We start from the raw sequence: 72,089 nt of genomic DNA, 5'->3' as shown, positions 1-72,089 counted from the left end.
GGTGACCCATGCACAACATAATGAAATTCTGGCCAGCCCTGTAGTACTCCCATGATCAGTAGTGGATCAGACTATTGTGGTCTATAGGGTTTTTATTGGCTGATTTTTGGCAGCAGATCACCAGGCCTCTCCTCCTAGTATGTCTTAGTCTGGAAGCTCTGGTGAAACCTGTTCAGCATCATGGCAACACGCAAGCCTCCACAGCCAGATGGGTGGTGGCTGCTCCTGAGGTGCATTGACTAGAATCTAATCAGGTAACCAGGTCTCCTGCATGGAATAGAACAATTCTGCCATTGAATTACCACTGCCTTCAAAGTCATTAGAGGATCCCTGATTTTTATATCCATAAATAGCCATAGATATAACTTGACAGCTAAAACATCTTGACTGCAGCTTTCTTGGCATTTTCAAAAATCATCCAAGAGAGCTTTAGCCTTCTGGAGGACTTAAGAATGGAGGACGAGTAATGGCAATGTAAGATATTATTATCTGCAGATGAAGGTACTCAGAGAGGTTAAATGTTTGCCTGTAATGCGCAGTATAAACATTATATTACTGCCATATTTTTAAAATTGTTTTACCAACTGAAATCACATGGGAGAGCACTTTTTTAAAATATGCAACTTAGCTCACCTTAGCCAACAAAAGAAATCATAGAGGAACTCAGCATACTGTGCTTTGAAGGATTTTTCTAGACTTTCCCTTTGGATTCCCTGGGTAAGAGCTACTACATCACCAGCAGATATTCTAAACCAAAGACAAGTGCTACTTTCTCTGTATCTATCCATTTAATTTAAACATTCATTGTCAGTTAGCCCGATAGCCCACAGGAGGGGTTTTATTCTTCTTACTGATCATTATTGAATCCAAGTGCCTGCCATTGCGTATTCAACAAAGTTGATGCATGCAAGCTGGATAAGACATTTACCTTAGAGGTAAAGTCATACCATGCTTTATTTTTGTTCTTGTCTTATGTGATTATTCTTTATTTTAAGTGAAACAAAACCAAAAACCAAACCCCTTGCTGTCAAATGGATTCTGACTCACAGCGACTCTATAGGGCAGAGTTGAGCTGCCCCACAGCGTTTCCAAGACTGTAAGCTTTTCAGAAGCAGACTGCCTCATCCTTCTCTCCTGGAGCAGCCGGTGTGTTCCAACCACCAACCTTTTGGTTAGCAGCCAAGCACTTTAACCTCTGTGCCAGTAGGGCTCCTCTCAAGGAAAACACTACATCATATATTCTATGTCCAACTTACAAATTATTTTAGATGAACATGTGAGCCTAAAGTGCCATCGGAACTATGATACATACTTGTGGACACTGTCACCTCACCTAAATGGCCACAGCTGAGGTTTCCATGGTGACTCCAAAGAGAGTTTAAAAGTCCCTCCTTTTTTCACTGCCCTGTCATCACCCTTTCAATAACAGACAACAATAACAGTAACAATAACAGACAACAAGATTAATACAGCACAGACATTTTAATGAAATCAGGTTTGGTACAAAGGCCTTTACCATTCCAATCTGTTTTCGGCAGCTGTAAACGCTGCACAATCACTCTCAGCACCGCTTGGGAGAGCACAGAAAGGCCCTCTTCCTTCTTTCATCTGTTCCTTGTCACTGGGAATTATCTGCAAGAAATGCTTCACCAGAATTTATTTTTACTAGTAGTCTTGTGGTACCGAGAAATAAAGTCTTTTTATTTCCTTTGTTTGAAATTGGCTTTCACTCTGCATGCTCCATCCTCAGTACTTAAGTAGCATCTAATGATGCAAAGCTCTTGCCAGGTACAAATAAACAAAGAGAATCCCAGAGAGCTGGCCTCAGCTTTTTAAGCTCTTATATTTAAGCAGACCACACAACCGCAGATAAATAGGGGCAGAAGAGCACCATCGTTGAAACGGTAAGTGATTCATTGGTAGGAAAGACTTCTGCCTTATCCACAGTTTAAACGTAAGTACCTTTTAAGGATGGGGTAGCCTTGGCTGATTGGGTTGGCCTGCAGAAGAGCAAGCTTTTATTACATTTATATCACACCGATGACTGCTAAGTCACAGCGATGGAAGCGCAAGCCTAAGGTTTCTCTGCATACTTCTGCCAGATCTGTTATCAGGAGGGAGGTCTCATCACCTTCAGCTGTCACTTACCTACTTTTTTTTTTTTTATTAAAATTTACCCGTGTCCTCAGCACTAACAAGGCAGGAGTCCCATGGTGCGGGGGGAGGGGGGCGGTGGGGTCAGGCCTCTCCTATTATTTGAGGCACACCAATTTGAAAGTCACTGACTCTTGATATTCCATTCGGGCGACAGTCTTCTCAGGTGGAGGCAGGGCCTAAATTTATTATGGGAATAAAGTTGGCACTGTGCGCTTAACTTTAATTAGGCTATACATCAACAGCCAGGATGAATCCTTTAACTTGCTGAATCAGTGGCTCCCTGGGCATTTTCCTATCACTCTAACACTATGCTCAGAACTGCTGAAGGATACAAAGACTATCAGACACAGTCCCTGCCCTCGAGAAGCTTAGGACAAAGTAAGGACACATCAAACAGCTCAATTGCAAACACCCACTGATATTTAAAATTGATGCTGTAGGTAATCACAGGATAGAGAAAATCTTGATGTGGTCAAAGTGCAAGGGATGAGAAAAAGCACATCATATGTGGTAATTCCATGTCAGTGATTTCTGTATATATACTCTTTCAATCTCTCCTGCTAACCAAAATGTTGGCAGTCCGAATCCACCAGCCACTCCTTGGAAATCGTATGGGGCTGTTCTATCCTGTCCTATAAGGCCCCTATGGGTCAAAATCAACGGCAATGGTTTTTTGTTTTTTTTTTTTAAATAATAAAACAAGTGTCCACATTTTATAAGAAAGGAAACCAAAGGTCAGAATGGTTGAATAACCTTTTTTTAAAATACAGATCTGATTTAGATCCTGTGACTTAAGTTATACAATCTTTCTGATCTTTAGTTTCCTTTTTTGTAAAATGTGGACGTTTCTTCATGGAGAGATTGAAGCTCAAGGTGGAATAAGAATACAAGGATTTGAATTAGCAGACAGTAGCAGTGGAGATCATTCCAGCCAAAGAAAAGGGATTAGCAAAGAATTGAAAATGCATATGCTGTTTTAAAGGAAATAAAGAATAAATTATTCTGTCTGATGCAGTGGTTTCTTTTTGATGCTAACAGTAAAACAAAAAAGGTCATTTTTATTCACATATAGTTTTAACATTTACAGAGGTTTTTTCTAAGTATTATCTCTTTTGATGTTAAGTAGGAAAGATATTTCCACTAACATCCCTCATTTTATAGGTGAGAACCTTGAGACAGAGACTCAGCCATGGGACCAAGATCCTAAAATTAGCAAGGGACCAGGACAAAAACTGAGTATAAATCGTTTGACTCTAAAGTCCATGCATTTTTTAAACTACTTTTGAAAACTCCCTGCATTTCAGAGTTTAAACAGAGAGGCTAACATCAATCCAAGGAAATTACAGAGGCAATTCCATCCTTGGATAAGTGGTTGGATAAAATGATCTTGAGGTATCTTCTAAGATTTTGTGGTTCTGGTGTTGTCACATACATGTCACTGTAGCCAGTCAATTATTCACTGTTTCTGGACAATTGCTCATGTAACTATTTCAAAACTATTCAACAATTTAGCTTGCACCTTTCTCTTTGCTTATATACCTTTCACACCAAGCATGGTGACTACCACCTAAAAGTTGCTTAATAAATAATAATGTTATTACCTAACTACAAACTTTGGATATAATTATTTTCATTATTTCCATTTGTGTTTGAAGGAACTGTGCCTTACAGAAATTCAGTGGCTTGCTCTAAACAGTGAATAAGTAGTAGACCTATCTGAATCCAAATTTCAACCCAGATCTGAGTCTAAAACCCTAGCTTTTATTCTTTGTGGAATTATTATAAAATAAATGAGTTGATGCCAGACAGTTTGCTAATACATGAAAATGTAAAGAGTTTGGAATTTATCCTTAGCCACCACTAAAAATCATCAAATAACTGTTCAGTTTGTGGTTGTTATTGCTGCTATTGGTTACTGTCATCCTGTGGGGTTCTTGAAATCACGCTTTCTGTAGAGAGGTAAATGCTACTTGTTCTTTCTTAAGGTCTAACCTTGATGGCCCAATTCCCAGATAAGGATTCTGCAAGCTTTTGAGGCAAGATAAATCTACTTCTTAAGAACTACACTGAGTCAAGAGGGTCTTTTAACCAGAATAATGGATTAGTATATTTCACTGCTCAGCTCTGTCAGAACCAGAGACACCCACAGGTATGAACTGAACCAAGAGAGGTTCTGCCACCTGACATTTACAGACCTGGAGTCCTTTGTGTATTTTGCCCCTCAGGGATCACAACACCACATGGTTTGTACTGTTACCTTTTTTTTTTCTCTCTCTCTCTCTTTTAACTCTCAAAGATGAAAAAAAATCATACCCAACTTCCTGGTAGATGGTGGTGGGGTGGTAGCAAAACATCTATGCCTTAGCAGTATTGGTTTCATTAACTCTCTACATTCACCCCTGCCCAACCCCTCCCACAGTTTTTCCATAGAAAGCTACCTTAAGGTAATAGCACAGAGTTAAACATCAGCTTAATACACTTTTCATTGGGTTCAGAGTGGGAAAAACAAAATATTGGGCTGTGATATGAAGGAGAAGACAAACACACGGTGTTGTCTGGAACATCCAGCTCCAGTCTCTCTCAAAGAGTTTTCTTATCCCCCACCTCTCCTTAGTTTCTCACTAGGAAGTTGGGGAAAGAGACAATCTCCCAGGCAGGGAAACTGGAGTTCTAACCACAACTGGATTCTCCAGGCAGATAACTTCTATGTACAGAAACAGTATATTTCTGGGTAGATGATGTTTCCCCAGAGGTCTTCAAAGGCAGTGCAAGCTGGTCAGCATTTTGAACAAATTTCAGGTTATTCTTCACAGTAGTAACTCCTTTTTCAGCCTCTAGTTCACACCCACCTACTTTTTTAACATACTACATGAACTCACTCTTTTAAAAAAAAAAGTTGAATGACATATTATAAGCTCCTCAAGGGCAGAGATCAAGTTAAATCAATCATTCTATACCCAATGCCTAACCCAGATCCTAGCACACAGTTGACCTACAAAAAATGTTCACTCAATAAATGTTGTTTAATGAGTAGACGAATATTCAGTGCGAAAGAAGGCGCTTTTTTTTTTTTTTTTTTCCTGCACTGCAAAGTCAGTTCTGGAGCATTTTAATGGACACCTTAATCTACTTTTCAATGTAGGCCCACCATTTGTAATATAAATTTGTATTGCATCTTCATGTGTAAAAGAACATTATCTAAAATATAACCAGAATTTTATTTTATTTTTAGTACATGCTTAAGTTCAAGAATCTCCAAAATATACAAGTTACAGACATCTTTCAATAATAAGTGCTCAGTGTTATCATTATTTTTATAAATTATTCTGCTATTCTTTTCGGGATTTCTAAATTCCAAATGAAATTTAACTTCTGGAAATCTGTCTTGGTTCTTTGTATCAGTGAGTTTCCTAACTGCTTTTCTTTTCCCTTACTGCTCCAGTATTCAAGAAGAATTTTCTTAACCGTTACTCAAAGTTATAATATTTTTTCAGGAGGCATATGCTAGTGATATTACCTCTAGAGGAAAGGCAAAGAAATTGAAACTGTTAGAAGAGCCACCTGGTACAGCTTGAAAAAATTTGAATAATTATACAACTTTGCAGGCCTACAGAAGTTTTAGGCCTGTTAGATTTGAGAATTACTTGCAAAAATAATCTGGTTCATTTCCAACTCTTTAACAGTATGTAAATTATAAATCCTTATGTATCTTCATTTGCACAAGGTTATCCAGTTGCCCTCAAATAATCACCCTGCAGTATTTAACATAGAGGGCAACACATTGTGGAAATAATTCATGAGGATGCTGAGTTTTTGGCCCATATTCCTTCCTTAACCTTGAGCAAATTGTTTCCCCAAGTATCATCCTGAAGATAATCGTATCTGCCAGCCATCCCCTTGGAATGCTGCACATGTTAAAGAAGTAATGCCTTAGAAATTCTTTGAGTTGTAGGAAGAGCAATGCTACATAAAATAGAAATGATTTTTGAACATTGCACAATATTTAAATTTTCTGGTGCCCTCATAATCATCTGAATATGTGGAATGGAGGTGAAAAAAAAAGTGGAGCTATTGGAGAAAGAGAAACTATAACAGACATGAAGAATTTGATAATTTTTCCTCTTTAGCGTCATCAGCTGGAATCCGTCACAAGCACAGAAATCAAGATCAGATATCAAAGGCAAGATGTAAAGATGCCTGCTTTGGAGAAAACTGCACAATTTTCTTTGAGAAAAAAGAAATGGTAGTGAAGGACACAAAACCCTAACTTACTGAACGGGTGAGTTCGACATGTGACTAGAGGGAATCTTACCCACTAACACCGTTGCACTATATCAAACCACCAATTTTTTTTTTTTTTTAAGTCATTCCACAAAGAAGTCACAGTAGTGAACATGGACATGAAATTGGTATACCTGCTATTAAAATGACTTCATTTAACTCAAGGCAGCCAAAGGAAAATTATAAATGAGGAATGTTCCTTGAAAAACAATGCCAAACGTTAAATATAGGCATTTCCAAACAATTGTCCTCAAAATGCTAGTTTAACTTACAGCAATTGCACTTTACCTTCATCTTTTTCTTTTATCCTATTTTTCTTAAAACCAATGAGCCATTTTTAGCCACAATGGCTTCTCTGTGAACCTCAGTGATTTTTACAGTGGATGTATGGACATCTTTGATATAAAATATGCTTCTTGTCTACTACATTGCATTCTAATTACACAGCTTAGTAATTGTTTCTTTGGCCCCTGAATCTCACCACGTATTATTGTTTTTATGTGGTAGAAAGTTGTTGGTAAATTAAAGACTAATATCTGTTTAGGTATCTATTGATCTATATCAGTACATTCTCATACATATATAATGTAAATAATATATAAATCAATAAAGAGGTTGGTGGTTCGGTGGTGCTTTTCTCCTCTTCATTGTGGGGGAGATTCCAAGCCAATGCACCCCTCATGCACAGCCACCACCTGTCTGCCAGTGGAGAGTCGTGGGTTGTTATGATGCTGAACAGGTTCCAGGGGAGCTTCCATAAGACAGACCAGGAAGAAAGGCCTGGAAATATACTGCCAAAAATCAGCCAGTGAAAACCCTACAGATCACAATGATCCAATCTGCAACCTGGTAGCATTTTGTTCTGTTATGCATAGAGTCACCAGGGGTCTGGGATGACTAGAGGGTAGCTAACAACAACAAAAAACCCAATAAAATTGACTTAGACTGTTGTGACTTAATATTGTGCATGCTTGATTTTTAGCATATACATTTTCTACCCTAGGAGTTTTAAGATGGCTACTGACTATATTTTAAAGTCTTAATTTTGTGCCTATCAAAATGTATTATTATTAATACTGTCAGACACATGACCAAATATAAGTCCACAAGCCTTTGTACCCTCATTTGACTCTGATCAGCTGGTATGAAAATCTCTTTTTCGCCTTCTTTTTATTCTCAATTAAGATTATATTATAAATTGTTTTCATTTTGAAAATACTTATATTTACAATTTTATTTTTGAACGTTAATAATGTCATTCTAGGTACTAGCAATGTAATTTAAAAACTATTTTTAAAAGTGATTATTTTGAAATATAAATGCTATAAGCTTCAAAGTATAGATATTGGAATAGCTATAAGATTGAAAGGTAAACAAAGGAAAACCTCCAAGAAATCTTATGAAGTCTTATAGAAGTAGTAAGTACACATAACGAGGGGCAGGAAATTATTGCATAAAAATGTCATTGAACCATATCAGAACACACATAGGAGGGACATAATTTCTGAAATCTCATTGCTTCTCCCTAAAATAGGTACAGTGTTTGTCATGTACTGACATAAATAATTTATTAGGGGGTAACAAAAAACACCAAATAGCTTGAAGACATTTGAAATTCAAGTGGCACATTATTCTGAGTATAATACAATGGCTGGTTTCATTAGGAGCATTTCAAATATTTGCTGTAGCATTTATAGGCAAGATTTTTATTTTTCCCATCTCTTCCTTGATTTCTTTGTTCATTTGCAGATACGGGCTAATTAACTGTCTCCTTATTATTGAGATTTGTCTGCATCCATTGTTGTTACTCAAAACAGTGTAAAATATGTTGAAAAATAGACATACCTTGCCACTGGTTTTTGGAATTTTTTGAGAGGGAAAAACAGACTTACACCCAGTTTTATAGCACAACTTTTCAAGTAGAAGCACATTAAATTGTTTCTAAATAAATTCAATCTCTAACTGTCTAGAGTCTTTTCCTTTTGTCAGTTACTGTCCAAGGGTACCAAATACATAAAACTTTGAACACTTCCAGACCGTAAAATAATTTTTAGTAAGCTGTTTTGTTAATATACATTTAATGTTTACAAAGTGTTCTTGGATTTTTTAGGCAAGCAAAGGAGCAGGATTCTTTGTAACTATTAGACACATATTCATCATTAATTTATTATGAAATTAATATCCTTACTTTTTTACTGAATTCCTCAGTGTTTTATTAACATAACAAATATAGATAGATATGACTAAAATAGCTTCTTTACTATCTAATACTTATTCTATGTCACTGTCATTGGGGTCTATTTTAAGTGAGGTTACTTACTTTAGTATATAAGAAATTTATCTTCTGCCTGGCACCAAAGAGACTCTGACAGGGTTTCAGGCTGGGTACAGGGTAAACATCGGTAAAGTGGGTCAAATACTATCTCTATGGCTGGAGGTACAATCATCTGACCTGATTAAAAGATGATTACAGCTGTTTTGCCTCCAGACACCTAACATATGTTCCACAAATCTAAGAGCAAATCTGAATTGAACGAAAGACCTAATATGACAAATATCTGCAATCTTATTATAAGAAAAGTGTAAATTATATTCTCTTTCCTTTTCCTTCTCTGTGTTATCTTTTTTTGTTTGTTTGATTGTTTGCATAAAGTTGGCAGGAAGATCAGATCCTCCAGGTAAGACTAAGTTACTTTTCCTGATTTCCCTCAGCACGGAACTGTTACAGACATCATCTTCATGTTTCCAGAGCCCTGTATGTGCCATTTCTCACTAGCTTACCATGTTTTACTCAAGTTATATAAGCAAAGGAAAAATAAACAATTTTAAAAGGCTAAGGTGGCAGTATTAAGTGCTGTTTAATTTTATTTTGAAGATTTTCTTTTTACACTTTAGAGAGGTTATTCTATTATGGGTCCAGGTTAAGAAAAAAGTGCCAACTGACTGAACCTTGACAAATTATAAAACAATGTTCAAAAAATCTTGTTTCCTTCTCCTGCTGATCTAATTTCTTTCTTTCTTTTAGTTTTTACTTTACACTTTCAGGTAAGACTTTAATTAAAACATTTTGAAAATTGAAATAAACTATTTTTTTCTCCAATAATCTGATAAAAGTGAGTTAGTCACTGTTATATTGCATATGGAGAAGAAAGTAGAGAAGAAATTTATGGTTATTGAATAAATGAACGAAATCTACTAGATAGTTAATTTCAACAAAGATTTAAATCTAATTTTAAAGACTATCTGCACAACAATCCCTGGTGATGGAAGCTACCCTCCTTACTAGGAATGTAATTATAATTAAAAGAGAACAAAATGATAGAAGTGCAAAGGACAGAACACTGGAGAGAAAAGAGTTGCACAAAAAGAAGACTATGAACACTTGCAGAGGGTCCTCCTTGAATGTCCCCCTGAGTATATGCATGTGAGGAAACTACATAAAGCCAAGAGACAAACCACCTAGAAAGGATTAGAAGGAACAGTTCATAGCTCTCACAGAAAGGCAGAAAAGTTATTCTTTCTCATTAGCCATACTGGAAAAACTTATCCATGGTACATTGGATAGAGTACACAGAAGTGTCTTGCCTCAGTAATATGGAAAATAAACCCTAGACTAACTACTGATCTGACCCTGCCTAACAAACCCTGAAAGGAATATCTGAAAAATTAAACTATTTTCGAATGACCTAACCTAGTCCCACAAAAAAACTCAAGAACATTTTTAATAGCACAAAAATATCCAACGCCAAACATGCTAAAATTCACAATGTCTGGCATACAATGAAAAAGTTCTAGAGCTACAAGGAAGTCAGAAAATATGACTCACAATTGAATAATCAATTGATCAAAATTAATCTGTTAATTAGAATTGTTGTTGTTGTGTGTTCTAGAGTCAATTCCAACACATAACAACCCTATATGACAGAGTAGAACTGCTTAATAGGATTCCCTAGGCTGTAATCTTTATGGGAGCAGATCACCGGGTCTTTCTTCCTGTGGAGATGCTGGTGGGTTAGAACTGCCAACCTTTAGTTTAGCAGCTGAGAGCTTAACTGTAACTGTATTTCACACATTGATCGATGAAACTAAGTACAGGCATACAGTGTTTTATTTTGCTTCGCTTTATTGCACTTCACAGATATTTCGTATTTTACAAATTGATGGTTAATGGCAACCTTACACGAAGCAAGTCTATCAGTGCCATTTTTCCAATAGCGTGTACCCATTTTATGTCTCTGCATCACATTTTGGTAATTCTCGCAATATTTTAAACTTTTTCAGTATTATTTTATCTGTTATGGTGATCTGTGATCAGTGATCTTTGATGTTACTGAGGTAATTGTTTCGGGGCTCCACAAACCACACTCATGTAACATGGCAAATTTAATAAATGTGCGTGTTCTGACTGCTCCACTGACCAGCCTTTCCCTTGTCTCTTTCCCTCTCTTCGGCTTCCCTATTCCCTGAGACATGACAATATCAACATTAGACCAGTTAATAACCCTACAATGCCATCTAAGTGTTCGAGTGAAAGGAAGAGTGCAGGTCTCTCACTTTAAATCAAAACTAGAAATGATTAAGCTTAGTGAGGAAGGCATGTGGAAAGCAGTGACAGGCCAAAAGACAGGTCTCTTGTGCCAAACAGACAAGCTGTGGATGCGAAGAAAAAGTTTTTGAAGGGAATTAAAAATGCTACTCCAGTAAACAGACAAACAATAAGAAAGCAAAACAGCCTTATTGCTGATATGGAGAAAGTTTTAGTGGTCTGGAGAGAAGATCAAACCAGCCATAACATCCCCTTAAGCCAAAACATAATCCAGAGCAAGGCCCTAACTCTGTCGATTCTAAGAAGACTGAAACAGATGAGGAAGCTGTAGAAGAAAAGTTTGAAACTAGTCGAGGCTGGTTCATGAGGCTTAAGGAAAGTAGCTGTCTCCTTGACATAAAATTGCAAGGTGAAGCATCAAGTGCTGACGTAGGAGCTGCAGCAAGTTGTCCAGAAGACCTAGCTGAGATGACTGATGAAGGGGCTACACTGAGCGCCAGGTTTTCCACGTAGACGAAACAGTCTTCTATTGGAAGAAGATGTCATCCAGGACTTTCATAGCTAGAAAGGAGAAGTCAGTGCCTGGCTTTGAAGCTTCAGAGGACAGACTTTCTTGTTAGGGACTAATGCAGACTTTAAGTAAAAGCCAATGCTCATTTATCATTCGGCAACTCCTAGGTCCTTTAAGAATTATGCTAATTGACTTTGTGCTCTATAAATGGAACAACAAAGCAGGATGACAGCATATCTATTTACTACATAGTTTACTGAATATACTTAGCCCACTGTTGAGACCATAAAGAGCCCTGGTGTTGCAGTGATTAAAATATTTGGCTGCTAACTGAAAGGTTGGAGCTTGAAACCAGCAGCAGCTCCATGAGAAACATGTGGCAGTCTGCTTCCATAGATATTTACAGCCTGGGGAAACCTATGGGGTTGCTATGAGTTAGAAGTGACTGGATGGCAGTGGTGTGTTTTTGCTTTTGTGTTTTTTTTTTTAACCGTTGAGACCTGCTGCTCAGAAAAAAAAAAAAAAATTCCTTTCAAAATATTATTGCTTATTGAAAATACACCTGGTCACTCAAGAGCTCTGATGGAGGTATACAAGGAGATTAATGCTGTTTTCATGCCTGCTAACACAACATAGACCCTGCAGCCCATGGATCAACGAATAATCTCGAATTTCAAGTCTTTTTATTTAAGAAGTACATTTCCTAAGGCTATAGCTGCCATAGATACTGATTCCTCAAATGGATCTGGGCAAAGTAAATTGAAAAACTTCTGGAAAGAATTCACCATTCTCGATGCCATTAAGAAGATTCATGATTCTTGGGAGGAGGTCAAAATATCAACCTTAACAGGAGTTTGGATGAAATTGATTCCAATCCTCATGAATTACTCTGAGGGGTTCAAGACCTCAGTGGAAGAAATAACTGCAGATTTGGTGGAAATCACAAGAGAACTAGAATTAGAAGTGCAGCCTGAAGATGTGACTAAATTGCCGCAACCTCATGATAAAACTTTAATGAATGTGGAGTTGCTTCTTATGGATGAGCAAAGAAAGTAGTTTCTTGAGATGGAATCTACTCCTGGTAAAGACGCCATGAACATTGCTGAAACTTAGTTGATAAAGCAGTGGCAGGATTTGAGAGAATTGACTCCAATTTTGAAAGAAGTTCTATCATGGGTAAAATGCTATCAAATAGCATCACATGCTACAGAGAAATCTTTCATGAAAGGAAGAGTCAATCTATGCCTCAAACTTCATTTTTGTCTTCTTTTAAGACATTACCACAGCCGCCCCAACCTTCAGCAACCAGTAACCTGATCAGTCAGCAGCTATCAACATCCATCCAAAAAAAGATTATGACTCACTGAGGCCTTACATGATGGTTAGCATTTTTTAGCAATAAATTCTTTTTTATTTAAGGTATGTACTTTTTTTTTAGACATAATGCTATTGCACACATAATAGACTACCAAAACCAAACCTGTTGCTGTCGAGTTGATTCCAACTCACAGTGATCCTATAGGACAGAGTAGAACTGCCCCAACGGAGTTTCCAAGAAGCAGCTGGTAGATTTGACCTGCTAAACTTTGGTTAGCAGCTGTACCTCTTAACCACTGGGCCATCACATAACTTTTATATGCACTGGGAAACTAAAATATTTGTGTGATTTGCTTCATTGCAATAATTTGCTTTATTGAGGTAGTCTGGAACTGAACCCACAATATCTCTGATGTTTGCCTGCATAGAGCCTACAAGTGAAAGTTTACAAATCAAGTCAGTCTCTCACACAAAAAGCCATATACACCTTGCTACACACTCCCAAGCCCGCTCTCTCCCTCCACTCTCTCTTTTCGTATCCATTTCTCCAGCTTCTAACCCCCTCCACCCTCTCATCTCCCCTCCAGGCAGGAGGTGCCAGCATAGTCTCAAGTGTCCACCTGAACCAAGAAGCTTACTCCTCACCAGCATCCCCCTCCAACCCATTGTCCAGTTCAATCCATGTCTGAAGACTTGGCTTTGGGAATGGTTCCTGTCCTGGGCAAACAGAAGGTCTGGGGGCCATGACCACCAGGGTCCTTCTAGTCTCAGTCAGACCATTAAGTCTGGTCTTTTTATGAGAATTTGAGGTCCGCATCCCACTGCTCTCCTGCTCCCTCGGGGTTCTCTGTTGTGTTCCCTGTCAGGGCAGTCATCAGTTGCAGCCGGGCACCATCTAGTTCTTCTGATCTCAGGATGATGTAGTCTCTGGTAAATGTGTCCCTTTCTGTCTCTTGGACTCATAATCGCCTTGTGTCCTTGGTGTTCTTCATTCTCCTTTGATCCAGGTGGGATGAGACCAATTGATGCAACTTAGATGGCCGCTTGCTAGTGTTTAAGACCCCAGACGTCACTCTCCAAAGTGGGATGCAGAATGTTTTCTAAATAGATTTTATTATGCCAATTGACTTAAAAGTCCCCTGAAACCATGGTCCCCAGACCCCTGCCCTTGCTACACTGGCCTTCGAAACCTTCACTTTATTCAGGAAACTTCTTTGCTTTTGGTTTACTCCAATTGTGCTGACTTTCCCTCTATTGTGTGCTGTCTTTCCCTTCACCTAAAGTAGTTCTTATCTAGTATCTAATTAGTGAATGCCCCTCTCCCACCCTACCTCCCTTCCCCCTCTTGTAACCACAAAAGAATGAGTTCTTCTGTTTAAACTATTTCTCAAGTTCTTATAATAGTGGTCTTATTTATACAATATTTATACAATATTTGTCCCTTTGCAACTGACTAATTTCACCCAGCATAATGCCTTCCAGGTTCCTCCGTGTTATGAAATGTTTCACAGATTCATCACTGTTCTTTATCAGTGTGTAGTATTCAATTGTTTGAGTATACCATAATTTATTTATACATTCATCTGTTGATGGGCACCTTGGTTGCTTCCATCTTTTTGCTATTGTAAACAGTGCTGCAATAAATATGGGTGTGCATATATCTGTCCCTGTAAAGGCTCTTATTTCTCTAGGATATATTCCAAGGAGTGGGATTGCTGGATCATATGGTGGTTCTATTTCTAGCTTTTTAAGGAAGTGCCAAATTGATTTCCAAAGTGGTCATACTGTTTTACATTCCCACCAGCAGTGCGTAAGTGTTCCAATCTCTCCACGGCCTCTCCAACATTTATTATTTTGTGTTTTTTGGATTAATGCCAGCCTTGTTGGAGTGAGATGAAATCTCATTGTAGTTTTGATCTGCATTTCTCTAACGGTTAATGATCGTGAACATTTCCTCATATATCTGTTAGCTACCTGAATGTCTTCTTTAGTGAAGTGTCTATTCATATTTTTTGCCCATTTTCTAATTGGGTTATGTCTTTTTGCAGTTGAGTTTTTGCAGTATCATGTAGATTTTAGAGATCAGGCGCTGATCAGAAATGTCATAGCTAAAAACTTTTTCCCAGTCTGTAGATAGTCTTTCTACTCTTTTGGTGAAGCCTTTGGATAAGCATAGGTGTTTGATTTTTAGGAGCTCCCAGTTATCTAGTTTTTCTTCTACATTCTTTATACTGTTTTGTATACTGTTTATGCCATGTATTAGGGCTCCTAATGTTGTCCCTATTTTTTCTTCCATGATCTTTATCATTTTAGATTTTATATTTAGGTCTTTGATCCATTCTGAGTTAGTTTTTGTGCATGGTGTGAGGTATGGGTCTTGTTTCATTTCTTTGCAGATGGATATCCAGTTATGCCAGCACCATTTGTTAAAAAGACTGTCTTTTCCCCATTTAACTGTTTTGGGGCCTTTGTCAAATATCAACTGCTCATATGTGGATGGATTTATGTCTGGATTCTCAATTCTGTTCCATTGGTTGATGTATCTGTTATTGTACCAGTACCAGGCTGTTTTGACTACTATGGCGGTATAATAGGTTCTAAAATCAGGTAAAGTAAGGCCTCCCACTTTGTTCTTCTTTTTCAGTAATGCCTTATTTATCCGGGGCCTCTTTCCCTTCCATTTGAAATTGGAGATTTGTTTCTCCATCTCATTTGAGAATGTTCTGGGGATTTTGATCGGAATTGCATTAAATGTATAGATCGCTTTTGGTAGAATAGACATTTTTATAATGTTAAGCCTTCCTATCTACAAGAGAGGTATGTTCTTCCATTTATGTAAGTCTCTTCTGGTTTCTTGCAGAAATATACTGTAGTTTTCTTTGTATAAGTCTTTTACATCTTGGTAAGATTTATTCCTAAATATTTTATCTTCTTGGAGGCTACTGTAAATGGCATTGATTTGATGATTGCCTCTTCAATGCTCTTTTTGTTGGTGTAGAGGAATCCAAGTGATTTTTCTATGTTTATCTTGTATCCCAATACTCTGCTGAACTCTTCTATTAGTTTCAGTAGTTTTCTTGAGGATTCCTTAGGGTTTTCCGTGTATAAGATCATGTCATCTGCAAATAGGAATACTTTTACTTCTTCCTTGCCTATCTGTATGCCCTTTATTTCTTTATCTAGCCTAACTGCTCTGGCTAGGACTTCCAGCACAATGTTGAATAAATGGTGAAAAAGGGCATCCTTGTCTGGTTCCTGATCTCAATGGGAATGTTTTCAGGCTCTCTCCATTTAGGGTGATGTTGGCTGTTGGCTTTGTATAAAGGGCATCTATACAAAATTTTTTTTTTTTTTTTTTTGGTATAGATGCCCTTTATTATGTTGAGGAATTTTCCTTCTATTCCTATTTTGCTGAGAGTTTTTATCATGAATGAACGTTGAACTTCGTCAAATGCCTTTTCTGCATCAATTGATAAAATCACGTGATTCTAGTCTTTTGTTTTATTTATGTGGTGGATTACATTAATTGTTTTTCTAATGTTGAACCATCCCTGCATAATCCCTGCATACCTCGTATGAATCCCACCTAGTCATGGTGAATTATTTTTTTGATATGTTGTTGGATTCTATTGGCTAGAATTTTGTTGAGGATTTTTGCATCTACATTCATGAGGGATATAGGTCTATAATTTTCTTTTCTTGTGGTGTCTTTACCCGGTTTTGGTGTCAGGAATATGGTGGCATCATAGAATGAGTTTGGTAGTATTCCGTCCTTTTCTATGCTCTGAAATACCTTTAGTAGTACTGGTGTTAACTCTTCTCTGAAAGTTTTGTAGAGCTCAGCAGTGAAGCCGTCCGGACTTTTTTTTGTTGGGAGTTTTTTGATTACCTTTTCAATCTCTTCTTTTGTTATCACTCTATTTAGTTGTTCTACCTCTGTTTGTGTTAGTTTAGGTAGGTAGTGTGTTTCTAGGAATTCATCCATTTCTTCTAGGGTTTCAAATTTGTTTGAATATAGCTTTTCATAGTAATCTGATATGACTTCTTTAATTTCAGTTGGGTCTGTTGTAATATCGCCCATTTTATTTCTTATTCGGGTTATTTTTTTTCCTCTCCTGTTTTTCTTTTGTCAGATTGGCCACTGGTTTATCAATTTTGTTGATTTTTTTCAAAAAACCAGCTTTTGGTCTTGTTTTTTCAATTCTTTTTCTGCTTTCTGTTTCATTTAATTCAGCTCTAATTTTTATTATTTGTTTTCTTCTGGTGTCTGTGGGTTTCTTTTGTTGCTCTCTTTCTATTTGTTCAAGTGGTAGGGATAATTCTTTGATTTGGGCCCTTTTTCTTTTTGGATGTGTGCCTTTATCGATATAAATTGGCCTCTGAGCACCGCTTTTGCTGTATCCCAATTGTTCTGAAAGGAAGTATTTCCATTCTTATTGGATTCTATGAATTTCTTTATTCCATCCTTAATGTCTTCTATAATCCAGTCTTTTTTGGGCAGGGTATTGTTCAGTTTCCAAGTGTTTGATTTCTTTTCCCTGCTTTTCCTGTTATTGATTTCCACTTTTATGGCATTATGGTCAGAGAAGATGCTTTGCAATTTTTGAATGTTTTGGGTTCTGGTAAGGCTTGATTTATGACCTAATACGTGGTCTATTCTAGAGAATGTTCCATGTGCACTAGAAAAGAAAGTATAGTTGGTTGCTGTTGGGTGAAGTGTTCTGCATATGTCTACGAGGTCAAGTTGGTTTGATTGTGGGATTTAGATCTTCCGTGTCTTTATTGAGCTTCTTTCTGGATGTCTTGTCCTTCACTGAAAGTGGTGTGTTGAAGTCTCCTACTGTTATTGTGGAGCTGTCTATCTCACTTTTCAATGCTGATAGAGTTTGTTTTTTGTATCTTTCAGCCCTGCCATTGGGTGTATAAATATTTAATATGGTTATATCTTTTTGGTGTATTGTCCCTTTAATCATTACATAGTGTCCTTCCTTATCCTTTCTGAAGGATTTAACTTAAGTCTCTTTTGTCAGAACTTAATATTACCACTCCTGCTCTTTTTTGATTGTTGTTTGCTTGATATATTTTTTTCCATCCTTTGAGTTTTAGTTTGTTTGTGTCTCTAAGTCTAAGGTATGTCTCTTGTAGGCAGCATATAGATGGATCTTGTTTTTTAATCCATTCTGCCACTCTCTGTCTCTTTATTGGTGCATCACTCCATTTACTTTCAGGGTAACTATGCATACGTATGAATTTAGTGCTATCATTCTCATGTCTTTTTGTGTGTTGACAGTTTCTTTTTCCCACTTCATTTTATGTGCTGAGTAGATTTTCTTTATATGTTGTCCGTTCCTCATATTTGTTGTTCTTGATTTTGTTTCTGCTGAGTCTGTATTTTTCCCTTGTATTTTATTTTCACGAGTAGGGTAGTTTGTCTCCTTTGTGGTTACCGTATTATTTACCCCTATTTTTCTAAATTTAAAACTAACTTTTATTTCTTTGTATCGATGTATCTTCCTCTCCATATGGAAGATGTATGATTACATTTCTTAGTCCCTTTTTATTATTTTAATATTGTCTTCTTTTACATAATTACATCACCATTACCGTGTTGGGTTTTTTTTTTTTTTAATCTTGGTTTGTGTTTTTGGATTTCCTTGTCTGGGTTGATTTCTGGTTGCTCTGCCCAGTGTTCCAGTCTTGGGTTGATACCTGATATTATTGATTTTCTATCCAAAGAACTCCCTTTAGTATTTCTTGTAGTTTTGGTTTGGTTTTTACAAATTCCCTCAACTTGTGTTTATCTGGAAATGTCTTAATTTCACCTTCATATTTAAGAGACAGTTTTGCTGGATATGTGATTCTTGGCAGGCAATTTTTTTCCTTCAGTTTTTAAAATATGTCATCCCATTGCCTTCTTGCCTGCATGGTTTCTGCCGAGGAGTCCTAGCTTATTCTTATTGGCTCTTCTTTGTAGGTGACTTTTCGTTTATCTCTCGCTGCTCTTTATCTTTGGTTTTGGCAACCTTAATTATATGGCTTGCTGAATTTCTCTTAAGGTATACCTTACGTGGAGTTTGATGAGCGTCTTGGATAGATATCTTCTCATCTTTCACAATATCAGAGAAATTTTCTGCCAACAAATCTTCAACAATTTTCTCTGTATTTTCTCTTATCCCTCCCTCTTCTGGTGCTCCAATCACTTGTAGGTTATTTCTCTTGATAGAGTCCCACATGATTCTTAAGGTTTCTTCATTTTTTTTTTAATTCCTTTATCTGATTTTTCTTCAAATATATTACAGCCAAGTGATTTTGAGTTCAGAAATTCTAACTTCTACTTGCTCAATTCTGCTCCTCTGGCTTTCTATTGAGTTGTCTAATTCTGTAATTTTATTGTTAATCTTCTGAATTTCTGATTGCTATCTGTCTATGGATTTTTCCGGCTTATTAAACTTTTCATTTATGTTCATGAATAATCTTTCTAATTTCTTCAGTTCCTTTATCTGTGTGTTCCTTGGCTTGTTCTGCATATTGCCTCATTTCCTTCCTGATGTCTTGAAGGGTTCTGTATATTAAACTTTTGTATTCTGCATCTGGTAATTCCAGGAATGCACTTTCATCTAGAAGATCCCAGGATTCTTCGTTATGAGAGCCTGTTGAGGTGATCATGGTCTGTTTCTTTATGTGACTTAATATTGACTGTTGTCTCCAAGCCATCTAGAAGTTATTGCATTAGTTTATGTTTGCTTACTGTGTTATAGCTGCTTAGTTTGTTTTGTTTTGGTATACCCCTATGGGTTGCTTGAGTGAGCTTGATTATTTTCACCTTTGGAGCTTTGACGTCCTCTCCCCAGCTGGCTAGAGCTGTTATCAGGTATATCAGTCTAGAAGTCCATTCAGTTTTCTTGCAGGAATTCAGCTCAGGTTTCCAGCTAGCTGATTTCAAGTGTGTGGTAGAGGCTCTGTCCTACAGTCTTAGAGCGGCAGGGGTGATTGGCTTATATACCGGTTTTTGACTGTAGCAGGGGGTCATGCTCTGAACAAGGCAGGGGGCTGAGAACTGACCCCCAAGTGTCTCTGAGGAAAATGCATCTTTTTTCCCTAGAGCGTGCTAGTGGTTGGGTTCTGCAAAGGGACCATGGGCACCCAAAGTGTTTGGTTTTAAGGACTGGGAGGTACCACTTATCTTTGGACCCCTGTCGTGGGTGGCTGGGTGACCTGAGTGGAGCTACCAGTCCTTAGGTCCCTGATGTGGGTAGGTGAGGACCTTGTTTAATAGGCAAAGCAATGTCAAACGTCAAATACCCACCTCTCCACCACACAGCTGAAATGGCTGGAGTTTGCCAACTAGGGCCTATTCTCCCGAAATAGGCCCACACAGGTCCATGCAGAAGGGAAAGGTGCTCAAAGTTCATGGACAGTTTATGCCTGGAAAGGAGCTGCTTCTGTCCTGAGCTTCCCTGGTTAATGGAGCTAGCAAATTACCTTTTCCTCCCATTTGCAAATTTTTTTCCTTCCACAAGGCCGGGAGGATAGCTCTAGGTGCTCACCAGGGCCTATCTGAGGCCCAGAGATTCTGCCGCTGAAGCCGGCTTGAGGGTGGGGAGGCATGGTAAAATATATGCAAGTACTTAGCTTTTGCCAAGAGCGTGCCGTTCTTCTCAAGTTCTGGAGGTGTGAGTGGGCTGTGTGGCTGGCTGTTTCTTCTTGAGGAAACTACAGCCGAACGCTAGTACTAGCCCGCCGCCGCCGCTGCTGCTCCAGGAATGGTGCCTGAGGGCTCCTGGCGATTCAGGTCCAGTAATCCTCTCCACTTTTGAATGGCCTCTTCCTCCCCCTGCCCCTCAGTTGTCTAAGCTTGCCTTTGATGTTCAGGGCTCCTAGCTTGTTACAAATATACTTGTTTCACTTGTTTTTTCTGGTCTTTGTTGTAAAGAGGGGTTGACAGAGCGTCTCTCTATTCCACCGTCTTGGCTCCGCCTCCGGATAATCAATTTTTACAGGATGCAATGACAATTCAATGGAAAAATGATAGCTATTTTAAGAAAAGGTGATGGAACTATTGGATATCCATAGGCAAATAAATGAACTTTAACCAAAACCTCCTACTGGTTACAAAAATGATCTCAAAATGGATCATAGATCTAAATGCCTGCTACTTATTAATAGGTGGTAAAATCAATTATGTGGTCATGGCCAGTATTAAAACAATAGAATAGTATAAATATTAGTATAGTCGCATGATGAGTATCTGCTGTTTCATGAAGCATTTATTTTAATTTTAAATATAAATGTTTCTGTGTGCTGGGATGCAATATAAAATGTATTTTTTACTGTTAATCATAATCAAAAAGCTTGAAACCTACGTGCCTAAATGATTTCTGGGTTTTCATTGTGTCTTCTAATCTTACTTAAAAATTATTTAAATAACAGATCTACAAAACAAGATTGAGATATGATGACTCGTATGAACTTTTCTTCCTTATTTCTACTCACACTAGAAAATTAGTCAAAACTATCTTATCTGAAATAAAGAATGCTTGTAAAAAAAAAAAAAATCACTGTCCACACGGATAATAGTATTTCCCTGATATTTTTTGAGAAATGACTCAAAGACCAACTGAGAAATGCTTAAAAGAAGATCAGAGAATGATAAAGAGATCTTAAAAGTAGCTTTGTTTTGTAACTAATAAAGGTGGCATTCATCTTAATAAGATTTTCCAATGTACTTTTTTTTAATTTTTATTGTTCTTTAAGTGAAAGTTTACAAATCAAGTCAGTCTACCACACAAAAACTTATATACACCTTGTTTTTACTCCCGATTACTCTCCCCCTAATGAGACAGCCCGTTCCCTCCCTCCACTCTCTTTTTTCATGTCCATTTTGTCAGCTTGTATCTTCTTCTACCCTCTCATCTCCCCTCCAGACAGGTGATGCCAACATAGTGTCAAGTGTCCACCTGATCCAAGAAGCTCATTCCTCACCAGCATTCCTCTCTGTCCCATTGTCCAGTCCAATCCCTATATGAAGAGTTGGCTTTGGGAATGGATTCTGTCCTGGGCCAACAGAACATCTGGGGGCCATGACCACCAGGATCCTTCTAGTGTGAGTCAGACCATTAAGTCTGGTCTTTTTATGAGAATTTGGGGTCTGCATCGCACTGTTCTCCTGCTCCTCCTCCTGCAGGGGTTCTCTGTTGTGTTCCCTGTCAGGGCAATCATCTGTTGTAGCCGGGCACCATCTAGTTCTTCTGGTCTCAGGCTGATGTAGTCTCTGGATTATGTGGCCCTTTCTGTCTCTTGGGCTCATAATAACTTTGTGTCTTTGGTGTTCTTCATTCTCCTTTGGTCTAGGTGGGTTGAGACCAATTGATGCATCTTAGATGGCCGAGTGCTAGCGTTTAAGACCCCAGATGCCACTCTCCAAAGTGGGATGCAGAATGTTTTCTTAATAGGTTTTATTATGCCAATTGACTTAGATGTCCCCTGAAACCATGGTCCCCAAACCCCTGCCCCTGCTATGTTGGCATCTCCTGTCTGGTGGGGGATGAGAGGGCAGAGGGGGCCAGAAGCTACCTGAATGGACACAGAGAGAGAGTGGAGGGAAGAACTATGCGGTCTCATTGGAGGGAGAGCAATTAGGAGTGTACGGCAAGGTGTTTGTAAATTTTTGTATGAGAGACCGACATGATTTGTAAACTTTCACTTAAAGCACAATAAAAATTAGTAAAAAAAAGTAAATTAGAACAAAACTTAAAAATACTGAAAATAAATATACCAAATATTTAAATCAAGATTAAACACCATATAAATAACAAGGAAAACACTAGAGATACAATTAATGGAAAAGATAAGAATAGATATAAAAACGTAAACACATGATCACTTAAGTAAAACATTAGTAACCTGAAAAGAATTATAGCCCAACCGACACTAATGAGGAAGAAAAAATAGGCAAATACAAACCATATTTGGAGCCCCCAAAATGATACACCATAAAATAAAGTATGTTAATAGTAATAAATATACAGCAAAGTAAATGAAGTACAACTTGAAAACAAAATGTACAAGTTTTCAGCAAGTAAGAAATTATCAAATTTGCTGAAACAGAGGTAGAAAACCTCATACAAATTATGTTTATTAAAGAAACATAGCCACGAAACAAGAATTCTCACTTAAATGGTTTTATACATGGTTTTTAATGAAAAGATTCTTTTTGCATTTGAACAGTTTCAGAAAATAGAAAAAAATATATAGGAAGGAGAGAAAGAGGAAGGGAATAGGGAGGGGCAGAGAGAAAGAGAAAGAGACAGAGGCAATACACTGCCCAACTTCTTTTGTTGTTGTTTTTACTGCCCTTGAGCCAGTTCCAACTCATAGCAACCATGTAGGACAGAGCAGAGCTACCCGTAGGGTTTCCAAGGATTCAAATGCCGATCTTTTGGTTAGCAGCCTAGCTCTTAACCACTTAACCACCAGGGCTCCAAAACTTAGTTTTGTTTTTGAGTGAGCTCCAACTTGTTTTAGAGGAGCTAAATAAACTTGCCACCACATGTCTGTCAGTTTGCTGTACTGTGGTGCCTTGTGTTTTGCTATGACGCTGGAAATTATGCCACTGGTATTTCAAATTCCAATGGGGTCACCAATGGTGGATAAATTTCACCGGGGCTTCCAGACTAAGACAGACTAGGAAGAAAGGCTTGCTTATTTACTTCTGAAAATTAGCCAATGAAAACTTTACAGATCATTACAGAATATTGTTTGATATAGTGCCAGAAATCCATTTGGGGCACAAATGGTTAAAAGCTGTACTACTAACCAAAAGACTGGCAGTTCAAACCCATCCAGAGACTCCTTGGGAATAAGGCCTGGTGATCTGCTTCTGTATGGTCACAGCCTTGAAAGTCTATGGAGCCGTTCTACTCTGCACACATGCGTTTCCATGAGTCAGAATCTACTTGATGGCAAATAACAATAGCAACAGTGCTGGAAGATGAGCCCCCTAGGTTGGAAAGCACCACACAACAGCCGCAACAATGGATTCAAATATACCAATTGTCATGGATTGAATTATGTCCCCCAAAAAATATGTGTATCAACTTGGTTAGGCCATGATTCCCGGTATTGTGTGGTTGTCCTCCATTTAGTGATTGAAATTTTCTGTTGAGAGGATTAGGGTGGGATTGTAACACCACCCTCACTCAGGTCACCTCTCTGATCCATGGTAAAGGGAGTTTCCCTGGGGTGTGGCCTGTACCTCCTTTTATCTCTCAAGACATAAAAAGAAAGGGAAGCAAGCAGAGATTTGGGGACCTCAGACCACCAAGAAAGCAGCACCAGGAGCAGAGCCTGTCCTTTGGACCTAGGGTTCCTGCACCTGAGAAGCTCCTCCACCAGGGGAAGGCTGATGACAAGGAATCTTCCTCCAGAGCTGACAGAGAGAGGAAGCCTTCCCCTGGAGATGACACCCTGAATTTGGACTTCTAACCTACTAGACTGTGAGAGAATAAATTTCTCTTTGTTAAAGCCATCCACTTGTGGTATTTCTGTTATGGCAGCACTAGATGACTAAGACACCCATGTTCATGGACATGGTGCAGGGCTGGGCAACATTTTGCTCTGTTATACATAAGATTGACATGAGCTGGGGCTAACCTAATGTTAGCTAACAACAATAACAGCAATGCAATACAAACCTGATTTAAAAAAATTTAAGGACCAAAATGAAATGAACACACCAATTACACTCATTAAGGTAAAGCAAAATTTCCAAAAAATAGTAGCAAGTAAAATCAGCAAGTATTAAAGTAATTATTATGTCATAATGAACACTGTTTAATTTTAAGAGTAATATATATTTCCTCAGAATAAACTGCTCAATACATTCATTATTTTGATTAAATGTGTAACACGAAATTATTCCAGTAGATGCAGAAAAGCCCTCTTAAAAAAAACTCATTGCTCATTTTTTTATAGAGATAAAATCCTCATACCATAAAACTTACCGTTTTAAAGTGTGTAATTCAGTGGGTTTTATTGTATTCCAAATCTTGCGCAACCAACATACTAATTTCAGAATGTTTTAATCACACCTCCAAAAAGCCTGGTATCCGTTAGCAGTCTCTCCTCATCCCCGCCCCTCCAGCTCCCTGCCAACCACTAATGTATTTTTTTAAGGACTTCACTATAGTCATGGATTGAATTATATCCTCCCAAAAATCTGTGTATCAACTCTGTTAGGCCATGATTCCCAGTATTGTGTGGTTGTCCTCCATTTTGTGATTGTAATTTTCTGTTGAGAGGATTAGGGTGGAATTGTAAAACTAACATTACTCGGGTCACCTCTCTGATCCCATGTAAAGGGAGTTTCCCTGGGGTGTGGCCTGCACCACCTTTTATCTCTCAAAAGATAAAAGGAAAGGGAAAGAAGCAGAGAGTTGGGGACCTCAGACCACCAAGAAAGCAGTACCAGGAGCAGAGCGCATCCTTTGGACCTGGGGTTCCAGCACCTGAGGAGCTCCTCGACCAAGGGAAGATCAATGACAAAGAATCTTCTTCCAGAGCTGACTGAGAGAGAAAGCCTTCCCCTGGAGATGACACCCTGAATTTGAACTTTTAACCTACTAGACTGTGAGGGAATAAATTTCTCTTTGTTAAAGCCACCCACTTGTGGTATCTCTGTTATAGCAGTACTATATAAGTAAGACAGCCACTTTGGATCCAAACCAAAAAACCACACCCAGTGCCATAGAGTCAATTCCGATTCATAGCGATCGCATAGGACAGAGTAGAACTGCCCCATAGAGTTTGCAAGGAGTGCCTGGAGGCAAACTGCCGACCCTTTGGTAAGCAGTAGAGTAGCATTTAACCACTACACCACCAGGGTTTCCTCCACTTTGGATATTTCATGTAAATTCAATCAGGCAATGTGTGGCCCTGTATCTGGTATCTTTCACTTAGCACAATGTTACAAGGTCTATCCATGTTGTACTGTGCATGTAATACTTCCTTTTTTATGGTTGAAAAATATTTTATTATATGCATATACCACATATTCCTTATCTACTCACTTTTACTCACTTATTGATGGACTTTTGGGGTATTTCCATATTTTGGCTATTATGAAAGATGCTGCTATGAATGTTCACTTACAAGTTTTTGTTCAAACATATTTTTTTAGCTCTCTTGGTAATATACCTATATTTTGTATTGAGGTCTTTGATCCATTTTGAGTTAATTTTTGTACATTGTATGAGGTTGAAGTCCAGCTTCATTCTCTTGCAGATATCCGGTAATCCCAGCACCACATTTTTCTTTCCTCATTGAATTTTCTTGGCACACGTGTAAATGGACCATAAATGTGAGGATATTTTTCTGGACTCTCAGTTGAATTCCATTGATCTATAAGTGTTTCCTTATGCCACTACCACATTATCTTGAAGATTATAGCTTTGAGTAAATTTTAAAATTGGGCAGTGTGAGTGCTATGACTTTGCTTGTTTTTAATTTTTATTGTGTTTTAAGCAAAAGTTTACATATCAAGTCAGTCTCTCTTAAAAAAAATTTATACACACCTTGCTATATACTCCTAATTTCTCTCTCCCTAATAAGACAGCCCGCTCCTTCACTCCACTCTCTCTTTTCATGTCCATTCCGCTACCTTCTGACGCCCTCTGCCCTCTCATCTCACCTCCAGATAGGAGATGCCAACAAGTCTCAAGTGTCTACTTGATCCAAGAAGCTCATTCTTCACCAGCATCTTTTTCTATCCCACTGTCCAGTCCAATCCCTGTCTGGAGAGTTGGCTTTGGGAATGGTTCCTGTCTTGGGCTAACAGAAAGTTTGGGGCCATGACCACCGGGGTCCTTCTAGTCTCAGTCAGACCATTAAGCCTGGTCTTTTTATGAGAATTTGGGGTCTGCATCCACTGCTCTCCTGCTCCCTCAGGGGTTCACTGTTGTGATCCCTAACAGGGCAGTCATCGGTTGTAGCCAGGCACCATCTAGTCCTTCTTGTTTTATGTGGCCCTTTCTGTCTCTTGGGCTCATAATTACTTTGCGTCCTTGGTGTTCTTCATTCTTCTTTACTCCAAGTTGGTTGAGACCAATTGATGCATCTTAGATGGCCGCTTGCTAGTGTTTTAAGACCACAGACGCCACTCTCCAAAGTGGGATGGGGAATATTTTAACAGTTTTCTTATGCCAATTGACTCAGATGTCCCCTGAAATCATGGTCCCCAAACCCCTGCTCCTGCTGCACTGGCCGTCGAAGCATTCAGTTTATTCAGGAAAATTCCTTGCTTTTGGTTTAGTCCCGTTGTGCTGACATCTCCTGTATTGTGTGTTGTCTTTCCCTTCACCTAAAGTAGTTCTTATCTATTACCTAATTAGTGAATACTCTTCTCTCTCCTTCCCTCCCTCCCCACTCTTGTAAACATCAAAGAATATTTTCTTCTCCAATTAAACTATTTCTCCAGTGCTTATAATAGTGATCCTATACAATATCTGTCCTTTAGCAACTGACTAATTTCACTCAGCATAATGCCTTCCAGATTCCTCCATGTAATGAAATGGTTCACAGATTCATCACTTGTCTTTATCAATGTGTAGTATTCCACTGTGTGAATATACCATAAATTATTTATCCATTCAACCGTTGATGGGCACCTTGGTTCCTTCCATCTTTTTGCTACTGTAAACAGTGCTGCAATGAACATGGGTGTGCTTATATCTGTTTGCGTAAAGGCTCTTATTTCTCTAGGATATATTCCAAGGAGTGGAATTGCTGGATCCTATGGTAGTTTTACTTCTATCTTTATAAGGAAGCGCCAAATCGATTTCCAAAGTAGTTGTACCTTTTTACATTCCCATCAGCAGTGCCTAAGTGTTCCAGTCTCTCCACAACCTCTCCCACATTTATTATTTTGTGCTTTTTGGATTAATGGCAGCCTTGTTGGAGTGAGATGAAATCTCAATGTAGTTTTGATTTGCATTTCTCTAATGGCTAATGATCCTGAGCATTTCCTCATGTATATGTAGCTACCTGAATGCCTTCTTTAGTGAATTGTCCGTTCATATCTTTTGCCCATTTTTTAATTGGGTTATTTGTCCTTTTGTAGTTGAGTTTTTGCAGTGTCATGTAGATTTTAGAGATCAGGCACAGATTGGAAATGTCATAGCTAAAAACTTTTTCCCAGTCTGTAGGTAATCTTTTTACTGTTTTGGTGAAGTCTTTGGATGAGCACAGGTGTTTGATTTTTTAGGAGCTCCCAGTTATCTAGTTTTTCTTCTGCATTGTTAGTAATGTTTTCTACATTGTTTATGCCCTGTATTAAAACTCCTAATGTTGTCCCAATTTTTTCTTCCATGATATTTATCATTTTAGATTTTATATTTAGGTCTTTGGAAACCCTGGTGGCGTAGTGGTTAAGATCTATGGCTGCTAACCAAGAGGTCGGCAGTTCGAATCCACCAGGTGCACCTTGGAAACTTTATCAGGCAGTTCTACTGTGTCATATAGGGTCTCTATGAGTCAAAATCGACTGGACTGCAGTGGGTTTGGTTTTGGGGGGATTATTTAGTTCTTTGATCCATTTTGAGTTCACTTTTGTGCATGATGTGAGGTATGAGTCTTGTTTCATTTATTAAAAAGACTGTCTTTTCCCCCATTTAACTGCTTCGGGGCCTTTGTCAAATATCAGCTGCTCATATGTGGATGGATTTATGTCTGGATTCTTAATGCTGTTCCATTGGTCTATGTATCTGTTGTCATACCAGTAACAGGCTGTTTTGACTACTCTGGTGTTATAAAAAAAAATAATAGGTTCTAAAATCAGGTAGAGTGAGGCCTCCCACTTTGTTCTTCTTTTTTTAGTAATGCTTTACTTACTTATGGAAGGACCTCTTTCCCTTCCATATGAAGCTGGTGATTTGTTTTTCCATCTCATTAAAGAATGTCACTGAAATTTGGATAGGAATTGCATTAAATCTGTAGATCACTTTTGGTAGAATTGACATTTTTACAATGTTAACTTCCTGTCCATGACCAAGGTATGTTTTTCCACTTATGTAGGTCTCTTTTAGTTTCTTGAAGAAGTGTACTGTAGTTTTCTTTGTATAAGTCTTTTACATCTCTGGTAAGGTTTATTCCTCAGTATTTTATCTTCTTGGGGGTTACTGTAAATGGCATTGATTTGGCGATTGCCTCTTCGAAGTTCTTTTTGTTGGTGTAGACGAATCCAACTGCTTTTTATATGTTTATCTTGTATTCTGATACTTTGCTGAACTCTTCTATTAGTTTCAGTAGTTTTCTTGAGAATTCCTTAGGGTTTTCTGTGTATAAGATCATGTCATCTGCAAATAGAGGTACTTTTACTTCCTCCTTGCCAATCTGGATGCTCTTTATTACTTTGTCTTGCCTAATTGCTCTGGCTAAGACCTCCAGCACAATGTCCAATAAAAGTGGTGATAAAGGGTATCCTTGTCTGGTTCCTGATCTCAATGGGAATGTTTTCAGGCTCTCTCCATTTAGAATGATGTTGGCTATTGGGTTTGTATAAATGCCCTTTATTATGTTGAGGAATTTTCCTTTTATTCCTATTTTACCGAGAGTTTTTATCATGAATGGGTGTTGAACTTTGTCAAATGTCTTTTCTGCATCAATTGATAAAATTATGTGATTCTTGTCTTTTGCTTTATTTATATGATGGATTGCAGTAATTTTTTCTAATGTTGAACCATCCCTGCCTACCTGGTATGAATCCCGCTTGTCCATGGTGAATTATTTTTTGATATGTTGTTGAATTCTATTGGCTAGAATTTTGTTGAGGATTTTTGAATCTTCATTCTTGAGGGTTATAGGTCTGTAATTTTCTTTGTTTGTTGTGTCTTTACCTGGTTTTTGTATCAGGGATATGGTGGCTTCATAGAATGTGTTTGGGAGTATTCTGTCCTTTTCTATGCTCTGACATACCTTTAGCATTAGTGGTATTAACTCTTCTCTGAAAGCTTGGTAGAACTCTGCAATGAGGCTGCCTCAGACAGTGTTTTTTTGGGGGGGGGATAGTTTTTTGATTACCCTTTCAATCTCTTCTTTTGTTATGGGTCTATTTAGTTGTTCTAACTCTGTTCCTAATAGTTTAGGTAGGTAGTGTGTTTCTAGGAATTCATCCATTTCTTCTAAGCTTTCAAATGTTAGAGTACAATTTTTCATAGTATTCTGATATGATTCTTTTAATTTCAGTTGGGTCTGTTGTAGTATCGTCCATCTCATTTCTTATTTGGGTTATTTGCTTCCTCTCCTGTTTTTCTTTTGTCAGTTTGGCCAGTGTTTTATCAATTTTGTTGATTTTTTCAAAGAACCAGATTTTGGTCTTGTTAATTCTTTCAATTTTTTTTTCTATATTCTCTTTCATTTAGTTCTGCTTTAATTTTTATTATTTGTGTTCTTCTGGTGCGTGAGGGTTTCTTTTGTTGCTTTCTATTTGTTCAAGTTGTAGGGATAATTGTTTGATTTTGGTCCTTTCTTCTTTCTGTATGTGTGCATTTATTGATATAAATTGATATCTGAGCACTGCTTTGGCTGTTTCCCAAAGGTTCTGGTAGGAAGTGTTTTCATTCTCATTGGATTCTATGAATTTCATTATTCCATCCTTAATGTCTTCTATAATCCAGTCTTTTTTGAGCAAGGTATTGTTCAGTTTCCAAGTGTTTGGTTTCTTTTCCCTGCTTTTCCTGTTATTGATTTCCACTTTTATGGCGTTATGGTCAGAGAAGGTGCTTTATAATATATCCATGTTTTGGATTCTGCTAAGGCTTGCTTTGTGACCTAATATGTGGTCTATTTTAGACAATGTTCCATGTGCACTAGAAGGGAAAGTATACTTGGTTGTTGTTGGGTGTTGTATATGTCTATGAGGTCAAGTTGGTTGATTGTGGCGTTTAGATCTTCTGTGTCTTTATTGAGCTTCTTTCCGTATGTCCTGTCCTTTACAGAAAGTGGTGTGTTGAAGCCTCCTACTATTATTGTGGAGCTGTCTATCTCACTTTTCAATGCTGATAGAGTTTGTTTTATGTATCTTGCAGCCCTGTCATTGGGTGCATAAATATTTAGTATGGTTATATATCTTCGTATATTGTCCTGCTGATCATTATATAGTATCCTTCTTTATCCTTTATGATGGATTTAACTTTAAAGTCTATTTTGTCAGAAATTAATATTACCAATCCTGTTCTTTTTTCATTGTTGTTTGCTTGATATATTTTTTTCCATTCTTTGAGTTTTAGTTTGTTTGTGTCTCTAAGTCTAAGGTGTGTCTTTTGTAGACAGCATATATAAGGATCGGGTTTTTTAATCCATTCTGCCACTCTTTCTCTTTATTGGTGCTTTTAGTCCATTTACATTCAGCCTAATTATGGATAGGTATGAATTTAGTGCTATCATTTTGATGTCTTTTTTTCTGTGTTGTTGACAATTTCCTTTTCCCATTTAATTTTATGTGCTGATTAGATTATCTTTATATTTTATCCTTTCCTCATATTTGTTGTTGTTGATTTTGTTTCTGCTGAGTCTCCATTTTTTTCTTGTATTTTATTTTCACTTGTAGGTTAATTTTTCTCCTTTGTGGTCACCATATTATTTACCCCTATTTTTCCAGATTTAAACCTAACTTTTATTTGTTTGTATCGCCTTGTGTTCCTCTCCATATGGAAGATCTGTGACTACATTTCTTAGTCCCTCTTTATTGTTTTAATGTTGTCTTCTTTTACCTAATAACATCGGAGTTTCCCTGTTTTAATCATTGTTTTTACTTGATTTATTTTTGTGATTTCCCTGTCCACGTTCACATCTGATTGCTCTGTCCAGTGTTCTCATCTTGGGTTGATACCTGATATTATTGATTTTCTAACCAAAGAACTTCCTTTAGTATTTCTTGCAGTTTTGGTTTGATTTCTATGAATTCCCTAAACTTCTGTTTATCTGGAACTGTCCTAGTTTCACCTTCATATTTAAGAGACAGTTTTGCTGGATATAAGATTCTTGGCTTGCAATTTTTTTCCTTCAATTTTTTTATATAAGTTATCCCATTGCCTTTTTGCCTGCATTGTTTTTGCTGAGTAGTCCAACCTTATTCTTATTGACTCTCTTTTGTAGGTGACTTTTCATTTAGCCCTAGCTGCTCTTAAAATTCTCTGTTTATCTTTGGTTTTGGCAAGTTAGATTATAATATGTCTTGGTGACTTTCTTTTAAAATCTACCTTATGTGGAGTTTGGTGAGCATCTTGGTTAGATATCTTCTCATCTTTCACGATATCTGGGAAGTTTTCTGCCAACAAATCTTCAACAATTCTCTCTGTGTTTTCTGTTATTCCCTCCCAACCCCATTCTGGTACTCCAATAACTCATAGGTTATTTCTCTTGATAGAGTACCACATGATTCTTAAGATTTCTTCATTTTTTTAGCTCTTTTATCTGATTTTTCTTCATATATTAGTGCCAAATGCTTTATCTTCAAGTTCAGAAATTCTACCTTTCATCTGCTCAATTCTGCTCCTCTGACTTTCTCTTTAGTTGTCTACTTCTGTAATTTTATAGTTAATCTTCTGAATTTCTGATTGCTGTCTGTCTGTTGATTCTTCCAGATTATTAAATTTTTCATTATGTTCCTGAAACATCTTTTTAATTTCTTTGGTTGCTTTATCTATGTGTTCCTTGGCTTGTTCTGCATATTGCCTCATTTCCTTCCTGACGTCTTGAAGGGTTCTGTATATTAATCTTTTGTATTCTGCCTCTTATAATTGCAGAAAGGCACTTTCATCTAGAAGATCCCTTGATTCTTTGTTTCGAGAGCTTGCTGAGGGAATCACGGTCTGTTTCTTTATGTGACTTGATATCGACTGTTGTCTCCGAGCCACCTATATGTTGCTGTATTAGTTTATTTCATGTTCTCTTACTGTGTCATAGCTTCTTGCTTTGTTTTGTTTTGATATGCCCAAATGGGTTGCTCGAGTGAGCCAGCTTGATTATTTCTGCCTTTGGATCTTTGATGTCCTGTCCCCTGATGGCTAGAGCTGTTATCAGGTATATCAGCCTAGGAGTCCATTCACTTTTTTTTTGTATGATTTCAGCTCAGGTGTCCAGGTAGCTGATCATCAAGTGTGTGGTAGAGGTTCTGCCCTAGAGTGTTAGAGGGGCAGGGGTGATTGGTGTAGGTACAGGTATTTGGTTGCAGCAGAGGTCCACACTCAGAGACACATGGGGGATGATTGGTTTAGTCCTCTAATGAGGTCATCAAACTGAAAAAGAAACATCCAGGTCACTGAAGACAAATGATAAAATAATCTAGTTTTTGTGCATAATTTCTGCTGAAGAAAGTAATGCATATATATTTTAACACATAAAAATAATGAAAATAAAATAAATACATGGTGTTAATATATTTTACTAAACAATTCCTTTAAAATTATAAAAAAAATTTAAATTAAATATAAAAGTGTAAAAATGCATTAAGAAGAAGATAGTTAAAACTAGTATACTACAGTTAAGACTAGTTCATTTTTAATGAATCCGTTACATTTGGGATAGGGAATCTGAGCTTCTCCTTAAGCAACAATCTATAGATATAGATATAGATATATGTAATTGAATGAAGACAATTCTCTTCTTTAGTAGACTTCCACTTTTGTTAAGATGAAGTAGTTTGTGGCAATGGATATTCTTGTTGAGAACAACTATAAATTCCATATAAAATATTTATTTAAAAAAATTTAGCATAGTTGACAACTGGAGTTCAATGACCCTTATAAAAATGAAGAAAGAATGATTTAAGACCAAAATAAAGGAAAATATTTGAGCAGAATAGATGATCATTATCTGCAAAAAACAAACAATATATTTTAAATATGTATAGTTCAAAATGTCTATAGAATTAAAAGCAGTAAAAGTATAATGAAAACACAGGAGAGTGGTAAATGGATTTAAAGTAAGCCCTACAGTTCTAGCATTGCAAGGAGGTGGTTAAGTTCTACTTTATATTTGAGTGAAAATATAAGAGTATATGTGATCCCTAAGGTAGCCACAAAAATAAGAGTGAAAGACTATATCACTAACAAATTAAAAGAAATTAAAATAGAGTCATAAAAACAAAATTACTGAATTAGCACAAAACAAAGACATGAAATAAAAAGAAACATAAAAGAAGGTCAACTAGGAAAAAAAGTAATGTGTCAAGAATTTCATTAAATATAGATTACTGTTTCAATTAAAAGACAGGATTGTCAGACTGGACTTCAAAGGCAAGAATAAATAAATAACTCAAGAGATAACCTTACATATAAGAAAGATGAAATGCTGAAGAGTAAAGAAGAGAAAAAGCTACCATGGAAACACTATTTGGAGAAAGCTGAAATACCTATATTAATAGTAGAAAAGGTACAGACTTTGAGCAAGAAACATTACTAGAGATAAAAGGAGCATTTTATATTGATAAGGGAAATATTTGGCACTTCTAAATTTGTATAAGATAAAAGAGCATCAAAACATATAAAGCAAAATTTTACAAGAAATAAAGAAAAATAGAAAACTCCAGAATATTTGAATACATCACTTTTAGTAACTAAAACTGAAAGATAAAACAAGTAAACAAACAGCAGAACATCCACAAGAACAAAAAGTCGTTTGTTGTTGTTAGGTGCCGTCGAATCTATTCTGACTCATAGTCACCCTATGCACAACAGAATGAAACACTGCACAGTCCTGCACCATCCTTACAATTGTTGTTATGCTTGAATTCATTGTTGCAGCCACTGTGTCAGTCCACCTCATTAAAAGCCTTCCTCTCTTCTGCTGACCCTGTACTCTGCCAAGCATGATGTCCTCCAGGGATTGATCCCTCCTGACAACATGTCCAAAATATGTAAGACACAGTCTCACCATCCTTAGCTCTAAGGAGCTTTCTGGCTGTACTTCTTCTAAGACAGATTTCTTCGTTCTTTTGGCAGTCCGTGTTACATTCAATATTCTTCGCCAACACCAAAATTCAAAGGCGTAAATTCTTCTTTGGTCTTCCTTATTCACTGTCCAGCTTTCACATGCATATGATGTGATTGAAAATACCATGGCTTGAGTCAGGCATACCTTAGTTTTCAGGGTGACATCTTTACTCTTCAACACTTTAAAGAGGCCCCTTTGAAGCAGATTTACCCAATGCAATGCATCTTTTGATTTCTTGACTTCTGCTTCCATGGCTGTTGATTGTGGATCCAAGTAAAATGAAATCCTTGACAACTTCAACGTTTCCTCCATTTATCATGATGTTGCTCATTGGTCCAGTTCTGAGGATTTTTGTTTTCTTTATATTGAGGTACAATCCATACTGAAGGCTGTGGTCTTTGATCTTCATTAGTAAGTGCTTCAAGTCCTCTTCACTTTCAGCAAGCAAGGTTGGGTCATCTGCATAACACAGGTTGTTAATGAATCTTTCTCCAATCCTGATGCCCAGTTCTTCTTCATATAGTCCAGCTTCTCAGATTATTTACTCAGTATACAGATTGAATAGGTATGGTGAAAGAATACAACCCTGACGCACACCTTTCCCGACTTTAAACCAATCAGTATCCCCTTGTTCTGTCTGAACAACTGCCTCTTGATCTATGTAAAGGTTCCTCATTAGCACAATTAAGTGTTCTTGGAATTCCCATTCTTCACAATGTTATCCACAGTTCATTATGATCCACACAGTCGAATGCCTTTCAATAGTCAATAAAACACAGGTAAACATCCTTCTGGTATTCTCTGCTTTCAGCCAGGATCCATCTGACATCAGCAATGATATCCCAGGTTCCATGTCCTCTTCTGAAACCAGCCTGAGTTTCTGGCAGTTCCCTGTCAATACACTACTGCAGCCGTTCTTGAATGATCTTCAGCAAAATTTTGCTCGTGTGTGGTACTAATGATATTGTTCTATAATTTCCACATTTGGTTGGACAACCTTTCTTGGGAGTAGTCATAAAGATGGATCTCTTCCAGTCAGTTGGCCAGGAAGCTGTCTTCCATATTTCTTGGCATAGATGAGTGAACACCTTCAGTGCTGCATCTGTTTGTTGAAATATCTCAATTGATATTCCATCAATTCCTGGAGCCTTGTTTTTTGCCAATGCCTTCAGAGCAGCTTGGACTTCTTCCTTCAGTGCCATTGCTTCCTAATCATATGCTACCTCTTGAAATGGTTGAACATCAACTAATTCTTTTTGGTGTAATGACTCTGTGTATTCCTTCCATCTTCTTTTGATGCTTCTTTCATCATTTAATATTTTCCCCATGGAATCCTTCACTATTGCAACTCGAGGCTTGAATTTTTTCTTCAGTTCTTTCAGCTTGAGAATCACTGAGTGTATTCTTCCCTTTTGGTTTTCCAAGTCCAGCTCTTTGCACATGTCATTATAATTCTTTACTTTGTCCTCTCGAGACACCCTTTGAAATCTTCTGTTCAGTTCTTTTATTTCATCAATTCTTTCTTTTGCTTTAGCTGCTTGAGGTTCAAGAGAGAGCAAGTTTCAGAGTTTCTTCTGACATCCATCTTGGTCTTTTCTTTCTTTCCTGTCTTTTCAATGACCTCTTGCTTTCTTCATCTTGCTTTCTTCATAGATGATGTCCTTGATGTCATTCCACAACTCATCTGGTCTTCGGTTGGTAGTGTTTAATGCGTCAAATCTATTCTTGAGGTTGTCTCTAAATTCAGGTGGGATATACTCAAGGTCATATTTTGGCTCTCGTGGACTTGCTCTGATTTTCTTCAGTTGCAGCTTGAACTTGCATATGAGCAATTGATGGTCTGTTCCACAGTCAGCCACTGGCCTTGTTCTGACTGATGATATTGAGCTTTTCCATCGTCTCTTTCCACAGATGTAGTCAATTTGTTTTCTGTGTGTTCCATCTGGTGAGGTCCATGTGTATAGTCTCCATTTATGAAGGAAGGTATTTGCAATGAAGAAGTTGTTGGTCTTGCAAAATTCTATCATTCAATCTCTGGCGTTGTTTCTATCACCAAGGCCATATTTTCCAACTACTGATCCTTCTTCTTTGTTTCCAGCTTTCGCATTCCAATCGCCAGTAATTATCAATGCATCTTGATTGCATGTTCAATCAATTTCAGACTGCAGCAGCTGATAAAAATCTTCTATTTCTTCATCTTTGGCCCTAGCGGTTGGTGTGTAAATTTGAATAATAGTTGTATTAAGTGGTCTCCCTTGCAGGTGTATGGATATTATCCTATCACTGACAGCTTTGTACTTCAGGATACATCTTGAAACATTCTTTGTGATGATGAACGCAACACCATTCCTCTTCAAGTTGTCATTCCCAGCATAGTAGACTACATGATTGTCCAATTCAAAATGGCCAATAACAGTCCATTTCAGCTCACTAATGCCTAGGATATCGATGTTTATGCATTCCATTTAATTTTTGATGATTTCCAACTTTCCTAGATTCATACTTCATACATTCTAGATTCCAATTATTAATGGATGTTTGCAGCTGCTTCTTCTCATTTTGAGTCGTGCCACATCAGCAAATGAAGGTCCCGAAAGCTTTACTCCATCCACATCATTAAGGTCGACTCTACTTTGAGGAGACAGCTCTTCCCCAGTCATCTTTTGAGTGCCTTCCAACCTGGGGGGTTCATCTTCCAGCACTATATCAGACAATGTTTCGCTGCTATTCATAAGGTTTTCACTGGCTAATGCTTTTCAGAAGGAGACTGCCAGGTCCTTCTTCCTAGTCTGTCTTAGTCTGGAAGCTCAGCTGAAACCTGTCCTCCATGGGTGACCTTGCTGATATCTGAATAATGGTGGCATAGCTTCCAGCATCACAGCAACATGCAAGCCCCCACAGTACGACAAGCTGACAGTCCTAAGATACAACTATTGGTCCAATGAGTCAAAGAAGAAACTGGCCTACAGGACTAATAGACTACATGAACCACAGCCTCATCTATCCTAAGACCAGAGAACTAGATGGTGCCTGGCTACTGCTATAGAGCATTCTGTCTTGGGACACAATAGATGGTCCTGGTTAGAATGGGAGAAAAATGTAGAAAACTCAAACATTTTAAAAAGGCCAAACTTAATGGACCTCTTTCTCTAGAGACTAGAGGAAACCCTAAGACTATTGCCCTGAAACAAACAACAAAAAAAAAAAAAACCCAGAACCCATTGCCATTGAGTCAATTCCAAATCATAACAACCCTACTGCCCTGAGATATCCTTTAAACTTTGTACTGAAAGCACACCTGGGGGTCGCCTTTCAGCTAAATAACAGATTTGCTCATAAAATAAGCTATATCTTCAATGTGTATTGTGCTCCTTTAAAAAAGAGTCTATATGAGACCAAAAGGTCAGCATTTACCCTAAAGCAAAGATAAGGAGGTAAGGGGGGTGGGGAGGAGAGCAGAGAAGCTAGGTTAATGAAAACAGAACAACCAGAACAGAAATAATGAGAATGTTGGTACATGCGAAAAATGCAACCAATGTCACCGAACAACGTGTATAGAAATTGTTAAATGGGAACCGAATTTGCTCTGTAAACTTCCACCAAAAATATTATAATTAAAAAAGAACAAAATATCGGGAAAGACATTGAAGACCTGAATATATATGGTTATATGTTCTTTTCAAGTACACATTTTAAAAAATTCACCATACCTTAGGCTATAAAAAAGATTGCAATCTTCGGATGTTGTTTGTTCACAGTGGAATTTAGCCAGAAAACATAAAAAGTAGTTAGAAAAATCCCCATATGTTTGTTAAATAATTAATGCATTACAAAATTACTTATAAGTCAAGTTTGCAAAAATCAGAGCAGAAATTTGAAAGATTTTTACCTAAATGATATTGATAATTTGGTATAGAAAAACTCTTGGGACTCAGCTAAAGCAGTATTTTGAGGAAAATGTACAGCCTTAAGTGCAAATAATACAGAAGAAAAAAAGCTCTGCAAATCAATTACCTAATCTAATTGAAAATAAAAGAAAAACATAATATTGAATCCGAGGTAAACAAAGGGAGTTAATGATAAAGAAAAGAGCAGAAATCAATAAAACAGAAAAAAAATAGAGATCAAAATTGTTTCTATAAAAGATTAATGAAATTGGCAAAGCTTTGGTGAGAATAATGAAAAAAAGAGAAACAGAGAGAATGGATAAATTATCAATACCAAGATTAAAAAGTGAACCTCATTTTAGAACCTAACCAAAATAAAAATAAAAAAGTTTTAGGAACAGTACGCTAAAATATTTGACAAATTTAGATGAAATGAACAAATTCTTTAAAAAACAAAACAGAATTGACACAGGAACAAATATAAATTCTGTCTATTCTGTGTCTATTAAAGTAATTGAATCCACATTTAGATTTTTTCCACCAAGAAAAAACCCAGACCAAGCAAGCACCAGGAAGAAAATTTTTTGAACATTTAAAGAAACATCGAGCCATACACAAATTTTTTCAGAACCTAGGAAAAAAGGGCAGAATAATTACCAATACTCTTTATGAAAAATTAAATGCAATAATCAGAATAAAGGAAAGGAAAACCCTTAAAACATTGGGATTATGTTTTCACTTTCCAACAGAAAGGAACTGAAATATAAATTGAATTCATTTATAGAAATTAAACTTATATTTATTGAATAACTGCAACTGTGCATTGAAATTGACACCAAATTCTTATTTAAAGTGTTTAGTATAGTGCTCAATGCGAAGAATGTGTTCAGTTGATATTACCATATTTTTGTGCAAATAACGCTCACCTTCTATGTTTGTTTGCCAACCTAGCCCTCCCTCTGTGAGGTATTTTCTTAACCTCCTCTATGTCAATTTTCTTTTACCTGTTGCTGTTCAAAAGTATTAGCATAGCACACTTACCTCTCCGAGGGAGGCTGCAGTTGGCAAACAAACGCTGAAGGTGTGCATTATTTTCATAAAAATACGGCATTCTAATGGTACCACATATTCATTACATATTTATGTAGCAGTCTATAACTCCTTTCTTTGTGTTCTGCACTGCCTAGCTACTGCCTACCACATATAAGTGATCAATGTTTGGGACATGAATGAAGTAGTGTAAGTGACAAATGAGTCCATTAAAAAAAAAAATTGCCCTTGAGTCAATTCCAACTCATAGCAACAGTATAGGACAGAATCAACTAGGATTTCCAAGGTGGTACTATGGAAGCAGGTTGCCACATCTTTCTCCCAGGGAGAGGCTGGTGGGTTTGAGCTACTGATTTTTCAGTTAACAGCCAAGAGCTTAATGATTGCACCGTCAGGGCTCCTCGTAGGTCCTTGGAACCCAAAAAAACCGATTTCGGGTTTAACATTTTAAAATATTTTAGAAGTGAATCATGTGTAACATTAAAATTAGAAGATCTTAGGGAGGCTTTTAAACTGCATTAATCTTGATAATAACAAATCGTTGTCTTTTGGCAGTAACAGTGATGCATCAGGTGCTTCAGATACATTTCTTTTAATTCTTACAATAACCTTTGAAAATAGATATTAATGTCCCCATTTTATTTAAAAAAAAAAAAATTAGCAAGGTTCAGAAAAGTTAAGCAACTTGCACAACATCGTATAACTAGTAATTAATGGATCCAGAATAGAAAATTTGGCATTTGTAAGGCCACAGCTTGTGTTCTTTCTACCAGTTTGTATTCTCTCCTTCATAGAGTATGGTGTCTCATTACAGAAGTTACCCTAACTGAATATTTATTAGGACTATCATTTCAAAAGTTAATTCAAAGTGGAAGCACTCAACTTGCACAAATATACTAAAAAATATTATTAGCACTTGTGCTTGCATTTCACCAAAAATCCCTTTCCCCAGTCTTAGTATTGATAGCCAAGAACCAGAACTCACTATGGAATAATTAGTCATTGAGTTATACATGTTAATTTTAAAGTAATTTTTAATAAAGAAATTAGTAATTTCCAATCTGTTCACAGTTGCAAAGAGACTATGTCTTAGCCATCTAGTACTGCTATCACAGAAATACCACAAGCGGATGGCTTAACAAAGAGAAATTTATTTTCTCACAGTCTAGTAGGTTACAAGTCCAAATTCAGGGTGTCAGCTCCAGGGGAAGGCCTTCTCTCTCTGTCGGCCCTGTAAGAAGGTCCTTGTCCTCAATCTTCCCCTGGTCGAGGACCTTCTCAGGCACAGGAACCCCTGGCCCAAAGGACGCTCTGCTCCTGGTGCTGCTTTCTTGGTGGTATGAGGTACCCAACTTTCTGCTAGCTTCTCTTTCCTTTTATCTCTTAAGAGAAACTCCCTTTACTTTGGATTAGGGATGTGACCTGGATAAAGGTGGTGTTACAATCCCACCCTAATCCTTTAAACATAAAATTACAATCACAAAATGGAGAACAACCACTCAATACTGGGAGGCATGGCCTAACCAAGTTGATACACACATTTTGGGGGGGGGTGTAATTCAATCCATGACAGACTGGTTTTTAATTAAAGTGCTGTTTGTCTCAAGGTCCCTTTATTGTTCAAATTTGAGACTTGGTACTATTTAAGACTTGTCCTTTGGCTCATCAGAATATTTATTTAGTTGTTAAAGTCCTCTAAAGCACCAACCCTGATAATCTTCACTTCTAGTAGAATCATTTTGTAGTTTACAGAGCTGGGAGCTTTTTACTATGAAAAACTGAGAAACAAAACACAAAATTCTGACATTTGAAAGCTCTCTTCAATAAGTACAGGAAATATTGATATTAAAATTATGCCTTCTGGATTCTTAAAAAAAAGATCTGTAACTTCAGCCTTCGTGTACTTAATTCTTCTAATATTATGAAATTCAGTTGACACAATGCAGTTAAAATCTAATAAAAAATTGCAAACTGAAATATAATTCAATGATTTTAGAGATCAAAATAATGTCATGTTTACTTAGAGGTATGTGTTCCACCAACATGAAGGAGAAATGTTTTTGGAGACTGGAATTTAAAAAAAAAACTAAAGACAAAAAATTACAGGAATTTAGTATACACATGTGTAATGAATGTGTATGATCTTCCTACACAAAAGGTATTTAGTTGTAAGCCATATAGTTAACATGCTTGCGCTTTAGTCACCCATTTATTGCTTGGCATATACTGTCCATGGCTCACATTGCTGATTATCATTGAGGGGAGTAGGGGAAAAGAAGGAAGATGAAAAAAAATTTTTTTTTGAGGCCTAATATTTCTTCAATAGATGAAAATTCGGGGCCATATCAGAACAGAACCTATGAGGAGAGGGCATTAATATAGACCTAAAGTATCGTGTTATTGCTTTGTCCACCTAAATAAGTAGTATGGTTTAATGAATGTAGAATAAGGCTTATTGAGAGAATAACTAATTTGATGGGAAAGAGCAGGAACTTGCCTTCTAATCTCCAATAAGAAAATAACCATTGCCTATAATTTTTGTAAGCTTGCCCAAGTTTATACAGATAGTAAGTGGTGGAGCCAGGATGTGATCCCAGATTTGAGGGACTCCTGAAGAAACTAATTGTTCTGAAATATTACCTCGGAAATATTTGTGAGATTGAATCAAAACCAGAAAAAGTATAAGTGAAGTGTGTGTCGGCAGTAACTCAGCACTTAGTGCTACTTAGTCAATTACACAGAAAGCAGAAACCCTAGTAATAGAAAGTTAAAAAAAAAAAAGCTAGGACTAGCTATAGGGTGGGGTCTGGGGCAGTGGTGGTGCACTGGTAGAATTCTCACCTTCCATGCAGGAGACCTGAATTTGATTCCTAACCAGTGTACCTCATGCACAACCTCTCCATGTCTGTCAGTGGAGGCTTGGGTGTTACTATGAGGCTCAACAGGTTTCAGTGGAGCTTCTAGGCTAAGGCAGACTGGGAAGAAAAGCCTGGTGATCTACTTCCAAAATCAGTCAATGAAAACCTGAAAGATCACAAAAGTTTGATCCACACCGATCATGAGGATGATGCAGGACTGGGCAGCATTCTGTTCTATAGTGCGAGGGGTTGGTGAGTGGAGAGTGATTCAATGGCGGCTAACAACAACATAGTGTTGAGCAAAAAAAAAAAACAGTGTGGAGCAACGCTGAGAAAAATGATTCAAGGGTGAGGGCCAGGTATACCTTTATGTGGCTACAAATGGAAAAGTCTGAAGCTAACTCTCACCTCCCTGAGGATTAGAGAGAAGCTGAAAGGAGGGAGTAGGGTGGAGTTTGCAGGATGCCTGCGGAGGCACTGTTGCTGAGGGAAGACAAGAAGGAGTCAGTCCTCCCAGAAAACAACAGGATTAACACCATTATGCCCACTGAGCAGCCACAATTCAGGCCACAGGATATATATATCCCAGGGGTGAGCACAAGGCCCGACTATGAGTGTTATCCATAAGTCTCACAGGCTTGCAGATCATTCATAGCCTGCCTTCTGCCCAGAGGGAGAGTTCACAGTTCCCAGAGGGTTTGGTGGAGAGGATGGATGGGCCTGTGGGACATCATTTCACTCTGAAGTATTTCTCCCACTGTTCTCTCCTTCAAAGAAGAGACCTGGCCTTTGGGATACAATATAATTCATCCTTAAGGATTTTAAGCTGCTCCAAGATGCAAGTCATGTTCACAGAAAAGAATAGAAGTGTTAGCTCTTACAAGCTAAAAAGGAGTGTAGCTTTGTCTCTCTACTGGGAAGGGGCATGGTTAAAGACAAATAACTGTAGAAATAAAGGAACCAATGAGCAGCTAGAGAAATACTTTATCAATCAGTGTTAAAACAGTATTCTATGATATTGCCAATTGATTATGTAAAGATATATTTATATACTATTATATATGTTATATAATTACACTCATTGCTGTCAAGTCAATTCTGACTCATAGCAACCCAACAGGACAGAATAGAACTGCTCCGTAGAGTTTCCAAGGCTGTAAACTTTACAGAAGCAGACTGTTGCATCTTTCTCCTGCAGAGCAGCTGGGGGCTTTGAGTAAGCAGGCGAGCAATTAACCACTGGGCAACCAAGGCTTCTCTATATAATTATAGGAATTATACATTTACATTCAATAATGGTTCAGAAAATTGGCTTTGAATCAGATCTAGGTTCCAATTCTGTTTTCTCACTTAATAACTCCATAGCCTTTCTGATCATCAGTTTAATCATCTGTTAAATTGACACAATACCTACATTACAGTGTTGCTTCAAGGATTAAATAAAATAATGTATGTATCAATGGTTTGCATGAAATATATGTCCATTAAATTGCAGCTGTTTAAATTAATAATAGGAGAACTATTGCTATTATGGGACCGAATCGTAAGAATGATGGACTTGAATACAGATAACTTACAAAGGTTGGTGGCATTGAAACTCTGAGTGCCGAGACGTATGATTACCAAGATGCTAAATACTAATTGGATTTAATCATATTTAAAACCAGTGTAACTAGATGGGTGGCCAGCTACCATCTACCAACAGTGGCACAGCTGTTGCTATTTAGGCACAATCTAAGAAATAATTTCCATTAGCCTCCAAGAAATTATTTAATGCAACTTCCCAAAGTGTCTAATTCATTACCAGGGTGAGGGGTAGCTTGTTGTCCAGGGATGTGTGATTCTTGAGTGTATCCAGGAAGAAAAAAATTGCCACATAGGCACATGCAATCACAATCAGAAGTTAACTTGAGTTACGGCATTTTTCTGGTTCACCTGATATTTGATTATAGCAAATCCAAGGTGCAAGGTATTTCTCCATGGATATATTAGCTATGGGGTCCCTGGGGGGGGCAAATGGTTAAAGTGCTCGTCTACTAACTATGGCTGCTGACTATAGTTGGTGGTTCCAGTCCACCCAGAGTCACTTAGGAAGAAAGCCTGGCTATCTACTTCCAAAAACTCAGCTGCTGAAAACTCTATGGAGCAAAATTCTAGTCTTTCTCTGACACACATGGGGTCGTCAAGAGTTGGAATCAACTGAATGGCATTTTTTTTTTTTTTCCTATAGTAACTCCAGCCTGTTAAAAGTGTTTAGGTTAAAAATACATTGCAATCCGTAAGATCATTGTCCCTGTATTGGTGTGTATTTTGACATCACGAAAACAGGGCACACATCCAGGGCCACGGATATTTCTTAAAAACCAATCAGGGTACAAGATGAGTTCTTGATATTTCTTCACTCTGGATACTTTATATGTTCCCAAAGCTTGAGTTCACCCATTGAAAAAGACTAAGAGCAAAGCTTCTGAGTAGGGTGAATAAGAGTTGACCAAATGTATGCTTCAGGTCTCAGCCTCCCGTTACCATGTCGAATATGAGGGTCCCAGTCTGAGTGCAGGCTTTGACCTTTACCATTTATGGCATGTCACTTAAATATCCCAAGTCTTGATTTTCTCATCTGGAAATCTAAGGATATGCATTTGATCAGCTCACTGAAGGTGTATAATATACACTGAGCTATATAAAGTATTAAACAATCATAAGGAATAGTAACACATTATGTTAGCATTGTTCACTGAGGACTTATAAATTCTCTTGGAATTAAAATAGCATACCGACATCATGAAAGAAGTTGTCATCCAAATTATTACCCTTGAAAAAAAAACAAACTTTGATGTTACCTAAAAAGGTATACTGTTTAATAATGTGAGGAGAAAAGCAAACCCACTTTAATTGAAAACTGAAGAATAGCCTCTTAAGAGAATGAGGAAGGACCACTTAAGGAAATGGGCCTCTTAGGGGTTTAGATTTACAGTGCATTGATTTTAGACAAAACAAACACTTACTATCCTGTTTTAGCGTAATTATTAAGTCAGTTTCTTGAATGCTGACAGTGTGCCTAGAGCTGCCTTAAACCAAAACCCGTTGCCTTCCAGTCGATTCCAATTCAGAGCGACTCATAGTGACCCTATAGCACAGAGGAGAACGGCCCCATAGGGTTTTCAAAGAGCGGCTGGTGGATTAGAGCTACCTTAGTGCAAGAGTAATAGGCATAAGCCTACATTCAATGGGAAATCTGAGCACCTATATTAGCAAAGAACAATGAATACGAAGGGGGATATAAAACAATCCGCATGTCCTGGCAGAAGACTCATTAGCAGTGCTTTGCTGGCCTGCTTTGTACAGCAGGCGTCTTCCCTGGTTCCTGCACATGTCTAATGTATGCAACAAAATGACTTTTCACAACACCACTATCCCTGCCGCTTCCCTTAGTTCTAAGCTCTTAAGATTTTTGTTCACTTATTATTCTTTTTTGCGTATATACAACTCAACATAACGTACAACTTAGCATTTTAAGCATTTTAAAGTTTAAAATTCAGTGGCATTTAGTCCATTCACAATGTTGTGCAACCATCACCCCTATCTAGTTCCAGAACGTTTTCATCACTCCCAAAAGCAAACTCAGTACCCATTAAGCAGTTAAAAACAAAAAAAAAACCAAACCCAGTGCCATTGAGTCAATTTCAACTCATAGCAACTCTATAGGACAGAATAGAACTGCCCCATAGAGTTTCCAAGGAGTGCCTGGTGGATTCGAACTGCCGACGCTTTGGTTAGCAGTCCCTGGCAATCATTAATCTGCTTTCTGTCTCTATGGATCTGCCTATTCTGAATATTTCATATAAATGGAACCATACATTATGTGGTCTTTTGTGTCTGGCATCTTTCATTCAGCATGTTTTCAAGGTTCATGGATTTTTTTTTTATGGCTGAATAATATTCCACTGTATGGATATACTGCATTTTGTTTATCCACTTATGAATTGATGGACGTTCAGCTATTTCTCCCTGTGGCTGTTATGAATAGTGCTGTTATGAACATCAGTGTATAAGTTTCTGTTTGAAAAACTGTTAAGTTTTTAATGTCCCTTTTTGCCTTCTAGAGGAGTTCTGGTAGCATAGTGGCTAAGCATTCAGCTGCTAACTGAGAGGTGGGCGGTTCAAGGCCACGAGCAGCTCCATGGAAGAAAAGACCTGCCAATCTTTTCCCGTAAAGATTTCAGCCTAGGAAAACCTTTTGGGGCAGTTCTACTTGGTCATATTGGGCCACTATGAGTCTATGGGGCAGTTCTACTCTGTCCTGTTCTACTCTCACTATGAGTCGGAATCGACTCGACAGCAACAGGTTTTTAGGTTATGAGTCAGCATAGATTTGATGGCACACAACAACATTGCCTTCTAGACAAAGATTAAGCTCTCCTTTCAGTGTGGTATGTTATGTTGTTTGGCTCTGCTTGCCTTTCCAGGTTCTTCTCTCACCAGTCCCCCATTTTGTGCATACCTTTCTGCCACCCCCCAACACTTATACAAACCCAAGGTTGCCACACACCTCTGTGCCTTTGCTTTCTGACTTTTCAAGAAGCAGGTTCAGCATCACCTCCTGCTAGAAGCATTTCCACATCTCCTTTGTTTGCTTCTGCTCATCTAACCTGTATACATATTAATTAATAGGCCTATTGCATTCTATTACACCTATTTCTGTGAATATTTTTCTTTCTGGTAAATGATGAACTCCAGGGAAGAATAGACTAATTCATCTGTGAATCCAAGCAAAGGATCTTGCCATATAGTAGTTGTTCAAAAAAGGCATGATGACTAAATATATTAAACTTATAAGTGTATGCATACTGTTGGCATTCTATGGAAAAGGAAGGGAAGTGAGTTCTTTATAGTTGTTCAATCCTGTCTTTAAGCAGCAATTGCCTTTCAACTCTCCTTATCTTTCTTTATCTCAGAGAGTCAATTAATCTTTCAAGCTCACCTCTCAAGTAAGCCCTCAAGAAAAACAGCTAGATCTAGATAAGAATAATGGAAATGGTCAGGAAAAGTTGACAAAATGTATAGCACTTCCAACCTTATCACCCTAGGTCCACATCAGTTCGCTTTGCTTGCTATTATCTAATAAAAACAAATCTATTATTTAATACAGACGAGTACAGACTTAGGTACAAAATTGAAAGGCTCAGCTTTCGTACCACTTCAACTGGCCACGTGATCTCCAACTACATATTTATTTTGATTCAAAAAATTAAAATATTCAGTGCAGTAGATTATAAAGAATTTTTTTTTACCCACACACATTAAAATATATTCAAAATATGTTGAATCCATCATCAGCTCTTAATTGGCAATGTTAATAAGGGACAAAATTGTATATTTTATTTCAAATGAAAAATGCTAACCATGCCCTCACCCAACCAAATTATATGTTTAAGGCAGGATAAAACTCAAGCGTCACTCTTTCTGAGAAGTATTCTCAGCTATGCCAGTCTAATTTAAGTGTACTTTTAACTGCATTCATTATAACTTTCTCTTGCCTTCCCCACAGGGAAGACAGATCCGTGTCTTATTTGATTCTGTATCTACAAATTATTAATATAGTTCCCTATATATAGTGAGGTCTCTGTGTGGTACAAATACCACTTGACTGCTAAGCAAAAGGTTGGCCGTTTGAGTTTACCCAGAGGCACCTTGGAAGAAAGGCCTGGTGGTCTACATCAGAAATATCAGCCATGGAAAACCCTATGCAGCACAGTTCTACTCTGACAGACATGGGTTGCCATGAGTCAGAGTTGACTAGATAGCAGCTGACTTTTCTATAGGTAGTAGGTTATCAATCAGTATTTGTTGAATGAATATCATACACATTTAATCAACTTAGATAGAGATTTGATATTACGAGACAATAATGACTGGAGTCAGTAGTAAGCACTGAATTAGGTTCATGCTGCAAAATAACTCAGAAGGCCAGAGAGACATTTTGCTAGTAAAACATGGCATGAAATCAGGTTTTAACCAACATTAGTGCAACTGAGGCTCGAGGAGTGAGGAGCCATGAAGACTGGCTTGTGGAGAAGTGATTATAGAACCCCACAGAGAGGAATCTAGGCCACTTTCAGTTTTTTTAAATGATGCCTGTGGTGTTACTTATCTAGCACTGCCATAACAGAAATACCACAAGTGCGTGTCTTTCAAAAACAAAAATTTATTTTCTCACAGGTCTGGAGGCTAAAAGTCCAGCTCGTAGAGCTAGGGGGAGGTCCTTCCTTGTCTATTTCACCTACTCAAAAAAACCAAAACCAAACTAGCTGCCAGTAATCCTTGGTGTTCCTGGCTTTGTAGATGCATCTGTCTCTGTCATTTGTCTTCCTTTTCCCCCTTGTGTGTCTCTGTGTCTATTTTGCTTTTTATAATTCAGAAGTTACTAGGTTTAGGACCCACTTGACACTGATATGGCCTCATTAACATAATAAAAATAGCTTTTTTTCTAAACAGGCTCATTTTTACTGGTATAAAAAACACATTGCTGTCAAGTCATATAGAGCCTATTTACAGGTTAGGGCTTAGGATTTCAAAACATATTTTGGGGAACACACCTCAATTCAATATGTATGTCATAAAATTGCTTCTCTTGTTAAATAATGAATTTAATTTTAAAATAACAAGTTACCTTAATTTTAAAATTTCTGTTTATATTGCTATGAGAATTTGGGAATAAAATATTTATTATAAAACAAAACTGACAAGATCAAAAACAAGAATAATTTTTTTTTGCCTTTCAACTCTGAAGACCTTCAAGAATAAGTGCATAAAATAAGCCTAACTTTGCATAATTGGAATAATCTATCTCATATGCCTTACATATTTCATAAATCAAAAATGTTATCTATGTGATAGATTTAAAAAAAAAAAAGCTCACTGCCACTGAGTCAATTCTGACTCATAGCAACCCCATAGGGTTTCCAAGGCTATAAATTGCTATGGAAGAAGATTGCCACATCTTTCTCCTGTGGAGCAGCTGGTGGTTTTGAACCTCCGACCTTCCAGTTAGCAGTCAATTGCTTTAACCAGGGCCTCCTACATGATGCATGGTGACAATAATACCTAAATCTTTTAGGACTTTGTTAATCCATAGGTTTCCAGGCAATTTGGAATGCTTCTATCTATTTCAAAAGTCTTAGGGAAATGGGAACAGAAAAGAATTATTACTATTATTCCTTATCCTAAACTCCCATTTTACCCTGTACCTATCTCAATCATTGCATTTTCCATTATGATAAATGTATCTGTTTATGTGTCAGTTCTCTTCACTAGACTGAAAAATCTCCCCATATTGTAATGGTGCTTACTCATCTTTATACCCAGTGCCCTGCACATTCACTGGCACAAGTTTTGACAAAGGATGTGAGCAAAACACTGGTAACAAAGTCAATATTAGAATCCACTGACTCAAGTGATATTCATAGATGTCAAAGTAACTATATATAATCTAGAACGTACTCCTTAGGGACCATCTCTGCCATATTAAAGCATAGGTTCTAATGAACTTTAGACTTGTCTATTTTCCAAGTGGCAGGCTTTGTGCTTTGAATATTGAACATTGCTGAAATCATGACATAGAAAGATTTGTCAAACTGTCTTCTTAGTTCTCAAATTGTCCAAAGATGCTCAACTCTTAAGTCTAACAAAGACTTCAGAGTGAACTTAAGACTCTTAAGTCAAACAAAATTTGGCAGAGAAACAAAAGAATCCAAGAAGTTTTAAGTTTATCTCCTGTTGTTTTTCCCTCTACGAAAAGCTCCTACAGCCATGACCTACTTTCATATCAAAAGTCAATTTTGTGAAGAAAACCACCTTAGTTTTATACAAGTTACTTATTTGTGTTTTTGTCCTTTCTTTGAGAGTCACTCCCATATAAAGTAAAATCTAAAATTTTATGTATTTCTCTATTTTTGAAATATCGATTTGATTTCATTAAAGCATACTCTACACATTAACTTCAAAAGAATATGATACTAAGATCTTTTTTCTAATTCTCACTGCCCCATAAAATATATCTTTAGATTAGTCTTTAATGTAGTATTTTACATTTACATAGCATTTTAGTATTACTTATTCTACCTATTTTCACTTTAGCTATTCACAGAAGGCAGCCACTGATATCGTATCTGGATTTCCCCTAAGAGGCCATGTCATAGAATTCACATTCACCTCAAGAAAAAGTTTAAACACAGAAGAAAACATTCTTTGACGGTTATGAGGGAAGGGAGGAAGGGAGAGGGCTATTCACTAATTAGGTAGTAGACAAGAACTATTTTAGGTGAAAGGAAAGACAAAGTATGATACAGGAGAGGTCAGCACAACTGGACTAAACCAAAAACAAAGAAGCTCCCTGAATACAACCAAATGCTTTGAAGGCCGGATTAGCAGGGACAGGGGTCTGGGGACCATGATTTCAGGGGACATCTTGGTCAATTGGCATAAGAAAATGTATTAAGAAAACTTTCTGCATCCCACTTTGGTGAGCGGCATCTGGGGTCTTCAATGCTGGCAAGTGACCATCTAAGATGCAACAGTTGGTCTCAACTCACCGGGAGCAAAGGAGAATGAAGAACACCAAAGACATAAGGTAAAAATGACCCCCAGAGACAGAAAAGGCCATGTAAACCAGAGACTACCTCAGACTGAGACAGGAGGAACTAGATGGTGCCCAGCTACCACTGATGACTGCCCTGAAATGGAGCACAACAGTGAATCTCTGATGGAGCAGGAGAACAGTGGGATGAAGATCTCAAATTCTCATGAAAAAGACCAGCCTTAATGGTCTGAATGAGACTAGAGGGACCCAAGAGGTCATGGTCCCTGGACCCTCTGTTAGCCTAAGACTGTAACCATTTCCGAAGCTACTCTTCAGACAGCGATTGGGCTAGACTATAAGACAGAAAATGATACTGGTGAGGGGTGAGCTTCTTGGCCTGAGTAGACACATGAGACTATGTGTGCAGCTCCTGTCTGGGGGGGAGATGAGAAGCTAGAGGGGGACAGGAGATGGCTGAATGGATACGGAGAATACAGGATGGAGAGGAGGAGTGTGCTGTCTTAATGGGGGAGAGCAGCTAGGAGAACATAGCAAGGTGTATAAAAGTTTTTATATAAGAGACTGACTTAATTTGCAAACTTTCACTTAAAGCACAATAAATTAAAAAAAAAAAATTCACATTTAAATTCAGAGGGTATTTACCCATATCTATAAAAAAAAAATTTTTTTATTATGAGGCATATATGATTTTTTTTTTTTTTGCTCTTAAAGAGCAAGAATCTCATGCACATGAACATTTTTGCTAGCAGTATACAATGATATGTGCACAAGGAATCAAATAAAAGAGATAAACATAGGCATGAGTAAGTAGAAATGGCTCATGCAGTACGTTAGACCTCAGTAAGGCCTAGAAGACCAGGTAGAATTTAAATAAACAAATGAAGAGAGATAAAAGTATAAGTTCTTAACAAAATCCACAAGGTTCTACATTCTCCAGCTCCTGATAACGTCTTGCTCACTGAGGACCAGCCCATTCTTCAGAGCTGAGCCTGTGCATATGCTGATCCTCCTGCTGTTCCCATCCCTCATCTGGTGAACTCATCACATAGGTCTTATCTTTAATGTAAGTTCCTCAATAAAAACCTCCTTTGAGAGTACCATCCCCCAAATTAAACAAGCCCCCTTTATTATATTCACATCAAACCCATTGTTTTCCTTAATAATGCATAATACAAGTGGTAATTATATTTATTTATTTGTATGCTAATTTGTGTCCAAGAAGCAGTGAAGGCATTGCTGAAAAGGAGGCTCAAGGAATTGACAGAATGCCAATTGAGATGTTTCAGCAAACGGAATGCAGCACTTTGAGTGCTCACTCATCTATGCCAAGAAATTTAGAAGACAGTTGCCTGGCCAACTGACTGGAAGAGATCCATATTGCCTATTTCCAAGGAAGGTGATCCAACTGAAGGTGGAAATTATCAAACAATATTATTAATATCACATACAAGTAAAATTTTGCAGAAGATAATTCAAAAGAGACTGCAGCAGTATATTGATAGAGAAATTCAAGCCAGATTCAGAAGAAGATGTGGAATGAGGCTGATGTCAGATAGATTCTGGCTGAAAGCAAAGAATACAAAAAGATGTTTACCTGTGTTTTATCAATTATGCTAAGGCATTTGACTGTGTGGATCATAAGAAATTACAGGTAACATTGCAAAGAATGTGAATTCTAGAACACTTAATTGTGCGTATGAGGAACCTGAGTATAGATCAAGAGGCAGTTGTTTGAACAGAATAAGGGGATACTGATTGTTTTAAAGTCAGGAATGGTGTGTATCAGGGTTGTATTCTTTCACCATACCTATTCAATCTGTATACTGAGCAAATAATCCCAGAAGCTGGACTGTATGAAGAGGAGCGGGGCATCAGGATTGGAGGAAGACTCATTAACAACCTGCATTATGCAGCTGACACAACCTTGCTTGCTGAAAGTGAAGAGGATGTGAAGCACTTACTAATGAAGATCAGAGACCACAGTCTTCAGTATGGATTGCACCTCAACATAAAACAAAAATCCTCACAGCCAGACCAATGAGCAACATCATGAAAAACAGAGAAAAGATTGAAGTTGTCAAGGATTTCATTTTACTTGGATCCACAATCAATAGCCATGGAAGCAGCAGTCAAGAAATCAAGACGCATTGCATTGGGTAAATCTGCTGCAAAGGACCTCTTTAAAGTGTTGAAGAGCAAAGATGTCACCCTGAAGACTAAGGTGAGCCTGACCCAAACCATGGTGTTTTCAATAGCCTCATATGCATACGAAGGCTGGACAATGAATAAGGAACACCCAAGAAGAATTGATGCCTTTCAATTGTGGTGCTGGTGAAGAATAGTGAATATATCATGGACTGCCAGAAGAACTAACAAATCTGTCTTCGAAGAAGTACAATCAGAAGTCTCCTTAGAAGCAAGGATGGCGAGATTACGTCTCACACACTTTGGACATGTTACCAGAAGAGACCAGTCCCTGGAGAGGGACATCATGCTTGGTAAAGTAGAGAGCTAGTGAAAAAGAGGAAGACCTTCAACGAGATGGATTGTGGCTGCAACAATGGGCTCAAGCATAACAAGGATTGTGAGGATGGCGCAGGATCGGGCAGTATTTTGTTCTGTTGTGCATAGGGTTGCTATGAGTCAGAACCAACTTCACAGCACCAAACAATAATAACAACAATTTGTGTACCACATATCTTCACTCTACACTCCATAGATCAGGGATTATGTCTGTTATTTGCATCTGTGTTTTGTATCCTGAACACACAGAAGAGTTCTTGACACATTGGAGGCACTCACATAATAATTTTTGAGTCAATAAATGGTACAAAGCCGAGCTCTAAAGAGTATCAAATTTTTATGCAAATAACAGGCCTGTTCTATGATTTTTTTTTTTGCCAATCATGTCCATGTCCTCTCCCCCAAGAGGTATTTTTGTAAGTACAATATGTAATTTTTTTTAACATGTTGCTACAAAAAATTAGCAGAGTGCACTTACAAAAATATTTCAAGGAGGTTGTGGTTGGCAAACAAAAGTAGAGCATGCACATTACTTGTGTAAAAATACAGGAGACAAATAGACCATTCCAATCATACCAATTATAGTATAGAAGGAATATTATGGATTTTGGAGCCAAATCAACTTTTGTTTGAATCCGTGCTCTGTGAGATGCTAACTGTATGACAGGTATTGACTATTTCTGAGATTCAAATTCCTCATAGATAAAATGGGGATGGTAACCCTACCTTGTAGGTTTCCTGCAAGGATTAAATGAAACAGTGGATACAAAATGCCCAGTACACTGCTTACAGTACATTGAGTTTCTAACATTTTTATACTAGTAATAATTATATCTTCCATGTGTCTGTCAGTTTGTTGTACTGTGGGGGCTTGCATGTTGCTGTGATGCTGGAAGCTATGCCACCAGTATTGAGATACCAGCAGGGTCATCCATGGAGGACAGGTTTCAGCTGAGCTTCCAGCCTAAGACAGACTAGGAAGAAGGACCTGACAGTCTACTTCTGAAAAGAATTAGCCAGTGAAAACCTTATGAACAGCAGCGGAATATTATCTGATATAGTGCTGGAAGATGAGCCCCCCAGGTTAGAAGGCATTCAAAAGACGACAAGGGAAGAGCTGCCTCCTCAAAGTAGAGTCGACCTTAATGATGTGGATGGAGTAAAGCTTTCAGGACCTTCATTTGCTGATGTGGTACAACTCAAAATGAGAAGAAACAGCTGCAAACGTGCATTAATAATTGGAACCTAGAATGTATGAAGTATGAACCTAGGAAAGTTGGAAATAGTCAAAAATGAAATGGAACGCATAAACATCAATATCCTAGGCATTAGTGAGTTGAGATGGACTGTTATTGGCCAGTTTGAATGGAATAATCATATAGTCTACTATGCCAGAAATGACAACTTGAAGAGGAATGGTGTTGCATTCATCGTCAAAAAGGACATTTCAAGATCTATGCTGAAGTACAACACTGTCAGTGATAGGATAATGAAGATTTTTTTCAGCTGCTACAGTCTGAAATTGATCGAACTTGCAATCAGGATGCATTGATAATTACTGGTGACTGGAATGCAAAAGTTGGAAACAAGAAATAGGGATTGGTAGTTGGAAAATACGGTGTTGGTGATAGAAACAATGCCAGAGATCGAATGATAGAATTTTGCAAGACCAACGACTTTTTCATTGCAAATACCTTTTTCGCAACATAATCAATGACTATACACATGGCCCTTGCCAGATGGAACATACAGGAATCAAACGGACTACATCTGTGGAAAGAGACGATGGAAAAGCTCAACATGATCAGTCAGAACAAGGTCAGGGGCAGGCTGTGGAACAGATAATCAATTGTTCATATGCAAGTTCAAGCTGAAACTGAAGAAAATCAGAGCAAGTCCACGAGAGCCAAAATATGACCTTGAGTATATCCCACCAGAATTTAGAGTTCATCTTGAGAATAAATTTGACACGTTAAACACTAATGGCAGAAGACCAGACAAGTTGTGGAATGACATCAGGAACATCATACATGAAGAAAGCAAGAGGTCATTGAAAAGACAGGAAAGAAAGAAAAGACCAAGATGGATGTCAGAGGAGACTCTGAAACTTGCTCTCAAACGTCAAACAGCTAACGCAAAACGAAAATGATGAAGTAAAAGAACTGAACAGAAGATTTCAAAGGACAGCTTGAGAAGACAAAGTGTTATAACGACGTGCGAAGAGCTGGAAAGAGAAAACCAAAAGGGAAGAACACGCTCAGCATTTCTCAAGCCGAAAGAACTGAAGAAAAAAATTCAAGCCTCAAGTTGCAATAGTGAAGGATTCTATCAGGAAAATACTAAACGACACAGGAAGCCTCAAAAGTAGATGGAAGAAAACGCAGAGTCATTATATCAAGAAGAATTAGTCGATGTTTAACCATTTTAAAAGGTAGCATATGATCAGGAACCGATGGTACTGAAGGAAGTCGTACAAGCTGCACTGAAGGCACTGGCAAAAAACAAGGCTCCACAAAGTGACGGAGTGACTGAGATGTTTCAACGATCAGATGCAGCGCTGGAAGTGGTCACTAGTCTATGCCAAGAAATATGGAGGACAGTTTCCTGGCCAACCAACTGGAAAAGATCCATATTTATGTCTATTCCCAAGAAAGGTGATCCAACCAAATGTGGAAATTATGAAAAAATGTCATTAACGTCACATCCAAGCAAAATTTTTCTGAAGATCACTCAAAAGTGGCTGCAGCAGTATATCGACAGGGAACTGCCAGAATTCAGGCCTGATTCAGAAGAGGTGGTGGGACCAGGGATATCAATACTAATGTCAGATGGATCCTGGCTGAATGCAGAAAATACCAGAAGGATGTTTACCTGTGTTTTAGTGACTATGCAAAGACATTCGACTGTGTGGATCATAACAAATTAAGGATAACATTGCGAAGAATGGGAATTCCAGAACAGTTAATCGTCCTCATGATGAACCTGTATATAGGTCAAGAGGCAGCTGTTCAGACACTGAGTAGTTTAAAATCAGGAAAGGTGTGTATCAGGGTTGTGTCCTTTCACCGTACCCATTCAATCTGTATGCTGAGCAAATAATCCGAGAAGCTGGACTATATGAAGAAGAACACGGCATCAGTATGGGAGGGAGAATCATTAACAACCTGCATTATGCAGATGACACAACCTTACTTGCTGAAAAGTTAAGAGGACTTGAAGCACTTATTGAGGAAGATCAAAGACCACAGCCTTCAGTATTTATTACACCTCAACATAAAGAAAACAAAAATCCTCACAACTGGACCAGTGAGCAACATCAGGATAAATGGAAAAAAGATTGAAGTTGTCAAGCATTTCATTTTACTGGGATCCACAGTCAACAGCCACGGGAACAGCAGTCAAGAAATCAAAAGACACATTGCATTGGGCACATCTGCTGCAAAGGACCGCTTTAAAGTGTTGGAACACAAAGATGTCACCTTGGAGACTAATAAACTGCTGTTAGATTAATAAGTACTACTTGGCATTTTTTCATAAAATTAAATGAGAAAAACTAAAGTCCACTTAAATCACCTAATTTTCTGAGTCCGTTTGAGTCAGTGAAATAGCATCCTGTGTATTTTGCCCAAAAGAAATATACAATCAAACCTTCCCTAGTTTGCAGGTTTTTCAGGAAATGAATGGACAACCAGCGAGGATGTGCGTGTTAAACTGGCATTTTATAGAAATCACTGATAAATCAGGAAAATAGTACAGGTCTAAAAATATTTACTCACACTTACTTTATGCTGAATGCTCATTCAAATCCTCAGGGCCTTTTGGATCTTAAATTAGTATTAAGATTAATGGAAAAAATATTTCTATCAATTTAAAATAGTGTGTTGCCTAAATCCCTTATCTGGCAGCTTCTTGACAGAAATATTAATTTTCGGTATTTAGAGCTGAAATGACTACTCATGGGTGTGAAATTTCTTGCATTTTAAACCTTCGATTTATCTCAAATATGTGTTTTTTAAGAATGTAACTGTCCGTGCAAAGACTGACAAACCTACAATTTTGTCTTCACTAACACTTCTCCTTCCTCAAAACCTGCATCACCCACAATTCTGACTTATAATGTCATTATTATATTTTAAATTTTCTTTTTAAATCCAAGGAATTTTTGCTTTTAGAAAAGAAAAGAAAAGGTGATGAAATGTTAATTTAGGTTGAAAAGTGTGAAGGATATACAAAGCAAATAACCCCCCCCCAAAAAAGCAAATAGTTCCACAAAATATACAATAATGTAGTAACTATATTGTCATAATATGTAAATAATGAATGCAACACAAATTTAAGTTAAAGAATGGTGATTAAGCTGTAGATGGAGGCCAAGATACATCGTCTTTATTTTCTCATTTTATAATATTCATTCAGATTGAAGTAAACTAAGGGAAAATATCTCCACATATAGGTGCCAATACAGATGTAGATGCAGTTAGTACTTATTGTGTGATATGGTGTTTAAGCAAACTCAGGGGCACCACCTTACCAGAGGGCAAAAATGGAAAGATTTTGAAGCCGACAATGAGAAAGAGTGATTTATTAATTTTTATAGAAATATCACGTTTTAGAAGTATAGTAATGGCACATACACATCAAAAATTTAACTCTGCTTGGGAAATGTCTGGAAATCTTAAATTGTGTGCATTCAGCGTAGCTAAAATAGTTATCATATTGCTTACTTGGCTGTATTCTTTCTATTATTTCATTATCTGTTTGGAGAAGAGTCCCATTTTTTCAAGATTAGAAATTCCAGGCAGCACCCTCTCAATGATAATTCAATATTTCCTCATTTTACAAAGATCTCATTTACTAGATTCTCAGATAAAATAAGCTATCTAGGCCAAGCTTACTTTGATAAATGGACCTTGGAATCCTTTCTTGAAACAAAAGCCCCATTAACTACAAGACATATCCCAAGGTTACAACGAAGTATAAATTGATTCCATTAGGGAAAAAACCTCTCTTGGTTATCCTAACTAAAGCAACACTGAAGAGAATGGGGGAGGGTAAAAGAAGAGATGGATTCCATTTTTAATTATTAAAATGATAGACAAAAGACAAAGTTTATTGGGAATCCAATGTCATAAACCTGATTGTGATGTCTTCCCTAAAGCACCGTTTTCAAATCTAACTGTGATTGTGAAAACTGTAAATTGCAGTCCACCTCCCTAAAGCCATCCAACGAAGAATTTATTTTTTCTCAGTAGCCAAGCCTTTCATGGAAGAGCAATTGGAAGTCTCATACATTGCTGCTGGAAATGCACTTCGGAGAAGTTCAGCAGTTTCTTATGATGTTAAACACTTATCATACAGCCTAGGTATTAAAAGAATAAAAGAACTCATATATTCTTACAAGACTTATACTTGATTATTAATAGCAACTTTATTCATAATAGTCAAAATCTGAAAACAACTCAAATGTTCATAAGCTAATGAATGGCTGAAAAAACCGTGGTGCATCACACAATGGAATTACTACTCAGCATTAAAAAGAAACAATTACCTATATATGCAACAATGTTGGTGATTCTCATACACATTATGAATGAAGCCAGACACAAATGGCTAAATACTATATTTATATTGTATTCTAGGAGAAGCAAAACTACAGGGACAGAAATCAGACCACTGGTTCCTAGGAGCGCAGGAGCCTGACCATAAATGGTATAAGGATTCTTTGTAGATGAAATATTCTACATCTTGATTGTGGTGGTGGGTAGTGATTGCATATATTTGTCAAACTTATCAAATCTACATAGAAAAAAGGGGAATTTTAATATATATATATATATATATCTTGATAAACCTGACTTAACAAAAGAAATTTAGTTTTTCACAATGGTTTCTAATACTAATGTTGATACAATACTAATGAACACTTAGCACCTTACAGGTGCTTATGTGAAAGTGTAACTTATAAATACACCTTCACAAAAGCATCTTATTGGATCCATATCAATGTCAAGTCAGTAAGTACTATTAAAATCATTTTTTACAGGTGTGGCCATTGAGTTTTGGAAGTTTTCAGTGTTTTTTCCCCAAAAAAAATATTACAATTGCTATGTAGAGTAGCTAGAGCTCAGATGCAGTCCTACTGAGATTCAATCAGAGTGATAATGTAGTAAAACAACATGAAATTTTGAATCACAAGTGTATGAGATCAAATCCTGTAAATACTTCTAAAATATGTAGAAAACTGGGCAGAATATATATAATTGGTTATACATTTTATATATGTATACGAGCCCTGGTGGCACAGTGGTTAAGAGTTTGACTGCTAACCAAAAGGTCAGCAGCTGGCATCCACCAGCTGCTCCTTGGAAGCCATATGGGGCAGTACTACTCTGTCCTATAGGGTCACTATGAGTTGGAATCAACTTGGCAGCAATGGGTTTCCCTATTTTGGTATATATATGTATGTTTGTGTATATATATATACACACACACATATAATTTGTATACATATATCATATATGTATATATGATATATAATCCATATATCATATATATAATCTTTTTGAGCCTTGCTTTATTAAAAATTATCATGAGTATTAAAGAGACAACTTTTACAAAGTGTCAGGCACAATGCCTAGCACCTACTAAGTATTATCTTATTATTTGTCCATTCCGTTCATCTTTCCACTAAACCACTATCCCTCCATCGTTCCACTAAAGCACTATGGGCCACAGACGGTGCGTTCATTGCACTGCCATCCACTAAGAGTGTCTACCTCTCCCTTTCCACTGATATTCGCTGGTATCAAGCCTTGGAAATTTCTTCCTAAATAGTCTCGCGTTCCTCCCTAGCTTACCCTTCCTCTCCACATCTCCGCTAGTTAAAGCTCTCTTTGTTTTTCTCTTAGATTTTTGAAATAACTTCCTACCCAGCAAGCCAGAATCTGAACAGTTTTCTACATTACTGCGTGAACGAGTGCCCTAAAACCCAGGTTTGATCACATCACTTCCTTACTTATTATCCTTTATTAACTCCTCACACACTGGTAATATGAATTACAATCTCAGTAGCATTGCATATGAAGCTTTTTATTATCTGATCATTGTCTTTTTTTTCCAGCCTCCACTTCCACCACTTCCCCAAAATACTTAGTTTTAGAGATTTTTCTGGTTTTTTTTTTTTTTTTTGGTAATTTACCAGTTTTATATGCTTGGAAGCCCCTTTCACCCCTTCTCTATTGGATTAAATCATTCCTGCCCTTCATTTTCAAATATCATCTCCTCCAGAAAGGCTTGTCTGACTAAGCAAAACTGAATTAAATGCCCTTTCTCTAGGTTCACATACCTTCCTGTGCACACTTCTTTCATGCAGCTTATGACCCTCTATTAACATTGCTGTCACATTTCTCTTTGCCACAGGTCAATGAATATCTTGAGGGCAGAAACAATATCTCACAGTTGTAACTCCAGCAACTAGTACAATGTACAAGGCAGGCATACACTGAATGAAGAAATGAATAATATATGGAATACTGTCTACCATCTCTGTGGTGATTTGGATAAAATGAAGCTTGTGCATCCAATTACTTCCACGTTGTTTATTTTATAATACCTTAGGAAATACAACAATGCTATTTTCTTTCTCTTTATGTAGCCAAACACTTTGGTAGTATTCAATTTCTGAGAAAAGGGTCACGTTGTAGTAAAAAATATAATTAAGTTGATGTCAGAAGAATTATTGCTACTTGCTTCTGTGAGAATAACTTAGCTAAATGACTACCTTCTGTATATTTCAGTTTCCCTCACAAATTAGGTGATAATTTCTGATTTTTTTTAACACCAAAATGCAGTCATTTCCTCTATTCTTTACTTTTGTAAAATCTAGTAACCTTGTTCTCTATGACATGGTTTTAATTTCACTAGTCTTTTCTTTATTTAGCCTAAAAAGTCTTTTGGTAGGTACCCTAGTCAACTGAGACATAAAACACACACATTTACTCTTTGTTGGCCTCCTAGATTCCGGTTCCCTTCCCTATCCAAGTTTGCAACATACTACTGCTAAGTCATCTTTTACACCAATCTCTTAAAGCTATCATCTCTGTATTTCAATGAGCCTGTTTTGCCCTTAGATCAAACACTAACTTCTGAAGGTTACTTCAAAACTCTGAAGCTGGACCTATTCTCCCTGCTTTCTTTTGTCTCCCCTTAACCTTATGCCTCGCCTGCTTCTCTTACAAATCCTTTCCCCTATCTAGCAGCGTTTTGCCCATATTGCCTAGCTTACCCCGTTTCATCTTTCTGTTCTGTTAAGAGTTCAATGTCTATCTCCTTCAAACACTTGTCCTCAATTAATCTGGCTTCTCCTTTAACCTATTCACAAAACTCGTCAGGAAACTTTTCAACTCACCGTACCAAGTAATCAACAATATGGGTAAAAACTAGTAATTTGTAGCCCAAAACGCAGTCATTTAAGGAAGTAATGGGTTAGATTGAGGTGTGAAGTAAATTCCGAAGCACCAGGTCTTGGTCTCGGTTTTATCCGAGATTTGTTGATGCTCTTACTTTAATCCTCAGAGGAGAGCTGGTAAATTATTTAAGTGATGCAGCACCAGGCCCACCAAGCTTTCTAGCTCTCCTGAGATTCTAGCACATACGATCATTCCAGTTTATTAGTTTTATTATATTATATATACCCATTGCCGTCAAGTCTATTCTGACTCATAGCGACCCTGCAGGACAAAGTAGAACTGCCCCATCAAGTTTCCAAGGAGTACCTGGTGGATTTAAACTGCCAGCCTTTCGGCTAGCAGCTGTAGCATTTAAACACTACTCCACCAGTGTTTCCATGTTACATATAGCTAATATACATACAATTTGATGTGATGTTTATTTATATGATCGGGATGATATTTGTTTCCTATTAGATATATATATATATATATAAATTCTAATGCTCTATTACTTTTTTTTGCTATTTTAATTAATTTATTTATTTATTTTTAAATAATTTTTATTGTGCTTTAAGTGAAAGTTTACAAATCAAGCCAGTCTCTCACATATAAACTTATATACACCTTACTACATACTCCCATTTACTCTCTCCCTAATGAGTTAGCCAGCTCCCTCCTTCCAGTCTCTCCTTTCGTGACCATTCTGCCAGTTTCTAACCCTCTCTACCCTCCCATCTCCCCTCCAGACAGGAGATGCCAACACAGTCTCAAGTGTCAACCTGATACAAGTAGCTCACTCCTCATCAGCATCTCTCTCCAATCCATTATCCGGTCCATTCCACGTTTGGTGAGTTGTCTTCAGGAAAGGTTCTTGTCCTAGGCCAACAGAAGGTTTGGGGACCATGACCGCTGGGATTCTTCTGGTCTCAGTCAGGCCATTAAGTCTGGTCTTTTTATGAGAATTTGGGGTCTGCATCCTACTGCTCTCCTGCTCCCTCAGGGGTTCTCTGTCGTGCTCCCTATCAGGGCAGTCATCGGTTGTGGCCGGACACCAACTAGTTCTTCTGGTCTCAGGATGATGTAAGTCTCTACTTCATGTGGCCCTTTCTGTCTCTTGGGCTCATACTTATCGTGTGACCTTGGTGTTCTTCATTCTCCTTTGATCCAGGTGGGTTGAGACCAACGGATGCATCTTAGATGGCCGCTTGTTAGCATTTAAGACCCCAGATGCCACACTTCAAAGTGGGATGTAGAATGTTTTCTTTATAGAATTTATTTTGCCACTTGACTTAGATGTCCCCTGTAGCCATAGTCCCCAAACCCCCACCCTTGCTCCGCTGACCTTCGAACCATTCAGTTTATCTAGGAAACTTCTTTGCCTTGGGTCCAGTCCAGTTGTGCCGACCTCCCCTGCATTGAGTGTTGTCCTTCCTTTCACATAAAGTAGTTCTTATCTACTATCTAATCAGTAAATAACACTCTCCCACCCTCCCTCCCTCCCCCTTCTCATAACTGCAAAAGAATGTGTTCTTCTCAGTTTATACTATTTCTCAAGATCTTATAATAGTGGTCTTATACAATATTTGTACTTTTGCATCTGACTAATTTCACTCAGCATAATGCCTTCCAGGTTCCTCCATGTTATGAAATGTTTCACAGATTCATCATTGTTCTTTACCGATGTGTAGTATTCCATTGTGTGAATATACCATAATTTATTTATCCATTCGTCCATTGATGGGCACCTTGGTTGCTTCCAGCTTTTTGCTATTGTAAACAGAGCTGCAATAAACATGGGTGTGCATATATCTGTTTGTGTAAAGGCTCTTATTTCTCTAGGGTATATTCTGAGGAGTGGGATAGCCGGGTTGTGTGGTAGTTCTATTTCTAACTTTTTAAGGAAACGCCAGATTAAGATTTAAGACAGATTTCCAAAGTGGTTGTACCATTTTACATTCCCACCAGCAGTGTATAAGAGTTCCAATCTCTCCGCAGCCTCTCCAACATTTATTATTTTGTGTTTTTTGGATTAATGCCAGCCTTGGTGGTGTGAGATGGAATCTCATCGTAGTTTTAATTTGCATTTCTCTAATGGCTAATGATCGAGAGCATTTTCTCATGTATCTGTTAGCTGCCTGAATAGCTTCTTTAGTGAAGTGCCTGTTCATATTCTTTGCCCAATTTCTAATTGGGTTGTTTGTCTTTTTGTGGTTGGGTTTTAACAGCATCATATAGATTTTAGAGATCAGGCGCTGGTCAGAGATGTCATAGCTGAAAATTCTTTCCGAATCTGTAGGTGGTCTTTTTACTTTTTTGGTGAAGTCTTTAGATGAGCATAGGTGTTTGATTTTTAGGAGCTCCCAGTTATCTGGTTTCTCCTCGTCCTTTTTAGTAATGTTTTGTATTCTGTTTATGCCTTGTATTAGGGTTCCTAACGTTGTCCCTATTTTTTCTTCCATGATCTTTATCGTTTTAGTCTTTATGTTTAGGTCTTTGATCCACTTGGAGTTAGTTTTTGTGCATGGTGTGAGGTATGGGTCCTGTTTCATTTTTTGGCAAATGGATATCCAGTTATACCAGAACCATTTGTTAAAAAGACTATCTTTTCCCCAATTAACTGACACTGGGCCTTTGTCAAATATCAGCTGCTCATATGTGGATGGGTTTATATCAGGGTTCTCAATTCTGTTCCATTGGTCTATGTGCCTGTTGTTGTACCAGCACCAGGCTGTTTTGATAACTGTGTCTGTATAATCTGTTCTAAAATCAGGTAGAGTGAGGCCTCCCACTTTCTTCTTCTTTTTCAGTAATGCTTTACTTGTCCGAGGCTTCTTTACCTTCCATATGAAGTTGGTGATTTGTTTCTCTATCACATTGAAAAATGACATTGGAATTTGGATCGGAAGTGCACTGTATGTACAGATGTCTTTTGGCAGAATAGACATTTTTACTGTGTTAAGTCTTCCTATCCATGAGCAAGGTATGTTTTCCACTTATGTAGGTCCCTTTTAGTTTCTTCTACTAGTACTTTGTAGTTTTCTTTGAATAGGTTTTTTACATCTTTGGTAAGATTTATTCCTAAGTCTTTTCTCTTCTTGGGGGCTACTGTCAATGGTATTGATTTGGTGATTTCCTCTTCGATATTCTTTTTGTTGATGTAGAGGAATCCAACTGATTTTTGTATGTTTATCTTGTAACCTGAAACTCTGCCGAACTCTTCTATTAGTTTCAGTAGTTTTCTGGAGGGTTCCTTAGGGTTTTCTGTGTATAAGATCATGTCATCTGAAAATAGAGATACTTTTACTTCTTCCTTGCCAATCTGGATGTCCTTTATTTCTTTGTATAGCCTAATTGCTCTGGCTAGGACCTCTAGCACAATGTTGAATAAGAGCGGTGATAAAGGGCATCCTTGTCTGGTTCCCGTTCTCAAGGGAAATGCTTTCAGGCTCTCTACATTTAGAATAATGTTGGCTGTTGGCTTTGTAACTGGATTTACTGGTTATTATGTTGAGGAATTTTCCTTCAATTCCTATTTTGCTGAGAGTTTTTATCATGAATGGGTGTTGGACTTTGTCAAATGCCTTTTCTGCATCAATTGATAAGATCGTGTGGTTTTTGTCTTTTGTTTTATTTATATGGTGTGTTACATTAATGGTTTTTCTAATATTAAACCAGCCTTGCATACCTGGCATAAATCCCACTTGGTCGTGGTGGGTTATTTTTTGATACGTTGTTGAATTCTATTGGCTAGAATTTTGTTGAGGATTTTTGCATCTATGTTCACGAGGGATATAGGCTGTAATTTTCTGTTTTTGTGGTGTCTTTACCTGGTTTTGGTATCAGGGATATGGTGGCTTCATGGAATGAGTTAGGTAGTATTCCACCATTTTCTATGCTTTGAAATACCTTCAGTAGTAGTGGTGTTAAGTCTTCTCTGAAGGTTTGGTAGAACTCTGCAGTGAAGCCATCCGGGCCAGGGCTCTTTTTTGTTGGGAGTTTTTTGATTACCTTTTCAATCTCTTTTTTTCCTATGGGTCTATTTAGTTGTTCTACTTCTGATTGTGTTAGTTTAGGTAGGTAGTGTTTTTCCAGGAATTCATCCATTTCTTCTAGGTTTGCAAATTTGTTAGAGTACAATTTCTTGTAATAATCTGACATGATTCTTTTAATTTCAGTTGGGTCTGTTGTGATATGGCCCATCTCATTTCTTATGCTGGTTATTGGTTTCCTTTCCTGTATTTCTTTAGTCAGCCTGGCCAATGGTTTGTCAATTTTGTTAATTTTTTCAAAGAACCAGCTTTTGGCTTTGTTAATTCTTTCAATTGTTTTCTGTTCTAATTTTTTAGTTCAGCTCTAATTTTTATCATTTGTTTTCTTCTGGTGCCTGATAGATTCTTTTGTTGCTCTCTTTGTATTTGTTCAAGTTGTAGGGACAGTTCTTTGATTTGGCTCTTTCTTCTTTACGTATGTGTGCATTTATTGATATAAATTGACCTCTGAGCACTGCTTTTGCTGTGTCCCAGAGGTTTTGATAGGAAGTGTTTTCATTCTCGTTGCATTCTATGAATTTCCTTATTCCCTCCTTAATGTCTTCTATGACTGAGTCTTCTTTGAGCAGGGTATTGTTCAGTTTCCAAGTATTTGATTTCTTTTCCCTGATTTTTCTGTTATTGATTTCTACTTTTATGGCCTTGTAGTCTGAGAAGATGCTTTGTAATATTTCAATGTTTTGGATTCTGCAAAGGTTTGTTTTATGACCTAATATGTGATCTATTCTAGAGAATGTTCCATGTGCACTAGAAAAAAAAGTGTACTTTGCGGCTGTTGGGTGCAGTGTTCTGTATAAGTCTATGAGGTCAAGTTGGTTGATTGTAGCAATTAGGTCTTCCATGTCTCTAGTGAGCTTCTTACTGGAAGCCCTATCCTTCTCCGAAGGTGGTGTGTTGAAGTCTCCTACTATAATTGTGGAGGTGTCTATCTCACTTTTCAGCTCTCTTAAAGTTTGTTTTATGTATCTTGCAGCCCTTTCATTGAGTGCATAAATATTTAATATGGTTATATCTTCCTGGCAAATTGTCCCTTTAATCATTATGTAGTGTCCTTCTTTATCCTTTGTAGTGGGTTTAACTTTAAAGTCTATTTTGTCAGAAATTAATATTGCTACTCCTGCTCTTTTTTGCTTATTGTTTGCTTGATATATTTTTTCCATCCTTTGAGTTTTAGTTTGTTTGTGTCTCTAAGTCTAAGGTGTGCCTCTTGTAGGCAGCATATAGACAGATAGTGTTTTTTTATCCAGTCTGAGGCCCTCTGTCTCTTTATTGGTGCATTTAGTCCATTTACATTCAGCATTATTATAGATAAGTATGAGTTTAGTGCTGCCATTTTGATGCCTGTTTTTGTGTGTTGTTGACAACTTCATTTTTTCACTTACTTTTTTGTGCTGAGACTTTTTCTTCCTAAATTGTGTGTTCCTCATTTTTATAGTAGTTGAATTTTTGTTTGCTGAGTCATTGTGTCTTTCTTGGTTTTTATTTTGAGTTATGGAATTGTTAGACCTCTTCGTGTTTACCTTAATATTTACCCCTATTTTTCTAAGTTAAAACCTTACTTGTATCGTGCTATATTGCCTCATTTTCCTCTCCATATGGAAGATCTATGCCTCCTGTATTTAGTCCCTCTTTTTGATTATTGTAATCTTTTACGTATTGACTTCAATGATTCCTTGTTTTGAGCATTTTTTTTCTTTTTAAAATTAATCTTAATTTGTTTTTATGATTTCCCTACTTGAGTTGATATCAGGATGTTCTGTTCTGTGATCGTTTTTTGTGTTGATATCTGATATTATTGATTTTCTGACCAATTTCCTTTAGTAATTCCAATAGCTTTGATTTGGCTTTTGCAAATTCTCTAAGCTTGTGTTTATCTGTAAATGGCTTAATTTCACCTTCATATTTGAGAGAGAGTTTTGCTGGATATATGATCCTTGGCGGGCAGTTTTTTTTTCCTTCAGTGCTCTTTGTATGTCATCCCATTGCCTTCTTGACTGCATAGTTTCTGCTGAGTAGTCTGAACTTATTCTTATTGATTCTCCCTTGTAGGAGACCTTTCTTTTATCCCTGTCTGCTTTTAAAATTTTCTCTTTATCTTTGATTTTGGCAAGTTTGATGATAATATGTCTTGGTGATTTTCTTTTTGGGTCAATCTTATATGGGGTTCGATGAGCATCTTGGATAGCTATCCTTTTGTCTTTCATGATGCCAGGGAAGTTTTCTGCCAAGAGATCTTCAACTATTCTCTCCGTATTTTCTGTTATCCGTCCCTGTTCTGGAACTCCAATCACATTCAAGTTATTCTTTTTGCTAGAGTCTCACATGATTCTTAGGGTTTCTTCATTTTTTTTAATTCTTTTATCTGATTTTTCTTCAACTATATTGGTGTCAATTGCTTTATCCTCCCCCTCCCCCACTCTGTATTCCAATTGCTCGATTCTGCTTCTCTGACTTCCTATTGAGTTGTCTAATTTTGTAATTTTACTGTTAATCTTTTGGATTTCTGAATGCTGTCTCTCTATGGATTCTTGCAGTTTATTAATTTTTCCTCTATGTTCTTGAATAATCTTTTTGAGTTCTTCAACTTCTTTATCAGTGTGTTCCTTGGCTTTTTCTGTAGGTTGCCTAATTTCATTTCTGAGGTCATCCCTGATGTCTTGAAGCATTCTGTATATTAGTTTTTTATATTCTGCATCTGCCAATTCCAGGATTGTATCTTCATTTGGGAAAGATTTTGATTCTTTAATTTGGGGATTTGTAGAAGCAATCATGGTCTGCTTCTTTATTTGTTTTGATATCGACTGCTGTCTCTGAGCCATCTATAAGATATTGTAATGGTTTATTTTATATTTGCTCACTGAGTCTTATCTTGTTTTGATTTCTTTCAGTATATGCAGATGGTCTACTAGATTGCACTGTCTTGATTGTTGTAGCCTTTGAATCATTTATGTCCTATTACCAGCTGGTTTGGGCTGTTACCCGATATATAAGCCTAAGAATCCATTCACTATTCTTGAATAGACACAGCTTAGGTGTTCTGAGTTTGGGTCACCATGTGTGTGGTGTAGACTGTCACCTATTAGAGGATTAGTGGTGATAGTTGTGTGCACTAGATTCTAGTAGCAGCAGGGCATCACACTGCAGGGGGGCAGGATGCTGACAGCGTTCCCCCACGTGCCAGTGAGGTAGGTGTGTCTCTATTCCTAAAGCACTTTGGTGGGAGGGTTCTGTAGCTGTACCTTAGGCACCCAATGCATGTACCTCTAAAGATTGGTAGGTGTCGGTATCCTCAGACCCCTTTGGCAGGTGGCTAGGTGGTTTGGGTGGAGCTTTAGCCCTCAGTTCCCCATTGTGGATCAGTGAGGGCTCTGTTTAATAGGTAGAGATATCAGACCTGGAAAACTTGTCTTTCCAGTAATCCCCTAATTACAGTCCGATCTCTATCAGAATTGCCTTTGCATTATAATAGCCACCTTGTTCCCTGTAGGGATGAAAGCCAAAAACTGTGGATCTCATATGCTTGGCTGGAGCTGGTTCTGTATTTTTATACCAGGTTAGGGAAGTCAGGGAAGGATTTTTGTTCCCTGGGTTTTTAGTAGCTGCTTCTCTCAGTCCAGGAGAATGGGTTAGGAAAAAAAAATGCAGAGCACTTCACTCCCTGGCCCAGGAAAATCCAATGTTAATGAAGCCACCTAGGGCAGGGAGGGGAGGGATCAGATAGATAGGAGAGAGTGGCACCCGGCAATATAGGCAAATTTACTTATCTTGCTTGGTGATGACTGTTTTATCTGAGATTCCCGAGGGACGTGTAGCCTGTGTGCGCTGGCTGGGTTGAGATTGCCCCCGAGGGTCAGGCCCTTGTCCATGCTTGTGCTGTCTCAGAAGCCATGGTCAGCTCCTCCACTCCCAGTCCAAAGCCCAGCGCCAAGGTTCCCCAGCTGGGATGCCGCACTCCAGGCTTCAAAACTAGACACTGCCTCCCAGTGACTTCTCCTCCTGTCAGCTGAGTTGTTGTGCTACCTGCATGCACTGGCTGGACATCCCCCAACTTCACTTCAGGGGGCTAGGGCTGCATCCCGTGTTTGCACTGTCTCAGGATGCCGTGCTCGGCTCCCCTGCGCCCAGTCCAAAGCCTGACACCAAGGTTTTCTTACTGGGATGCTGGCTCCAGGCTCCAAATACAGTCACTGCTTCCCCGTGGTTGCTTGTTCTCTCGTTAGCCGTGTCAGTGTGCAGCCTTCTTGCTCTGGCTGAGTCTCTACTGAGGTTACCCCAGGGGGCTAGGGGTTACGGCTGTGTCCTGTGCCTGCCCCACCTCAGCAAGCCTCAATCAACCCCGCCACTCGGCACCAGGGAACCGTGAGGGCTCAAGGCTGTGGCGCGGGATGTGGGTTCCAGAGGCTGTCACTGCTTCAGGGCACAGCTTTTCACTCCTCTCACTCAGGTCAACTCTTTAGATCTGTGTTTGATGGTCAGGGTTTGTGGATTGTCATGTATGTGATCGATTCACTTGTTTTTCTGAGTCTTTGTTGCAAGAGGGATCAGAGGTAGCTTCTACCTAGTCAGCCATCTTGGCTCCGCCTGTCTAATACTTTTTTTAGAACCTAAAAAAAAACAAAAGAATATAAACTTTTTTGTTATTCGGTCACATATATTCATAGCATGTTAACAGCTGAAATATACTTTCTCCATTATCTAGTTTAAACCCATTACTTTACAGATGATGAAATCAAGATCAACCAAAGTGAAGACATTTATCGAAGGTCTCACTGCTTTTAGGACAAAGCCAATATTAGGGCATAATTATCTCAATTCCAAGTTCCACCATCCTTCCTATCCTCTTGCTTTTTAATATGTTGGACATAGGCAGCATAATCACATTATCACAACTCTTCTATAAGCTAATGTCTAAATACAGTCCTTCTCAATTAGGTGTTGACATGTACCTGTCAGTGGAAAAGGCAGCCATATTTTTATTATATTAGCAACTCAAAACTATAAGAAACACCCTGCACATCCATATTTATGCCTGTCCTCATTACAACTGAGATTCCATTAAAGAAGATAGATGATAGAATTTGTATTAATATAAATGATCTCAATATTTCTCAGCCATGCATGTTAGCAGTTACCCAAGAAGTAAACTGGGAATGTTTCTGTTTTAACTTTTAAGATCAGTAATAAACAGCTAGATTGTTGAAATTATTTAGCACTATCTACAAAGCATTTTCAATACATGTAGTATTGAATTACAATTCTTTTTGTTAGCTGTTTCTGTAGAGAAGTAGCCTCGTTAAGTGTTAATTAAATAATCTAGTGCAGTAAAGCAACATCACGATAAATGGAGGAAACATTGACGTTGTCAAGGATTTCACTTCACTTGCATCCATAATCAACACCCATGGAAGCAGCAGTCAAGAAATTAAGACGCATTGCACTGGGTAAATCTGCTGCAAAGGACCTCTTTAAAGTGTTGAAGAGCAAAGATGTTGTCTTGAAGACTAAGGTGTGCCTGACCCAAGCCATGGTATTTTCAATCACACCATATGCATGTGAAAGCTGGACAATGAATAAGGAAAACCAAAGAAGAATTGGTGCTTTCGAATTGTGGTGTTGGCGAAGAATATTGAATATACCATGCACTGCCAAAAGAATGAACAAAACTGTCTTGGAAGAAGTGTGGCCAGAATGCTTCTTAGAGGCAAGGATGGCGAGACTGCATCTTACATACTTTGGACACATTGTCAGGAGGGTTCAGTCCCTGGAGAAGGACATCATGCTTGGCAGAGTATAGGGTCACCAGAAAAGAGGAAGACCCTAAATGAGGTGGGTTGACACAGTGGCTGCAACAATGATCTCAAGCATAACAAC

At 37.7% G+C, this 72,089-nt stretch overlaps 1 long non-coding RNA gene across 1 annotated transcript; it reads left to right on the top strand.

Annotated features, from left to right (window-relative positions):
• The first annotated feature begins 19,422 nt into the window (after positions 1-19,422).
• On the top strand, positions 19,423-63,005 carry LOC126079725 (uncharacterized). The gene is made up of 3 exons (XR_007518240.1): positions 19,423-19,479; positions 60,628-60,711; positions 62,916-63,005. It is a non-coding gene; the product is annotated as an uncharacterized LOC126079725 (long non-coding RNA).
• The last annotated feature ends 9,084 nt before the right edge of the window (positions 63,006-72,089 follow it).

This window comes from Elephas maximus, chromosome 7 (genome assembly GCF_024166365.1).
Source record: "Elephas maximus indicus isolate mEleMax1 chromosome 7, mEleMax1 primary haplotype, whole genome shotgun sequence".
NCBI classification, from domain to species: Eukaryota; Metazoa; Chordata; class Mammalia; order Proboscidea; family Elephantidae; genus Elephas; species Elephas maximus.
The sequence above is the reverse complement of the archived record's forward strand: the minus strand, read 5'-3'. Positions and strand labels throughout refer to the sequence as shown.